We start from the raw sequence: 72,089 nt of genomic DNA on the forward strand, positions 1-72,089 counted from the left end.
AACAGACTTCCCATGCAAGGCTTGCTACCTAGATCTTATTCTAGCAACTACAATCTCCTGCTTGCAGAGATAAAGTCAGGGTTCAGAAGGACAGATACAGCCAGTATGTGGCTGACTGGCAGCATGAAAATACAGCATGGCCATAGGCTGGAGTGTGCCGCCAAAAAAATGAGCTTCAGTGCCAACAAAGGAAGGACAGGAACTACTTTGAGCTGGGTTTACTTTATATAAAATGCTGTTTGGATGAGAGAAGTGAAACAAGACCCTTTCTATACATTTCTCCATCATCTCCTTGTTCCCTCCAGCCCATCCCTGCTGATCAAAGGCATTCTCGCTGACACCAGACTCACCCTGTCCTGCACTCCACTCCTGCTGAAGCCCTGCACCAGTCAGGGCTACCCAGGGTGTGCCATGTCAGGAGGGTGTTGTGCAAGAGGCACCTGTGCATGTCTTGCCAAGCTGTGGGCTCAGCCACCGTGCCAGCTGCCCCTAATCCAGATGGGCTGAAGGCAAGGACAGAAGGGCCCAGATGTGAACAGACAACAGCCCAACCCTAATATTCAGCTACCCAGGGGGCCATGGAGCCTGAGTTGGGAGGGTGGGCAAGTGATTGCAATGGCACTCAGATGTCATTAAAAATTCAGTATGGAATTAAAAATTCAGTACATCTGATTTCCTGGGTGCACCTAAGGGAAATACCCAGCGGTGCTGCTCTGACACTGCAGAGGTTCTGCAGAAAGGAAGCTCGGTCCAAGTCAGAGAGAAAAGGTGCTTCACTGAGTGGTGTTTGGGGCTCCCTCACACCCGTCCTGTCTCCCACCATGGCCATGTGTGTGACACACACAGAAGGCTCAGCACACACACACACCTCCATGCTGTCCCAGCTACAGCATCTCAGGGTGCAGCTCCTGGGCCTCTGGGACTTCTCATCCCATTAAACCCATCTGCCTTTCTTAAACCAACTTGTCAGAGGGAGGGAAGGTTCTGAACTTGTATCAGCGTTTCACGGCTATATTATGCCCGGCCAAGGGTTACCAGAGGCGAAAGGGCATCAGCTTTCTCCCCAGTGCAGTTTGGGTACACATCCCTCCTTGCAGGAGCTGGACCCCCGAAACCTGTAACCACTCCACAGGCTTTGTGCGGCATTCAGTGAGGAATGGCCACCGCTGGCTTTGGCTCTGCTCACTCAAGTTGCGATCACCCTGGGCTGTACTGTCCCAAGGGAAACGGTCAGCCTGCACCCCGCAGAATGCTGACAGAAGCTGCCCGAGGGGAATCGGCACCACTTGGCTGGAGGCCCCGGCCCCGGCCCGGCCCTGAGGCCGCCGCGCTCCTTGGGCGCCCCCGCGCGGCCCGGCCCGGCCCTGCCTCACACCCCGGCCCGGCCCTGCCTCACACCCCGGCCGCACACCCGGCCCGGCCCGGCTCGGCCCGGCCGCCGCGTTGCCCCATGGATGGCGTGCCGCTGCCGCCACGGGCCGGGCAGAACCGCCAGGGGACACGATGTGTCCCTCCCTCCTTCTCACGCCACAACTGGTGGGCGTCCAGGAGAGACATGAAGGCAGGAGCCAGGCCTTGGGCAGAACGAGCTCGCGAATACGCTCCAAGAAAGGGGAGGCATCATAGCAGGAGCTCCGAGGTGGAGGCAGAGCAGACGAGGGCGGGGATGAGGGAAGAGAGCTGCCACGAGAAGCCTGGGCAAAGTAACTAGGAGCCACCTGACCCAGACAGAGGAAGCACCTTGCTGGGGAACAAGGAGCTACAGCTTTACAGTGAGAGGCTTTAGGACTTGCTCAAAAATGTGCAGACTTTTAAAATACGGTATCAGCCTCCAGTGACTCAGAATTTGCTGCCAAGAAATCCATTGAAGAACTGCTCTCAGCTCACCCAAAACACCTGGGTTGTTTTACCCATCAGCTTTACCACACACCTTCAGGCCTTACCTCCGTACAGCTCCCACAGGTGGCATGCCTCAAAACAGATGCAGAGAAGTAACCACATTGTCCCCATCCCACACTGCAGCACTTGACTGAACCCATACAGCATTTGCTGGTACCACGAGAAGCCCCACCTTCTGAGACAGACTCCTTGGTCAGCAGGACTCCACCCTAGAGGGCAAGAGTGCTATTACTTGCCAAACAACAAAACAAAGAGAAGTGACCATGTCCTTCAAATTTGAGTGACCTGATGTCGATCTGTTACTTAGTTTTATCTCCATACAAAGCTTCATGTGCAATCAAATCCCCCTTTCCCAGCATCCCCAAGCCAAAGTTGGATGAGTTTCCAAAGTCCTTGAAAATTTGTGTATTGGAAACATAGCAGGTACTGGACAAAAATATGAAGTACAAGAAAGGAAATATGAAGAATAGAGGCAATACTACCCTACCAAAGTATATAAAAAGTAATTTTTTTCCAGAGAAAATGAAAAAAAAAAAACAAAAAACCCACATTCATAAGAGGCTCTCAGTGAGCAAGCTTCTTCAAGAAGAGATCCAGATAGCTCTGCAGCACTCCTTCATAGATTTATGACCCAAAGAAACCTTTCTTTTATCCATGCCAGACTCCAGGCCAGCAGGTTAGGTGACTCTGGTGGAGTACTCTTCAGCAGCCCTTTGCATCCTGTGGGCTGGCAGTTGTCCTTGGATGCAGCCCCTGGAGGATGCTGACAGGATCTCTCTACCTCCTCGGGAGTTCACGCTTGGTTTTCTTGACTAACCACCAGGAGCAGCTTAACTTGTCTCTTCGGTCAGATTCAGCCCCCTTGAGTGTCCTGCTGACTCCAACCTGCTCAGCTGTGTCTTAATACCTGACAAAGGTACCCTTTGGCATTGTGCTACTGAGAATAGCAAGGAGGAACAGGAGTTGTTCCAGTGACTGCAGTGCCTCTGGGTTTGTCATCACAAGCTGAGCTCGTATGGATTAGTCTGGCAGCAAATTAATTTCCACAACCCATCTCAAATGGAAGACACAGTCTTCCTTGGACACAAAAATAGCCACACATTTACCTTTTTTCTATCCATTCTTTATTGCAGGTGTATATATAATTATTTATGTTTTATTTTAAACAAGAAAATCCTTTCATGGAAAGGAGAAACTTTTACCATTAAAATAGAGTGAATATAACACGAGTATTTTACAAATATGTACAAATATTGGCAGCTAGTTTCTAACATCAGCTGATAAATGCTTACACACTAACGTCTACCAAACTATCAAACCCAAAAATAAGAGATCTTCTAAATCCAAACAAAAAATAAATGTATTACTAGCAGAAACAAGTGGATTTTTTTTTAATATGAATACAAAAGTTGCATAATAGATATTCACAGTGCTCATAAGATACTGATTCATTCTCAGTCTATACACAAAGTGTCTGGTCTCCCCTTCATATGCATACATCACTTACAGTACTGGAGGGAGCTGCACAGACCACAGAGAGAAGACAGTCAGACCTGTAGAGTTTGCCTTCCCTACCAACCATGAATAAATACAAGAACTCCTCAGGAATGTACAAGGCAGTGGATGCTCATGCAAGAGTCAGTTACGCTGTTTTCAGGCATTGGTGCATTTTGTAACCAGCAGCAGCAGGATTACAGGATTACAGTGCTTCACCAAATCCTTTGGATGCCTGCTAACTGCAAAACCAGAACAGTGAGCTGCCTGGTGGTAATAAACACTTCTGTGATGTGGTTAGGCTGAAGCAGATAAGGATGTGATTGTCTTTGAGAGAAGTGTGCACATGGTGCACACACATTTTATGACCCTTTTCCAAACAACTATACCCACTGAATTTTGACCTTTTTTCCTGTTAACAACCATTCCCAGAACCACAAATAACTGTACATCTACATGGGTGGGAGAGCAACAGGTTAGTGGGGCCCTCACTCCAGACCTCCCTCTCATGTTTTTCATGGACAGGCACTGCTGCAGTAAGAGCCATCCCTCCAGCTCTGTGGTGGCTGGAAGAGCAAGGCTCCTGCATTGCTGCAAGGCTGCTGCCTGCTGTACAGCCACTGGCCTCCTGGATCCTGGCCATGCCCATCTCCTGTGGCTTATGGCCAAACAGGACCCAGGTAACAGGGAGTGACTGACAGAGGGAGGCTTGGCTGGACTGTTCAAGAGCAGCCAACCAGATTTCCTTTACCCATTTAGATCCATTTAGAAGAATTTATTTTGGATGCAGTAAACATACCTCAAGTACTTTGCAAAGGCATTTTGGCTTTGTTTGGAACAAAGGAAAAGAGGCTACAGTGAACACACAGCTCCTAACTGTTCATTACAACAAGAAAGAACAGTGTGATCAAAGAGGGCACAGTCAATTAAGTCATGGCTACAGTGCACACAGCTTGGGTTTGGTGCTGGATTCATCTCAGAGGATGTAGAGCAGCTGGTCCCACTTCAGTGAATGCAGATGCACTTGCATGGCCTGTCTCTACATGGCATTCACACACAAGTAGCAAGATGATGGACTTCAAGGATTTGCTATTTAATGACTTACAGGAATGCAATTTACCTGACAACTACTGAGCTTGCCCACCATCAAAGCAGCAGCTCAAACCTTTCTTGTCATAGTCTGGCTTCCTTTCTTTCCTGAATAAGGCTATCTTCAGCTTTTGATGACCAACACTGCACAACACACACTTCCCCAGCCAGCAGAACAGTATTCCTTTCCTTCTAGTTTGCCAGAACACACCTAGATGGCTGTGAAAAGCTGGGCACAAAGCTGGGCCTTCAAGTACAAGCTTCCCAATGCTGGCAATTGATGAGGGGAGGAAACCAAACACATATTCATTTGCATGTAACAAGGTAGCATGATGTTTTCCACACCAAATGCTTGAATGAAACAGCATAATTATGATTATTTCCCTAGTGAGAGCCAGCACAGCCAGATCCACCACTCTCAAGATCACCAAAACAAGTACCCTTGGTCTGGCACACAAACACCCTACACCTGCACCATCATCAGCCCTGCAGCACCACACACACATATTTGCATGACCTATCCATGACGAAGTCGGACACAGTCACTCTGTCTGTCCTTGCAAGGTGACTTTCTCCAATCCTTACTTGCCTCCTAAGCAGAAGGGGAAAAAAAATCTAAGGAACAGATTTATTAAAAACAAATAAAAGAACAGCATTAAAGTATGAATCAATGTAAGGGGTGATCATGCCTGGACAAATTCTCCAGTCACACTCCTCTTTTCAAAAGCCTGTCAATTAATGCTCTTGCCCTCTGTACTCTCAGAAGCAGCCAAGTCATTTGCTTTATCTCCTCCCTATCTCCCCAAGGATATAATGCCAATCTGCATCACAGCAGTGGTAGACAGCTGACAGTCAGCTCCATTTGTTGCAATTAAAAAAAAAAAAAAGACCACACGTTTTATTTGGCTGGATGCTTACAACAAAATAACAACAACAAAAGAAGAAGAAACTCCTGGCAGAGCAGGTCTTGCTCCCAGTGCAGTGAATAAGCAACTTGTGTTCATTACAACTGAAACAGGCCAGACACTTCCATACACAGCCCTCCAAATGTGCTTAGAGTATATCCTGGCCTGACAGCTGTTGGCAATGTTGCAGCAGCACAAACTGAAGACAAACTATTTGTACACTAAAATTAAGAAACATGGACCACAAGAGAAAGGCAGGAACATGACAAAGATTAAATTTCTGATTAGTCCATTTAGACAAAGTTTGCTTTACTAGCTCAGTGTCAGTTTTGGTCCACTGTTTTTTGGTTTTTACGTTGGTTGTGTCCCTTCCAAGGGTGCAGGCCACTTCCACTTTCTGCTCAGACAGACACTACCAATGCCAGTGTTAAGTGCTACACTCCATTTGATCTGCCCTGTAGCCAGCTCTGCAGAAGTGATGCCAATTACTGATACGGAGCTGAATAACAAAGCCGCTCACCGTCTCCTGCAAGAACCAGAGTGACATCACACGTTAATGAGGTATATATTGCCATGATGAGCTGTTTCCTGGTATGGAAGAGCTCCAATCTCATTACACCACAAACTCCTCTGGGAGCTGGTCCTCTCCCAGAAGATCCAAGGAGAGGCAGTTCATGGATCGCTTCCCGTAAAGGGCAGACTTGGTTTTGCAGTCCGCTGTGGAATAGACGCAGCCGTAGACAGACAGCTTGTCCTCGAGGCTGCAGCCGAAGGTGTAGCTGTGGGACGTGTCTGAAGACAGCGTGGCACTTAGCGATGGGTGCCGGCGCTTGTACAAGCGGATGTCATCCAAACTCTGGCTGTGCTGCTCCATGCAGCTCCAGCTTTTGGGTGATCTGACCTGCCAGTTCAGCAAGACACACGTGAATAAAAACAATGAGCTCAGACGGAGCCTAAGGATTCTGCCTATGCATGCCAAAAATTTCTCAAAGTTGTTCTTCCCCACTTTCAAAAGAGCCCCACCAGCCTTCTGAAGGATGTTGGCTTAAACAAGGAGCTGTACAATTCAGAAATTACAAGTGCATTAAGCTGCCATGCCATGTTGAGCTGGATCCTGATCTGTCTGCCCTGTGTCCTCAAGTGTCCAGTACAATGGATGAAACACTTGACAGATACTGACACCTGAATGACCTCACACTTCTTGGCAGACCCAAGAAGTTGTCCTCAAATGGATGAAGTGCACTTAACAAAAAACTACCCCAAGTGCTCAAACACAAAGTCTAATGAGCTGAAAGGAAGGTTCAGAAGGCAACCATGCAAACTAATGGGTTACAGTGTCCAGTAATTGCCACAAACAGTTTCATCTACATAACACTGTTCCATAAAGAGTAGCAACAAATCAGCAGTAATTCCCAGAGGCACCATCTTGCTACACAAGCCTCTGTGAAGGAATTATTGACCATTTGAGAGTATTTCCAGCTTCAACACTTGTATTTTTTTCTTGCTCTGCCTCTTTAATAATCACCTGTTAAATGCTAACATTAAGGCTAATTTCAAGAATATAATTTTGAAACCAAGACACTTCTGTTGGCACCACAGAAAACTTTCTCCCAGTATAATTTCTCTCACTGCCATGGGAGGGGAATTAAAAAACTACCCTGAGGAAATCCTGTTCTGGCTCAGCTGTACTCCCAGAAACAGGAATATGTTGCACTGTCTGGTCAATGCTAATGAAACCCTGCAGCATTTAGTTACATGGCTTGTAAGGAATATTTTGATAGTTTTCTAAGGAGCCACCAAGTATGTGATGCACTAAAGTGGCAGCCAGGTCTTTGCAATCATATAGACAGTCCTAACACTCCTGTATAAAACAGATGTCTCATGATCATTTAACAGCGTAAGCATGATACAGCAGTAACTTTAAAAACATTACTGCTTTAAGCAAGATGCCCACTTCCAGCCATGAGCTCTTAAGTCTTCCACTCCAATAGAGGAATAAATTCATTATGATTTGTACTGTATGGTCTTTAGCTTCTGCTCAAGTCTCCTACAGCACTTTATGGACTATTTTGCTAATAAATGAAAATTTCTTATCATTTTTGACTGGGTTTAGAAAGAAACATGGAAAATTACAAACGAAGTCCTAAGAAGTGACTGAAAACCTTGTTAAGAGTTTTAGAATTTTCTCAGCAGATAAGGTAATTTTGGATTAAGAGGGAAGAAAGGGTAGAGGTGCTTTTTTGGGACTTTTGTTTTGTTTGGTTGGGTTTTTTCAAAAACCACATTTTTACCCCAGTGAGTACAGCAATATTTAGAAAAGAAGTCTTAAAAAGACATTTTAATGAGCTTCTTCCAAATATATCTTCTTCTCTGACGTACTTTACCATATATAGTTTCCCTTTCTCAAGTGTTTGGTGAAAAGAAAATCTTGACAACAAAGACTTCCGTACACACAGACTATAATCACACAAATGATATAACAACTAGAGCTTGAGCATCTGGTTTTGCTCTGATGTAAGCTACTTCTGGCTTCAAGATGATCAAGTTTGCAACTCACATCCAAACTGCATAGATGGTTTTTGCTCTGTATTGCACCGAAAATTTTGATGTGGTTGATCTTCCATGTCTCATCCAGAAGACTAAGGTAGATAATAACTGGTTTGCATGATCTCCCTGCTGATTGCTCCAAACCTTTCTATACTATTCTGACCCCAAATGCTGCTCTTATCCTATTCCTGAGAGAAGTAGCTGACCAGCAGCTGGTTTTGATTACATCATGTAAAATTCAGTCAAATCCAAACTAATCCATGTGTCCTGATTTACAGCTGACTTCATTACACTGGACCTCGGTTCAATGCCCACACACAGACCATCCTGCTGAGCAACCTCTCCCTTACCTGGTGAAGGGATTCCACACTTTGTCCTCTCATTTTGATTAGTGTGACTTGCACCACGGACAAAGATTCCTGATTTATAGCTGCAAAGGAGAAGCAGGAAGTGAAAAGCATTGCAAGTTTGAGGTTTTGTGGGCAATAGAAAAGGGAAGTTGTTCTCACAGGTCACATTCAAACAGTGTCCTCTTAAGACAAATATACATCATTAAGCACCCTCAATGCTCCAGGAGTTTTGCTCCTAAGTACTCATTTTTGGCTCTAAAGATCAACATTTGAAAACTTTCACGGAAACAGTTTCTTGCCAACTTGTCCCATTTTTTCACCCTTCTTGCTTTCCTATAAAGGCTGTATATATTAAGGCCAGACAGCTCTTGCATAACCCTGTTGCCTAGCATTCCCTGTATCACAAGCCACAAAACTTTACCTAAGAATTCCTGTGACCATCCCATTATTCTGTGGTTGAGCCCCTTGGCTGTTTTGTGGCATACAAGATATTAAAGCATATTCCTTCCCTACAAAAGGTTTACCTCAATTATCTTTTTGTCATTAACTGAATATAAGCTTGGCACATTTAGAGAAGGGAGACTTTGAGGAGCACAGAGGAGAGCAGCACTGTACATACAGTACAGAATGCTGGCCTGTAAACTCTAGATGAGCTGCCTGCAAATCCTGTTGCAGTAGGGCAGTAAATAGCACTGGCAGCTGTTTAGAAGGAGATAAGAGTTTTTGTAGATCCCTCAGATCATGCCTGTTGCTAGAGCCTTAAAGAACAGCATTGAGCAGCAGCAGAAAGCCATCTCACCTTGGCAGCTAGCAGCATCTAGAGGCAGGGATTCAACAGATTCTCCCACAGTGGCCTCCTCTAACTGGTCTCCCTCTAAAGGCTCATCTACAGGCATCTCCTCTGGCTCATCTACTGCCAGCTCAAGCTCTAGGAGGAAGAGAGCAGCAGGAGAATGGTTAGCATTACACTTGTGCTCCAAGCTGCTGTACAGTCTCTTATTTCCTGCTCTCCTGCAGGAGAAGACAAAAGTTGGCTTAGAAGTTGCTCCACATGTCCAAATTCTTTACCATCATCCTGAGCGTCATCTTCAGCCCGCCCTTTGCTGCCACTGTCAATGCCAGAGCTCCCGTAGCTGATGGTTGAGCTGCAGGATTGCTCTTTCCTATGCACACGGTCAATGCCGAAGGGCTCATCCACCGACATTTCCACGGACACGCGGTGCCTGGAGTCAGCCTCGATGCCCGAGGTGTGGGAGCTGCCGTGACTCCCAGTGGACTGGCGCGAGAGGCGGTTATCCCTGCGGCTGCCCCCGCTGCTCCCGCTGCCACGGGAGTTCTTGTCACATGGGTCCAGGTCCATGTCCAGAGTGTCACTGATATAGGACTCCCGGTAGCGCTTCTTCTCTGAGAGAGAAACCAGTGAGAACTTTAAGGAAGGGTAACAAAATATATTCAGGAAGTTCTGTTGGCATCAGCCAACAACTAAGAAACAACCGCTGCAGCTACTGAACAAATACAGGGACAGCTTTGTATTTTTTTTTGCTCAACAGATATATACTCAGGTAATTGTAAAAGAATTACTCATACTTGAAGTAAACCCAGCATCTCCTAAATTAGAACAGGCAGGTAGAGGCAGTTATAATACAGAAAACAGTAGGTTTCAGAGTGATGGTCAATAATAATAAAGCAAAACAAAAGCAAACAAAAAAAGGGAATTACCTAGTAAAATTTGGTGCTCAATCTTTAAAATCAGATGTGCTGATTGGTTCTTGAAATACCCGCCACTACGCTAAGTCAGCTAAGAACAAGATTTCTGTGGCTGGTATTTAGTACTGATTTATTATTTCTCCCATGGCATGTATGTGCTGAGGGTGGTTGAGAAATCTGTGACACTAACAGACACAAAACAATCGAGGGCTTTTTGCCTACAGGCACTTGATCAGTGAGCCTTTCTACAGGTGACTGGCACATGCCACTGGTTGCACCCACACTGCTCAAGGCCACTGCTGTAACCCCACTGAAGGGAAAGACAGAAACCACTTGAGAGGTGATATCACAAAACAACTTTCTGATCACAGTCAACAATGTGGGAGCCACAATTACTTCTTAGGAATGGACTTGAAAGGTACCTAACACCTCTGCTTCTACCACTGACTCCCCAATAAGGCAGAAACACCATTAATTAGATGAGAGTAGGCATCATGAAACAACAGAAGAGACTAACACACTGTACTCTTACTAAACTCACTTGGGTGTTCCCTAACATACCTTCAGCCTCCTCCAGTTTTTGGATCTGCTTCAAAACTGGCTGAATATTCAGAAAGAGCCGGTGGCTGTTGCTGAGTAGCTGCAGCAAATGGCGTGACCTGAAGGGGCAACCCGTGTAGTAAACCAGTTTCCGTGCAGAGGGCAAACCATCTGGCTGGATTTCAAATTTTTTCCCCTGCACAAAGAGGAGAGATGCCAAAGAAATGAGCAGGAGCACGTATTCAGCCACACAGTTACCAGAGATAGCTGTGGTCTTGTGCGTGCAAGTGACAGGACATGACGCAGCAGCACAGGCAGGCCGACAGCTTTGCCACATCCCAGGCTGGCAGCCACTGGCAGATGGCCTCCATTCCATCATACTCACCAGGAAGGCCAGCTTCCCAATGTGTGACCAGGGAAAGTCGTAGAGGAGCTGGCGAACGTGATTCACCTCCTGCAACACATCAAACCCAGAGTGACACAGGGACTGGCAGGTACAGGGTGGAATCAGTGATGTACAAAGAATTTGCAAACAACCAAGAATTTGAGATATGTGGAGCCTGGGGTTTGCAGGGGAGGCAGAGGAGCCACGGTGACGGGGGAGGACAGGGAACTGGGCAGAGTTAATGCTACACCAGAAGGCTTTCACAGCAGTCTGTTACCTGATAGATGTGCATTCCTCTCAGGGTCAGGCCCAGGATAACTGTCGGTCGATCCTCCTTCTTATCCTAAAAGAACAGAAGAGTCAAAGGTTAATCTACAAAGACCATGCTCTTGTTCTGGCACCTACTGTAGGAGAGGTAGCAGGACTCCTCATCACACAGATGCCATCAGCTCATTTGGTTTTTATTATGTTTGTAAAGTGCACCTTGCCTTGTTGACCCCTGAAATACCTACACCTAAAATTCCCTCATGCTGGGAGGCTCAGGCATTTCACCAGCATATGTCCTAGCTGTCCTGGACAGAGAATCCTGTAGCTTTAGGGATTTGAGAATATGGACAATGACTGTTCTCAGGGGTACCTTGTAACCTCTCTTGTAACCACATGCTGTCTCTGCTGTCCCATGAACATGCACCAATCTTGCTCTCCAGGTGACAGAGAGCCCAAAACAGAACGGGAACCCATTCCCCTCTCCTTGCCACAGCACTGCTGTTCCCATCCAGGGATTTGCTAGATCTTAGGTAGACTGCTTTTGGCTGGAGGAGAGCTAATCAATGCCCAGTTATTGGGGCTTTCATTCTAACATTCTATCTTGGTGTTGGGAGTAGGTGGTTTTACATGAGTTTTATTACCTGGGTTGAAATACTGTCTTTTAACTCCTGCTGCATCTTGGTATGACATACTTGGTCTCTATTCATATTCTTTTGCTTGAAGACCAAAAATATCATAAGCTAATTCTTTCAGCCTCTCCTAACACAACAGAGTTAGTGAGTGGAATGCATACGTTTTTTTTGTTAGGAAGAAAAGGAGAAAGAAAATTTGGAGGTAAAAATGTATGGGCTCACAAAGCTCAAACTTTATGTCACAACTCATCTTTATTCATGTCTCTCCTCATCTGGCTTACAAGATACAAGCCTTATGCCATCACATTACCCCACCCTTTATCCCTGGTACCATCCCTGTCTTCAGCTCAAAGTAAGAAATAATAAGAAATATTTTCTGCCTCCTAAGGACAAAGAGCTTTGCAAATCAGTATTGGTCTGAATGAGAGATAGGGGGTGTGTTGTGTTTTCCTTAGCTCCCAACCTCAGTAGAAGTCATGAGGAGGGTCTTAAGACAAAACTGACTGCTTTTGAAATCTCAGGGCAACCAGCCCACCAACACCTTCACCAACTCCTCTGCACTTGGCTCAGGCAATCGGTGACCCAAGCATCACCTAGGAGGAGCATCTCTCACCACAAAATGAGATAATTGTGTCACACAGCAGGAATAAGACTCTATTAAGAATCAAACAACACATGGAAGAGTACATGGTGCCTAAATTCCAAGTCGACCAGGAATTTAAATATTAAGAGCAAGAAATTTCACAGCCTTGATGCTTTTGGATATAAAATGTATCATGTCCTGCCAGCTGGACTTCTTATGGCATTCAAGTGTAACTAACTCTCTCATGACTGCATCACTAACAGCATTAAGAATCAAAACAGAGAACAGAAGAAAGGCCAGCATCTTTGGTTTGCAAGCAACTAAGCCTGGACTACTGATCAAAACTTATTTTCTCAAGAAAATGCACGTTTCTTCAGTAACTAGAGCTGTTAGATATGTTCAGAGGACATGTATACTTCTCAGACATAATTGCCACTGAGCACAAAAACCCAAAAAGTTTAATTATGAGTCTGACAGAGGACTATCTCTGTATCTCCATTTGGAAAAAAAACCCAAGCCATTCCTAATTGCATAGGCAGGTTTCACTCACCTAAGTGGAACAGAAAACTTCTCATTTCTAGATCTAAGCACTCAGCATGTGAAAATGAAGCATCTTCTGTATAGGCAGCTTTGGGTAAAGAGTCTAACAAGCAACAATGTAGGAATCCAAAACTGCCAAGAAAAGCATATAGCTGAAAAAACACCAAACACTCTGGCAGGGTTGGAGAAGGAATGGGATACGAAAGTTGGAATGGACTCAGTGTCACCTTCAGTTGTTACAGGACATTTGTGTGAAAGCTGGCTGACCTCTTGTCATAATTTCAATGAACTACAACAGGAAAAAAAGAGGCTTCATTGATTTCCCTGGTGCAATTCTACTGACAGGCAGGAACAAATATGAAGTTTTGCCATTCCTGTGGCCAGTTTCTTGGCTGAGGAACAAAACTAAATTCCAGCTACATCTGTACATTGGCGATGGATTTGTTTGTGGGGACAGTCCTCATTTGACTGAGCATTTTAGATTTGTTTGGCCTCTCTGAATCAGAGGCAACTGTCCCTCAAACAAACAGAAGGAGAAAAATGCCATGGTGCACTCAATTAATGATGGGAGAGAAGTTCAAAATAAGAAGCTCTTTGTTTAACCTTCTGCAGCCTGTAGAAGTGGACGGGCACATCTTCCAGCAGGCAGGACTCCTTAATGAACTTCAGCACCGCTTCCTTAGCGCTCAGCCCTTGCTGCTCTCGGTGCATCTCTGGGGCATGTCTCAAGATGTAGTCGCTCCCCCTCTTTGCAATTATCTAAACCGCAAAGAAAACAAACAGGTCTTCAGCAATCCCCATGAGAGGCAGCTGTGATCAACAGCAAAGCAGTGGCTGGAGGTGGAGGAGGTTCATATATTCCCTCAAGATGTTGGTCTGTGTTTGCCTCTGCCTCCCTGGAGGATAAGCATTTAAAGCAGCCCAGATGACACTGATGTCTCCAAACAGATCCTAGTGGCAAAACTGTAACAGACCAAGACTACAGAGGTCGTGTCAGCTCTTTTCATTTTTAAGTATTGGAATTAGTTTTCCTAACTCTTGGCATCCATAAATGTTTATGGGCAGATAACAAATACTCCTCTGCATGCCAGCACAATCAGCAGCAACATCTCTGAAGAGGCAGAAATACTAGGTTTTCCTTTTAAGACCAGAAACTACACATTAGGCTTATTTAGCATTTCCATTCTCAAAGGGTGGATAACACTATCTCAAGGTATTTTTTTTTATCTATTAGGAGTGGCTGTCAGGCACGTGGCTTCACTAAGCATTAGGAAAAACCTGCCCTGGGCCTTTTGCTCCTGCCCTGCAAGTGCCCAGTTCCCACGTTTACCCCATGCCCTCTCCATACAAGGCTACTGGGCAGCTCAGCCCTCTCCCATACTCAACTGGTTCGTTTCAGGCCATTAGTGGCAGTGACAGGTAAGAGGGATGATTGGCTGAATTCACTTCCCAACATCCCCCACCACCAGGGGCATTTAAAACTAGATTGCACCAGGTACCTGAGAACATCCTGCCAGAAACAACCTGTCCTGGCTCAAACCAATGAGACCCCATCACCACCTAGTTCCCACTTACATTTAATATTAAAGCCCTTGCTTACTCTGTTTGCTAACACCTCTGCATGCCCTGCCAGATTGGTTGCCCTCCCACGAGGAGGGCTGGCCTTGGTGGAGGACAATATTGATGCCATCAGCTGTGCAGTGTCAGCAGAAAGAGATGTGCCAGCTCCACAGTTCAAAGCTGGGTGGGTCAGCCCAGGGCAGCAGTGCCTCTCCTCACTGGCACGAGACTTGGGGCAGCCCTTGGCCATATGATATGAAGCACGTGTTGAAGGAAGTTATTGCGTTGGAGGAGGAGATTACTCACTATCTCCCCAGGGGCAGGGAGAGAAGCGTCCCCATGCCTGCCAGATTTTGCTGTTTGTAATGATGTAATAAATCACCCACATACTTGCTTGGGGTTGTGGCTCAGTGCAGGTGAGCAACAGTCTGTGATAAGCCCTTTAGCTGCCTCAGAAACAGCACACAAGACCCACCATTTCCAGCCCTTTGTTAGCTACCTCCTGACAGGCACCCAGTAACAAGGAATGGTATGGGATGAGGGCCTGTTGTCTGGGAGAAAGGCACACTGCTGCACAGCAAGGCAGCCAGGCTAGGATTTGTGCATAAAAGGTACTTTTGGTCTTCAGGACAAATCCTGTCACTGATCTGAACCTTCTCCCCAAAGCAGAGGACAGTTCCATCTTACAGGGGAGATGCAACTTGCCTGGGACAAGCAGCCAACTAACAAAGTCTTAGCTAATTTGCCTTCATTTGACAATTAAATGAATTCTTGGTTGTAAGTCCTGAAGGGCACAAGTCACATGCACATGCTTATAAACAAACATGCAAACTCTTTCTCTTTCCTCTTACTGCACTTGAGGCAGAGATTAATGACAAAGCAAGCACCAGAGGCACTGCACAGCAGTATTACCCCGTAGGGTTTGGATCTATCCATCCCTCACTGAGGCAAGCATTACAGAGAGGAGAACCGAGGGAAATAGACTTGGCTTTGCAGTCCTGAGGTCTTCTGGAGAGCTTGGGATGTGCAGATCTTGCTGAATGTACCACTAGAAACACACAACCCTTTAAGCCATAGAAGAATTAAACAAAGACATCTGCACTGTCAGAGTTATTCATGTGACACCTACACATGCCATCACCAAGGAAGGATGTATCACCCACCTCACTGATGAGCGAGCCCAGGAACGTGCACCTACATCCAGTGGAAAGACGAGATATCTCCTGAGGGACCTTCAGGGTGATACTCTACCCATCTGCCTGATCATTGCAGCAGAAGAGGGGGAAGTTGCATGGCTGCAGTTAGGTACCACCTTGGCATAGCTCCTGCTGCATGCATGATCTGTTGACAGAAAGGTTCCCCCCAAACTTACCCATTGTGGGAAATAAGCCTGAGGTTCAAAATATTTGCCAGCGTGGACCTTCTCTCTGTAGTTGCCCAAGTCTGCCTGTAAGCTGTAGGCAGCCAGCAAGAAGTAGATTTCTTCTTTGTGGTTGCAATGAGACATAAGCACTTGCTCTTTGAGATGGCAGTAGTAGAGCTGCCGTGCCACCTTATCGCTGCAAGACAAAGGCAAATTTACTTCAAGAACAAAGTTCAGATAAGGACCCTCAAAAACATCATCCTGCTGAGAAGAGGGATTAAACTTTGACATGTCTGATGTGTGCCAATGCCAACCTGATACAGTTGTGTGTATAAGGAGCACCAAACCAAGATCAAGGTCTTCTCCCACTAAGTGTTGTACAAACACAAGAAATGGTAGCTTCTACCTTGAGAAGCATGAGATCTAAGAAGTTAGGGCAGAAGGTAGATGAAAGAAAAATCACATCACACCTGTTTTGGAGACTGACTACAATCAAGCACTTCTGTTTCCCTGGAAAGCCTGTAGCAGCCAGGATAGTCAACTCCCTTGGACTCCCAGTCCTGTTTCTTGCACACCTGTCCTCCTTTTCCCTCTAAACTTGGCACTACTTTTGTTTCACCTTGCCTTAGGCTCATGATAGTTCTTAACAGCTAATTCCCTGCAAGGTAGATCAAAAGACATGGGAGCCCTGGGCTTGTTTTTGTCTTCTTCCTCAAGCTGCTAAACAGGGATTGTCTGATAAGGAATTACTATGGCATAGCCTTGATAACCCACACACCCCCTGCCCTCAGAGATCATGGGAAGCAGGCTGCTGACATGTGCATGTAGATGAGGTGCTGGACACTACAGTCTGCTTGTAAAAGTGTGCAAATATAGTTTGAAGGGGCCAGATAACTATCTCCGCATGGCTCTACAAACCTCTCCAATTAAACTACTAGTGCAAGAGAAATATGCCTGTGATGATGTAGGATACATAACTTGGGAGTGGCAGAATGGTATGTAATCTCTCTCTGTACAAAAAAGGCAAAATGAAACAAAAAACACTTATCAGCCAGACAGACTCCATAAGAAGGAGTCCCCAGTAACCAAAAGTGAAAGACTATGGAGAGAGAAAACATAGAAAACCACAAGCTTTGCTCAAGACAAGAACATATGCCAAAAATTTGGTAAAGATTTTAATCCACCTAAATGACCCCAGCTCTTGGCTTCCCCCAGGGACAGAGCCACACCAGAAGCATTGATGTAAATTAACTCTGTCAGTTGTTCATTTTTAACTACCTCATCCTTTGTTCTGTACCATGGGTGAGGGTGGTGCTGTTTTGAGTGCAGCCCATATTCCATGTGAATGGACTACAAATGAAAAAGTCTAACTTATGAAATAATTTGTTTTGTCCATGTATGAAAGTCCATTTCCAGGATTAGACTGCACAGAGCACTGCTCAAATACAAAAAATAGATCCAAAGCATGTGCTTTGGAGTATAAATAACTATTTTTCAGTGCCTTTCATACAACCAAAAGACACAAGCAGAGTGTTTTGATAATGTCATCATTCAACCTGCACTTTCAACACAGATGGAAAAGCAGTCATAATTTTCCTAGGGATATGGAGTATGATTCAGGCAGAAAACATTCATAGCTGAGTGAGGACATCTGTGAAGGTCTTAAAAAAATTCAAGCTGATTTTTAAAGCTTATTTCAATGAGTTCACAGAAATGAGCTTAACAAAGAAACATTCTTTTTCTTTCATTTTAAGAACACACTGAATAATTCAAAACACAGTAATTACCACAGAAGAGAACTTACCCTATTACTCTTCCATTTTCTACATAGTATTGTACTCTAAAGAATGCAACAAATGGAGGGCTGAATTTCTCTGTCCCCTAGAGCAAAGACAGAAGACGAGTTAAATTATGATCAGCATCCAAAATTCCTGTTACCCTATCTGGTAATGTTCTCTCCTCTGAAATTTACTCCCCATACTGCTTTTCATTTTCTACTCTTAGCTCTTGGCAAGTTTTAGGAGGGAGTCTGACTGTCTTGGAGGCTCATGACAATGAGGCATCACAAAACAATCAGACAGGTTGAACGACAAAATCTCCTAGGAAGAGCAGAAGATTTTTGGATAGGAGGGATGAGCTGGTGTAAGAGTCCCAGAGTAGCCTGGGGACACCCAGGCTGGCCCAGAATTACCTAGCTCAGCACCTGGCAGCACCACAAACACATTCGTGCTGAACGCAGCAAGTTTAACCCAGCCTCCCTCACAGTGCCAGGCAAGGCAGCAGTGCAGTGTGCCACCTTGGCATGGCCATGGCATTTCCAGGGCACTCCTAGGAGCAACCAGCCATCCCTGCACCACACCACATCACCCAGCATGGACAGACACACTGCCATGTTCAGCGCTCACTGCCTGGGGCTCAGGAGCACCAGCCTGGTATCAGCTCTATGCCTTTTGTTTGGCAGGGCTCCTGGTTAGTTATTCACATGTTCCTGCAGCCATAGAGCAAAAGGCAGTGGTGCTGTCTGCTTCATACTGAGGAGTGCTGCTAGAAGAAAGCCAGCAGAAGTCCTGTTGTTTTAGCTACAGCCTATCTTTCCGACTTACAGGCTTGTTTGAACAGAACAAAAAAGAAAAAAGGGAAAAAGAATAAAGGAACATCTTACTAGCTCACTCTCTCATCTTTCCTACTTCGCCACTTTCATGTTCACACAGGTAACTTTGCTCCCACAGGCAATTCCAAGGCTTTGCTGGTCAGATCCATCTCACTGGGACAAGGTCCATGCCCTCCATATCTGAGGCAGACAGCTTCTTGACCATGCAAAAATCTCCATTTCATTTCTGGAAGTTGTTCATAGCCACCCTATTTTATCTGCTGGACTGGGCTTTCTGCCTGAAACCTCTTCATAGAGAGTAAATCCTTGTCAACTAAGCCAGTCCAATAGGCTAACTCATCTCAGACTGTAGTACTGCCAATAGCAACTCATTGAGTCTTTTGTGATTCACATCACACCAAAGGTTCAACACTTATCCTGACCAGAAAAGTGTAGCAAGAATCCAATCACAGAGAGACCTCAAAGCATACCCCATCCTGAGGTCCTGGGGTGACCACAAACACCTGCTTTGGGAAGCTCTCACTGGCTGGACAGACAGCCCCTCCACATGATTCTGGCTGTTTCTGAAGTAACTCTCACTTGTTTGGGAAAAGCAGAGTACATGCTTGGGGATAAGAGAGATGTCCAAACCTCACTAATTATCTACAAACTTCTGTAAGCAGCAGAAATGGCAAGTGTGCCTATTCTGCAAAAGAAAATGCTTAGGCAAGGTAGAAAAAAGTAATTGACAACTTTTACAATGACCCAATTAAGATATCTGAAAGCAATTGCATGCTATACTTTGCTCTAGACTATGGCTCCTCTATTAATGACACACACAAACAGGCATTATCATGTCTGAATGAATAGTATTAAACAATTACATAAGCTTGTCTTTATTTCATGTAGTTTTTCCCTCCCTTATCAGGGCTAGCTAGCCTTAAAGAACTAGGACTTGTCTCAAACAAAATATCCTTCCTCTCCCTCCAGTGTCCTTTTGCACATACTCTGGGAAGAGTCACAGCTCCAGTCATTTCCCATGTACCAGATTCAAGTCACAAAAGGTTATTTTAGGCTGTTTTGCTTAAGGATAAAAATGAGGTCTCCAGACTAAATTCAAATGGAAAACTGACCAACTGACCTTCTCCACTTCTGCAGCAGCCGAGCAACAACCCTGTGGTTACTATGGCTCAGCTAAAGTTGCATAAGGGGCTGGTTTAACTAATTGTGCAACTATGCAAAAGTCACTGCATCCTGCTAATGAAAAGTATTCTGCAGACCATCTTCAAAAGATGCTCTATGGACCTTAGTTTAAGAGTTTTCATTTCACTGTGCAGTCCAATAAAAAAGCAGCAGCTTCCAAAGTTAAACACCTCTCTTACTTTGGTGGTCTCTTTCTTCCATTCCTTTGAAAAGTATTTGCTAAGCTTCTGCTCCAGGTCTATAAAAACATATTCATTATCTGAAAGATAAGAAAAAAGGAATTCAACATAAAATAATTGGAAATGTTTAGTCATTAAATGTTTAGGTTACTCTACAAGTTATTTCCAAGCAATACATTTGCTGACCAGGAAATAGACAGGGCAGGGGGGGAAAAAAAAAGTACTCTTAAATACATGTGCGACTCCAGACAGCATGGAAGGAAGGTCATTCACTCCTTCAAGAGATCCTGAGCTAAAGGTTCCCAAACATCTTAGCCAGAAATGCAGAATTCCTGCTTTATAATCAAGAAGCCATTTCCAAAAGAGAGAAACATCATCTTACCCAGCTAATTGTACTGGCAGCTTACCAGATTCAGTTTTTTATTATTATTAAACAAGCAAGCCCTACCCAAGCTTGTATTCTGCCATCATGTAGCACCATGATCCAACATGGCAAAAGTAAGTAAAGAGAGCTGGGTACTTGACAGGTTTCATCTTCTGCATGTGAAGGGGATCCTCTGAAAGGGTGAGAAACAAGAGGACCAAACACAAACACCTTTCTCAGAAGGTCTGGTGTGTCCTGCTCACACCCAACTTCTTTCATTTAGAGAAAAGATGAATGAAAGGAAGGGAAACCTGGCCTGCCTCAAAACACTAAAGGACCACGACTTGCTCTCCACCCTAGTGAGAGTGAACAAGACACAGCCTGAATGGCACATCATCTTGAAAGAGGTTTGTGCTGCTTTCAAAGCTGATGTTTCATAACACTGCTTACCAATTATCAAATACAAACAACTCAGCCAGTGAAAGATTTTTTTCCTGAGTCTTCAAGTCTCTTAAGAAAAAAATAGAAGACAAGACCTGACAGGTGTTTCAGGCTGCAGTAGCAATGCCAGCTGAGCACATTCACCTGACCAGTCTCTCTACACTTTGATCTTGCTTAGGACAGTGTTTTGACAGGTGACACAAGTGCCAAGATGAAGAGCTTGCTCCTTAAACATGAAAGGAGCAGGAGTAAAAAGGAGAGGGGAAAAAAAAAAAGAAAAAAGAACCCTTCACAAAACAAACTCCAGCTCCTTAAGACCAGCCCAGACTTCCAAATGAGAGCTTGCACTCATGTCTGTATTATGGCAGATGCAGGCCTGGCATGGCCAGTGTTATAGTAGGCATTGAAGGGGGCTCTAAGCTACCTCACACTCCTTCCAAAGCATTGCAGATCCTTACAGGGGCAGATACAACAAATACTTTCTTTGCTAGCTTTCAAAAAACAAGCAAGCAAAACAACCTCCTATCACCACCTCCTTCAGCTCCCACCTCAAGAAACCACATCTGGTGCTATCCACAAATGGCTCACACATCACCCTACTAGGAAACCTCTTGTAAAATAGCAGTAACACTGGATACAAAAAGTACAATGCCCAAAAAAGTCCTGTTTCTGTCTCCGTGCTCTTTCCTGCATTGTAGTACTTGCAGCTGTACTTTTAATATACCTACACTTCTGTTTATCACATTACTTGACATATCACATACAGAAACCAGTATTTAACTGCACCAAAGTGGCTGTATAGAATTTCTGAAAGTGTCTGTGGTGGCCAATTTAAGTGCTGTAGCACACAGGATGATATAGAAGCTATTTTTGCTGTTTTGACAAGGAGAGGAAGAGTTTTTATCATCACAGAGATTGCATCTTGTACCTGCCTCTTCACTTCTGTATAAGATAGGGTGGCTAGGGGCTACACTGGCTCCAGCCCTTCCTTCTCTAGGTCCATTAAGATCAGATAACACTGCCTGGAAGAGGCTGATAGATGTCCTAGTCAGTGAGTGAGAGAAGGGCTTGTTCATGTTAGGCTTGTCTCTGTCCCTAATCAGCTACCAAGCTGGTAAGCATCACTCCATAAAGCTTTTATTAAAAACTAAGTAAAAGCTCATTTAGGGAATCAATGCACAGCAAGTGACTGGAGTGGGATAACATGAGCACACCACTCAGTCCCTCCCTGGGTTTTGGCAGTCCTGCAGCAGGGCAAACCCTCCACTATGAGCTCCCCACACAGCACAGGGTTGATCCTGATGGCACAGCAGTGATGGGTAAAGCCTGTGTCAGCTCTGCCAGCACTGTGGTCTTCAGCTGACACCTTGTTAAGAGGCTATAACAAGTTGAAGGGTCAGTTTTCCTTTCTACTTCAGTAATGATCCCATGCCCAGAGGCATTTAGAGAAACACATTTATTATTTCTCAATCAGGAGGGAAAAATTGGAATAGCAAGCACAGTGACATACCCCAAACCATCCCATCACCCCTGAATAGTACGTCAGAAAGGGAAAGGTGTGACAGAACAGTTACACCACAGTAAAGCAATTTGTTACCCACACCCCAGAGCCCCTCTTTATCTGTCATGTTAATTAGGTTAAATGATTTTGTGAGGGCACAGATGTCACACCTGAGGATTCCAGGTTATTATCAGGCCTACTGGGAGATACACATAAACCACAAGAATAAGCCAGGCTACAGGAGGACACCCCAATGTACATCTCTTCTTGGGGTCCTCCCCAGCCCAGCTCAGCATCCTCCCTCCTGTGCAAGAATGCAGCACTGCATTCCTGCCTTAATGAAGTCAGTATGGCTGGAATGTCAACCTGCAATGTAAGCCTCCATCTACAAAAACAAAGAGGTATTTCCCCTCCACAGCCCTACTGCTTTGTGGATGGCTTTGGTTTTTTTTTTTCCTCACACTGGATTAGTGATGAAACCCTAAGAGATCTTTTGCCAGATGCTATTTGAAAATAAGCATCTCTAACAGATATGAGGGCACCAAACTGCAGCATCTCTGAGCAGTGCTGTAAAGGACAATATAGAAATGCACAGATGGCCCCCTTTCCAGGGAAGAATAAATTTGATCTATGGATCCAAACAGGGCTGGATACTCAGCAGGTACAAACTGTCATTTTTACACTCGCCTCACTTGAAGGACAAGTGAAAGGTAATAAGAACCTGACTGAGAAGCATGCACACATAAAAATACACTCTCATCCACCTGCAGCTACTGACACTGAGTTCATGAATCTTATCTCAGCACTGCAGGTGATCTTACAAATGCATCAGCTTCTCTTGAAAGGTTCCCTCATGTACATATGTACAGATACCAGACCTGGCACAACCCACCAGTGCACTGCACTGCAATCCCAAGAAATGCATCTGGACAGCCAGATGCTTTGCAGTAAAGAAATTTACACACTTCTCCCAATTTCACCTTTGAGAATTCTCAAATGAGATTGAAAGTTTATGCTGTAAAAATCACATTTCAAAATAAGCAGCTACCAGAAATATAAAACACTTCTACTCTGCAAAATCAGCTCAGCACATTTTATGTATTTAAAAAAATATAGGACATGCATTGTTGCAAAAAAATAATGTGCCAGGTCCCCAGTTAGAAAAAAATGACACAGTTCCAGTGAGTGATGCAGACTTACAATAGGCATTATTTACACTGCTGGAAAAATGGGAATGGAAAATTAAGGCTGTAATACAGGGTCAAATCATTCTGAGTCATTGTTAACCTAAAGGCCATTATTTTGCATTAACTAGTTCCTCCTCATCTCATTTTTTATGAAAAGTAAGTTCTCTGCATAAAAGCTAAATAATGGTGATGCCAAAAACCTGTTCTCCTCCTGTGCCCATTGTGGGCTAGGAGCACCAACAAATTCCACAAAGGTGTCCTACCAAGAGTCGGTGCTTAGCCCCACAGGCAGCCAGGAAGATCCCATTAACAAATTTGGCTGAGTCATGTATATTTTAGCAATGCAACTAGACAGTCCAGAAGAATAGGATTCAAATAGAATATGAATTAGTGTGAAGCCAAATTTCCACATAGCAAGCATTTTCTGCCTAAAAGAGAAGGGAAAAAATTATCCATGGCTATTGCGCTTCACTTTTCCCAATTGCTTCAAGAAGCTTCGTGGCAACACCACTATGTCTCCTGAGGTGTAACAGGAAAGAGCAGGAGCAGGACAGAGGGATGCTAGGGTTAGGGGAGAGCTGAAGCGTAAAAAAACCAAAAAACAACAAAAACCCACACTAAAATATACCTCACAACACATGCTGTAGCTCTCACATAACCTGAACACCAGCATGGATTTTTTTGTTTGATTATTGAAGAAGAGCTGGCTACACGCCCCCTTTTGCATGTGGATCTCCCCAAGCTTCCAAGCATTAGTGATTTGGGAAAATCACTACCCACATGGCACCTGCTCCCAGCACCTCTGCATAACTTCTCAATGCTCCTGGTGTTACCTTTCAACCCAATAGAAAGAAATGTTGTCCACTTTCTGATAAGTGGTTGATCAGTTTAGTAAAGGGTCTAAAAGAACTTGGTTCAGGAAAACCTTGTGTTTTTAGCTTCAGCTGGAAAGTACATGTATCCCAATGAAGGGAAGAATCACAACCCAGGCTGGGAGTAAAGCAAGGGAGGTCCTGGCTCACTTTACCTGGGATGGACACAAGGCTATGGAGGGTAGTATGAAAGGAGACAATATCAAGAAACCTGAGATCTTGTGGTGTTAGGAACTGTCGAGGTCTGAACACTGAGATAAAGGTTCAATCATTCCTGGTAATGGATAGGTACTGCCAGAAGTTTACATTGGCATCTTACATTTAGTAACAAGGCATGCCCAGGCAAACATCTTCAGACTTCAGCAGCACCATGGGGGATTCTTCTGCACAAGAAAAGCTGCAGAACCATTTCCAGCACTGCTCATCCAGGGACAAACAAACCCTTTGCAGTTCTCAGGCAGGAGAGCATGGATGGCTGGATGTTGTACTGATACCAAAGGAGAAACAATTGACAGCAGGTACAGGCAAAAAACTGCCTACATAGGAAGAGACCATGTAGGTCCTTTCAAGGAGTACTTTATACTCTCTGGACATCTGAGCCCCTGCAACTCCCTCTAGGCGGTACATTTCTGCACGTGTTTATCTTATATTGCATTTAACTTGTCTGAGGTACCAAAGTAAGTGTAACAGAGTTGTACCTTAGGTTAGAATACAGGAGAAATTCCTAAAGAAGATTCAACTATGCAAGCAGATTTAAGAGAGAACAGGCAAGAAGCATGGATAGTGAGGAAGGACTGGTGTGTAGAAATCATCATAAGGTATTTCAGAGAACTTTTGTTATTTGTCTCCTAAGAGACCCTTTGTTGTAAGACATACTCATGTAATATAAAGATAACCTGTTAGCATATTCTCTCCATGAACTTCAGTACAGGAGGATATACAGATGCAGAAGAGTTAATTGGAGGCAGAGCAGTTTTGGCAGAGTTAATCACTGAGCTCCTTGGTAAGCATGTGCTGGGAATCATGGGCCTGGCAAGGTGAACAGCCATAGCTTTAAAAAAATAGAGTATTATTCTTGAGGCAGGGGAGCTGAAGCAGAGATATTTGGTTACGTAAGAAAGCCAGCCTGACAAACTCCTAAGAGGACATAGAGACAGTGGCAGGGTATAGGAGCTGCAGTCTTGCTCCTTCCCAATTGAAGGCTTCCATCTGCTTAGGTCAAGCAAGGTTTGCTCCTAGAAAGGCATGGCCCAAAACTCAGGATCTAAGGGATCTGGGTTATAACAACAAAGGAAGCCTGGCTGTTCTTTGTCTGCTGACATTCAGTTTTGTTTTAGAAGACTGAATGTGTCGCTGCACACACTTTCCAATAACAAGAGGGAGCCTTCCCGCAGGGCACAAGATAAGGTTGACCCCACAGGAGGATTTGCCATATAAGACCCAGCTGCTGAAGCCTATGGAACCAGATTGAACCTGGCAGGGTCACAGGATCTTTCACTGACCAAACTGTAAGTTAAAAAAAAAAAAATTAAAAACCAAGCACTTCAGCAGCAGGAGCACACAAGGTATAGCCTGCCTGATGATCCATGACAAAACTAGAAGAGCAACATGTCCCAAGGTTTGTAGGACCTCCCATTAATGCACATTCCTGAACTTGATTTTCAAAGTGATCAACTTCTTATAGACACAAGTTTTTTTTCTTCTCAGATATATTGGGTCGAAGTAGTTTTCCTCTTGAGAATAAAAAAAACAGTTCAAGAGCAGAAGGGATCAAAAATGCTATCCTGACAATGTAATTGTTACCCTTAATCCTGAAGCTTGCCCTCAGCATCTACAATAGCCAGAAGAAAAGGCAACATATTTAGGTATCAAATGCTGGGAAACACACTCCAAGACCTACAGCTTAGATCTTACAGCATTCATGGTTTGCAGCTTGCATGGTGCTTTGTGGTGCCATTTCCCTTTTCGCCACATTTAGGGGTTAAACTTCTGTTTATGATTAAGGACCCCAACCTCTCCCCCCACACACATACTTAGTATGAGACCAACTGAGCATTAGTGTATCTGTACAACGTCTGCAGGTCAAATGGGCTCCTAATCCAGATAATCCATGCAGTGTGATTGGCTACAGTTCTGAAGAAATCCTTTAATTTTCATTCTCTTGCTACTGCTGACAGTCAGGGTTTTGTTGACAAATTAGCAGCAAAGTAATGGATGCAGGTGGATTAGAATACCTTGTTTTGCATGTGGTAGTATCGGACTGCCAAAAATAAATACACATTAAGAAACTGGGAAAGATATCATTACTAAAACAGGGTGGCTGGTTTTTAAAAAACGTCTTTTTGAAGCTGCAGCACAGAGGTGAAAGCATGATGAAGGAGAGGATTACCTTGTTGAAAAATGTATATGCTTCCTCTCCATTTTTTGGACACCTAGCCTTTCCTGAGGGACCAGGCCCAGGCTTCCCCCCTCCACAGCCTCTGTGGGATGTACACTGACTTGGTACTCAGCCAAGGCAGTCGACTTCAGCACCCACAAGGCAACCTGGGAATGCAACACTCACCCAGGCCCCCCCAATACCTGACCTGAGCACTTCCCTTTCCTGAGATGATAGCTTGTTGTGAAGCAGGCAATACCTTAAAGGCTACTTCCAAATGCCACACTCAGTGCTACATTTGCTACAGAGGCAAGACCTCAGCTACCACGGGCAGCAAGAGAGATGATCAACAGTCTGCTGACCAAAACAAGGTGGAGAGAAACCAAGTTGTGGAACAAAAAAAGTCTTTCAGGAAAGCAAATAACTGCTCCCAAAACAAACAAAAAAGAGATGCTAATTCATACTACTGGACTCTTGTAACTCTTTTCCTTGACTTTTTAAGAGCTTTCTGGAAGAATTAGCTGCTATGAAAAGGAAGAATACTTTCATGAAGTGAGAGGACTGTTTCCACTTAAAGTTGTGGACAATATACTCTAAAGTCTAGTCAGAACAGCTTTATTATGTTCTTTGGCATGCAGTGGTTACAATGTATTTCCAACAGGCTGAAAGGTATCTGCCACTACCGGGTATTTTGGGACCAGAAGCCCTGTGCTTGATAGGGTGAAGGAAACTGTTTCACAGAAAAGGTGTGAGGGAAGGCAAAAGCAGGGTATGGAAAATACGAAACAAAAACATGTGAAGGGGGGGAAAAAGTGAAAAAAACATGGGGAAAGCAGAAGAATTCAAAGAAAATAGGAATGAAATTGCCCTGTCTTACAGGAGAGGACAAGGGTTCCAATGTCAGCCAAGACGTCCTGCAAGTGGAATAGGCAAAACCTGGTGTTAAAAAATGTCGCAAAGGGGAGGCCTCAGAAACAGAGATGATTTGTGAAAAAAGTTAAGAGAATTCAGGTCTTCTCACATTAAAAAAACTATGCTGGTTTAAAGCACAGGTATATTAGGTTTAAGGAATCTTTTGGAGACTCTACAAACCTTATGGAGATAAAAAACTTATGCTCCTCTCAGTTTGAATGCTGCACTCAAAAAAAGCAATTCTTACAGAATGAGAGCATGAAGGAAATGAGACAAACTTAGAAAAAACACCTTATTTTATCCTACATATTTATAAAGAGGCAAAAGAAACCTTATTCAGATGGACTTCTATAAGACTACTATAATTTCAATGAAATATCTGGAATTGCAGTAGTAAATAACACACTTGAGAAAAGTTTTTGGAGGAGAGACAAGTCTTCCAGTGCTTCTGGAAATATGGGGAGGCAAGATAAACAAGACAACAGATCCATTTCTAATTACTAAGACTTGGGGTGTGAGAGGGAATGTCAATGCTTACACCATACCAGAAATGTGATCTCTCATATCAATTTGCTTCTTTAAGGCATCAACTTAACACCATTTCCTGGCCAATACTAAGCCATAGGACCAAGCAAACTGGACTTTAACTCATGGATTAGAAGTTTTGTATTTCCCATGTGATATTTCAAAACCCAATGTGTCCCACGCATTCATTCAGTCTCTTACAATCATTTGAGTTTCCTCCCCAGTGCCACATTCTTCACATGTGACTTCAGAAGACAAGTAACACTTTCAGCCCCGAAATCCTTTTAAAATCCACCTCCTGTTCAATACCTATAGTTTTGAATATAGTAACAAATATGTTGACTAGCAACTCCCACTACAGGAGAGAAAGAAAGCCCCACAAAGAGGTGGAATCCAAGAACAAAGGTGGAGAACAAAAGCCCCCCCCTTTACTCAATTTGTCTGCCCACATACCAAAGATCAAAAGAGCTCTGGGAAGGCTCTGCATAATCTACATACTTTGTGACCTTATTACAATCAAATTCCCCCTGCAGGCACAGCCACTGTGTATATATGCACACACTGTAAATACACAAGCGGGTCTGTGGATGTTTGCCAAGTCACTTGCTCGTACATTGAGTTTGCTTACTTTTAACAATGCTGAGGCCAAAGAAGTGAGGCTCTTTAATCTTCACTAAATCACAAACTTGCTGAAAGAGCTCCTGTCCAGTGGCTTTGACCTGAAAGACACAACCAATCCAACATTACAGATGGCTCATGCACCTGGATGGAACAACTCTTCTAAAGAGGAGTTCTAAAGAAGAGTTGCAGGCCAGTACATTTTTGGGTACCAAAGTAAAATACCCAAACACAACCACACCAGAGAACATCCTTTTCAGTATTATTGCTATTACCATAGAATAATAATCATTAATAGTAACAGAAATTAAAATACTGTTCCCTTACAATTTTTTTTTTTTTGAGAAAATAAAAAAACCAAACCCAAAAGTTTTCATTCAGGAGAACCAGGAACAAAAGTACCCAAACAAACACAAAGACTCTGAGTAGCTCATAGGTTAGAGATGTGGTTTTTCTGTACCCCACAGAGAGGAGCTCCTTCTGTCTCCTGCTGCATTCTAGTCACACAGCCATTAACATCTCTATCTTTGGCAGCTGCAGCCAAAAGCCTGTAAGACCTTGCCTGTTTCCCTGCACACTGAGACCTTCCGATATCCCTGCCTCCTGTAATGCACAGACTGCCCCAGAAGGAGCATGGTTCTGGTTAACTGCATGTGCAGACCTGGATGTGTACTGTGATAGGAAGATTCCCCCACTAAACATCTCCCTGTCCATAGCCTCATTTCCCCCTGTCCCACTGCACCATCTCAGGAGTACTGACAGACAAACACAGAAACCCCCCAGCCCACAGAGGCACAGGGGAAGGAGTCCAGAGAAAGAGCAGATGAGGAGAACAGAACAGCACTGACACAGACAACCTCAGCTCAGGCTATGGTGCAGCCAGCTGCAAAATGGGCCAAGACCTTGGAATTTCATTACCCCACTGCTGGACCGTGCAGATTAGCAGTGCCAGGAGCAGCTGCCTGCAGGGGTACAGTGCAGAGCTACCTACTGAGCAACAGAGAGGACAGGGCAGAAGTCAACTGTTTAACTCTGCTACAAACCAATCACCATCCTAATTTTTAAAGCTCTTTTAGTGCAGGCATGTCACACACCCCAGAAACTGGCTTGCACTCACCTCCCTGCCCCAGGCTGTACCATGTCACTAGACATGGACAATGGGAAACAGGAGGTCATTTAAGTACTCATTTTCTTCTACCTTGACAAGGCATCAGTAGCCAGACACTCACTACTGCTTTATCAGGAGCTTTGAAGCCCTGCACTATGCCAATGCAAACACGTGTAAGCTTGAGCAGGGAGGAGGTAGTGCAAAGTTCTGATAAGACCCAAAACCACATCTGGGTCTTATAATTATTAGTCTCCATGTGAGACTGCACCCTTTCAGTCTCACAGCTAGATGCAATGTTTGGTCAGACACCCAGAACACACACTTGGAAGGGAAAGTTGGGCACAGAGCAATCTCCTTTGCCAAAGAAGCAAGCTCTGAGCACGTTCTCCTACCTGGGAAGGATTTGCTAAGAAAGATGTGACCTTCCTCTAGCCAGAATTGTTATGGGCATACAAGAGTCACTGGCAGCACAGGACTCTCTGTAAATGCTACACAATGAGATGAATTTTCTAAGTGGCAAGCTTTCACACCTAAGGGAAGAAAAACCTGCTTTAAGATACTTAATTCTAGGGAACTGAGTACTTCAAGTGGCAGTTTTGTGGCACATAGCGCTAAACAGTGATTTAGGCAGAGTTCTTGCACAACTGGTATGTTACTAGCACCTTGTCCATTCTCCTCTTGGCACTTCCCTTATGTATCAAGTTCTACTCCCAGCCTTAAAGGCTATGCAATACCAATTATATTTGCAACTGCTGTTCCCTCCTACTCTCCCCTCTACTCAAAGCAACCAATACTTTCCTTTGCATTTTTTATCTTTGGACTTTCCTCCCTATGCATATGGTTCCTGTGCCAAGATTGATCTCAGAAATGTTATGACTCATTCCTTCCATTGATACTCAGCTTTGCCCCATGTCGGGCTCAGGGCTTCTTTACATGTGAAATTTAGTCCAAAGTGAAATCAAATGCAAGTTTACAGACGGTAACTGCTACTCCAAGGTCATTCTGTGTACAGATATTCATGTGCATTAGTTCTATTCTTCTTGATATGTATGTTTTGAAACATTGGCTCTCCTGTCCACAGAACAACTGAAAGATTTCAGACCTATGCTTGCCATTCACCAACCCACAGGACCTCACCAGACTTCCTCCACTCCAAAAGTTTCTCCCGCTTTGCCTTGCCCTCCTCAGAGCAGCTGATGAGCTGCAGCACCCCCTAGTTCCCCTCACAGCTCTGCTTCTCCTCACATCCACAGCTGGTCTCAAGAAGGCAGTTTTACTGCTCACCATCCCCCTAAATTCACTGTACATTCAGAAAGGCAGACATCAAAGCTAATTAAGAGATACTTGAATGTGGGGGAAGAGAATGTAAAATGGCTCCTGCTCTTCCCTCTTCAACAGCACTATCTCTGAATGGTGTAAGACAAATACATTTTAAAGAGTTAGCTTCAATCTGTATGTGACCACATAAAACACATACAGGTAAACCCTTATCTGGAAGGGTGGAATTTATATGGGAGGGGAGAGGGAGGACTTACCTGCATAAACACTGTGCTTATCATGGGAAGGATCTATAATTTATTCTGCTGGAAAGATAACTATTCCTACCTACCTCAATGAGCTGCAAGCTTGTTTAGTATTTGCATTCCACACTGAAGAGGTTAAAAGGCTTTGGAAATCTTTAGTAGTGGCATTATTATTCTAATAAATGCACAAAGTATCATCTGTGGTTGTGCTAATTACATTTGGGTTCTACCAACATCACTAGAAAATTGCCTTGATGTTTCTTTAAAAAAAGAAAGATCTCTCCAGCTGTGAAATCTTAATTTTTGTTGCTGTTTTGAATGAGTGTTGTGGTAAAGTCCGAAGCCAAATGAAAAGCTGTTTCTGGTGACTTGCCCAGCTGTAACAGGTCATGTTTCACTCTCTATGCAATTAGGACACAACCATGTGTTGAGGTCTCATGTTTTGGCCCAGGCAGCTATTCCCTTTCACACACAGGCATCTCCAAGTACATACTTTCCCGATTTCCCAGACACGAAAGAAAGGGGTATCAGAAATGACAAGGGCAAATGTCTTTAAAAGGAATACAGAGGGGCGCTGTGGGGGATTCCTCTGCAGGACAACATAGTGATGCACAAGGCACCCCAGCTTTTTGGAGTGGCAGCAGGCTGGGACAGGACAGGGGAACAGGAAGGGACACAGCACTTTTCCTCTGTTCCTGTCAGCACTCAATGCACAAGACTATTTCTTATGCATATTAAATATTTTAGAGGTATTAAAAAAGACATGCAGATGCAGCATTTAGGAATCTGGTTTAGTGCTGGACTTAGCAGCATCATGTTTATGGCTGGACTCGATCTTAAGAGTCTTTCTCACCCCAAATTTATTTTACAATAAGCTGCAGGTTTTTCTGATTTACCGGAGCATGACCCAGCGGTGAAGGAACAGCTGTGTGCTCCATTTAGACACAGGCAGAGCAAGTAGCAGTGACAGTGTCAGCCCTGGCTTGTGCAATGCCCTCCTGCACCTTCTCCATGGCCAGCAGCTCTGCTATCTCCCATCTTTAGCCTCCCTGATAAGAGCTATAAGAAGGTGAGATTTAGGGTCAGCTGCAACAGACCATTACCGAGGCCCATACACCTGCTGCCAAGAACTTAATTAAATCATTGTTTTCTGCCTTGCACAAAAGCCAGCAGATTGCAGAAGCCTTCTGGGGCAGTGGATGGGCTGGGTTTGAACCAGTAACCTAGAAGCAGAGTGTCCCAGATTTTTCTGTTAAAGCTTTATTCCATCCAACCCTTGAGGCTGTTTCAGTTAAGGACGCTACACTTACACACAGCAGGTAGGAAAATTCCGACACGGATTTTGAAGATTAGCACGCATAGTTTCAAAAGCCACAGTTTCAATCAAGTACTTAAAATAACAGTTCACCTCAACTGTCTTCTCCCCCTCCTCATCCCAAAGCAGGGGAAAAAAACCTACCCAAAACAAAGCCAAATCTCCCCAGCCCACACGAGTGCACGCACACGCTCACAAGAGAGCACTTATCTTTGAAACTCGCTGGTCCTCTGAATGCCAAGTGCCTCTTGTCAGCTCAGTTTCTCACAAGTTCAAGGAGCAGCCGGCATTGCACAAAGAGGCACCGTGCTGTGCAGACACCGTGCCACCCTGGGCTGCCAGCTGAGCTGGCCCTGCTGTCACTCATGCACACTTTGAGACATTTGAGGCAGCAATCAAAGAAATGAAGTGACTTGCCTCGATTTTTTGTGTGTACGAGTGCTCAAGAGGAGGGAAAAAAACCCACCCTCAATGGCTGTTTGCCTTAGACTCTTTGAAGGGATCTGCAGGCTGTCAAAACCAGGGATAGTTGGACTCTTTACAAGAGCAAACAGTCATATGTTGGGTACACTTGCTAAGTAATCAAGGTATTTCAAGTTAAATTTTTAAAAAATTGTTGGATTATTACAAGCAGCAAAACCATTCAGAGATAATAAAATGTAAATAACAACAGAAAAAGAACAGAGGAGACCCCCCCCCCTACAAACACAGGCCTGACTTCTAACAAACTCTGTGAATGAGTTGAAGCTGCCCAATTAGAAAATGGAGCACCAATTACCCTAAGCTAGCTAATAGCCTTTTGGTCAGCAGACCAGCACCAGGCTTTTGGGAGAACAATGGGAGCTAACAAATCTGAACCGTGGCCGCGATGCAGCGACCTCCCAGCCACTCACCCCGACGGCCAGGCTGAGCTGCTCGCGGGTGGGCAGGAAGACGCAGACGCTCCGGATCTCTGGCTGCATCCTGCCTGCCAGCAGTGTCCTGCTCATGGTGGGCAGCTCCACGGCGGCTGGGGTCTCCTCTCCAGACAGGTGTCAGGCTCCCTTCATCCCATGTACCTGTTGAAAAGGTGAGAGCATCAGTGCTGTGCTTCTGTTGGCACTGGGAGCAGCTCACAGCACGCGTGTGATGAGATGTTTAAAAACAAAACCACTCCCAACGGTCATCCATTTTCCAGGGCCAGTCAGTGTTTCCACAGCACAAACCAGGCAGTGTCAACCTTTTAAACAGCTCGAAAGTCCCACGAGAGTGCCATAAAACAATGAGGTCTCCCTGGAATAACAAACCAGACTCAAGGTTTCCAGACTCGTGTAAGCGATAAGGCAGGTGGCACCCTGGGCTGTTGCCTGAAAACACCCGTGACATGGGGGAGTGCCCATCCTTCAGCCAGGCACCTCACTCACTCCCAAAGCAGAGAGTTCAATGGGCTGTCAACAGGCACATGTCAGTGCAGAGGAGTTCATTTGTGCTGTCCTCCCCCTCACTCCATCCCTACTCCCTGGGAAACCACTGCCTGAAATCCTCTATACTTCAGCCCAAAGGAGGAGGTGGAACACAAACTCAGCCACTGTATAACACCTTTTGTGAGGTAAGCACTGCCCTCCTCTCAAGCACGGAGCACAGGCTGCACAAGCACCTTACAGCTGAAGTTCAGATATGAACAGAAATAAGAGATGGAAGTTTTCTTTGCAGCCAAATGCAGAGAAGCCAACATCATCTTGACTTTACAGCTAGGTTAGACAGTTTCCTCAGCAACTTGTACCATTTTATGTATAGCCCTCTCCTCCCTAATGCTCTCAGCATTCCTCTCAGGAAGCATCCTGTGGCACCTGATGAATCCATCAGGAAGGGGAGAGGCTCCTCAAGGGTGGGTTAGGTATCAATGCCAGCAGAGACCTAAACCAGCAAGATACCAGCCATGGGGTCATGCCTGTACAGGTTTTGATGTAAGTCAACCCCCAACTGCCCTGAACAAAGGGGTTGACTCCCTTCCACCAGCAACACCTGAGCACTCACCTGCAGTACAGTAACAGGTGCTGCTGGCTGATGCCTGTCCCCAAAGTCCCCACACAGCCGGGGACAGGTGCAGACTCCAGCAAGGGCAGCCCAATACACGGGTTCTGGCAGTGCCACCCTCTCCCACCACCCAGAGCCCAGCCCACCTTCAGGGGGACAGGCTGTGAAGGGAGCCATGGGCATTTCCTTCACCCTCCACAACACATAAAAGACGAGGGATCACAAGCAGCAGGGAAGCAGGCCATGTTATGCCTGCTTATACCTGCCTGTATACACATACACATATATGCATGTACTTGCGTGCCTGTGCACTAGAAATAGTTTTAAAAGCATTGTTTTGTGTTTAAAATCATGTTTGTCCTGATTCAGGAGAAAATTATGGCAGAATCAAATTCTTGTGTGGGAGACGGGAAAAGCAAACAATAATGTAGAGTACAGCAAATAGAACTTGGATTTATCCCTCTCCTTTCAACTCTGTGCTCAAGCATCAATTTTTTTTTTAATTATTTTTTAAAGCAAATACAAGATAGAGAGAAGATAGATCCAGGAGTGTCCTCTTGCAAATTCAGAAGCTGTTCCATGCATCACCTTCCCAGAGCCAGCATATACAATGCTTCTTAAACAAAGCAATTTTCGATTCAAGCTGTGTAAAGCATTCCTTATATGACAGAAGTGCACAAAAAATGCTGACAAGGGAGTTATTAAAGTATTTTTTCAGAACAAGTATTTAGTTTAACAAGACCTAAGAGTTTTTAAAGATTGCTCTAAACTAAAGCAAGTGAGAAAAAGTCATTTGACTTTATGGGACACATGAAAGCTGCTATTAACTGAAATATTAAGAGGAAAATTCTGATTTATCTTCTCTCATTGAAATAATTATACTCACATGCTCTCTTAGGGTCCGGATTACACACTATTAACAGCTGTATATAAATTACAGATGTCTACAGAATGACTTGAGGGCAACAGGTCACCACTATTATTGCCAGCTGATGTAATTCATGCCATAAACTTTATCAACAGCATAAAGACCTCAAGCATGAACTTATCTTAATTGTCAAACGGCTGCACTGGCCAGTACACGTTCCCTCTCACAAGGGATATCACAGCCAGTGAAGACACTCATGGGGCTCAAAACAGAACTGAAAGTAGGACAAAAAAGTTACCATAAAACACAAACACAGGCACACAGATTCCTTTGGACAGCTGAAGAAACTGACTCCCACTTCCCTGTACCCTCTACAATAAAAAGTTTCTGGAGAGTTTTTCCCCACACCTGCTTTTTCCATTTGAATTTTTAAGAGAACAGCTGTGGACCCTTGGAACAGGGAATGAGAAAGGCAGAAGAGAAAGTGTTTTTCTTATTATGATTCAAAACAAATGAGCTTGTGGACCCTCCTACAACAGGTAAGGGGTTAAAGAAAAAACGTTCTTAATCTGAAGGGGGAGGTCAAACACAAGCCCAGCTCAACCTTCTCTTCTTTAGAGGTATGTTAGGATGTGATAAAACATAATGAATCATTAACTTGCTAGCAATGCATGTTTACACCTTTACTTTTTTTTTTTTAAAAAATTGTGAGTCAGGAGTAACTGCCCAATGAAAACAAGTGACCAGAAGGAATGCTCTTACTTAAACATACACAATTTCAGACTACCCATATGCCATTCCTTTGTTTACCACAAATTCCAACCTCTTAACCTCAATTAAACCATAAAAGCTCCAGCAAATGCACTGCAGAAGAATTAATAAAAGCTGAAGTCAATCATCAGCCTCTGGGACACCCTACACGTTGTTTGTTTTTGTTGTGTTGCTTTTTTTTTAACTAACATTTATGTTTTAGCTCCTGAAGAAGTGCATTTTGAGATGCAATTGCTTGGTCAAAGGCCCAGCAAGTCTATCAATTAAAACAGTCAAAGCCACTATTTATTTGTATTCTTCTGGTACCAGACAGGAGGCTTATTAGTGCCCAGAGTGGTGGCACAGCTTATTTAGCAGTGTTTATTTTACCTAAACACACATGCAGAGGATCTTTGGAAAACATGCCTGTCATTAACTTCAAGCCTTCTCTCACTAAGCAGCTCAAACATGGTCATAAAAACTCAATTAAATCTTCCCCTCCTCTCTCCACAGACCCTCAGGTTGCCTCCTAGCACAGGGCCAGAACGTCAGCACTTGCTGGATCAAAGCAGGAGTTGGATGAGGTTTGCCTCATGAGCAAGGCAGAAAAGAGCAGCAGAGCCCCCCATGGGAGGAAGAGGAGTTGAAAGAGAAGGAAGGAGCCATTTGCTTCAGGGATCAGCAGGATGGCTCACTGAAACACCTCACACCTCACCCCCCATAGACCCAATGGCACAGGGATGTCCTGCCACCACTGAATTTGGGGCCATGCCACTGCCAGCCTGTCTGGGAGAAGGTCTCATCCAGACACCATGTGGGTACTTGCAATGAACCATTTGTTTTACACACTAGTTCATAACACCACAGCAAATTGGGTCCTAAGTCTCATTTCAACCTCTAGGTACAGCTACAACCACATCTCAAGGGGGATAAAGGGAACAGATGAATGAGCCATAACTTATCAACTCAGAGCAGCAAAGCAGAACAAAGTTCTTATCTATCAAGAAAAAAAAGCACAGGTAATTCTGTACTTCTCTCAAACACCTGGAAACATGCTTTTTAAGGTTTATTACAGTAAAACATCTGCTTTTGCTAGAGCTGATAGAGAATGAGCACCAAGCATCTTCCTGATGAAACCTTACCACAGTGGCCCTACAGCCTCCCATCAAAAATTGTCCAGAAACATTAAGACTCTTCTTAATATTTTCCAGACACCATCCAGAGATCTCTTAGGCTTCTAAGAACACTAGACTCTTAGGCTGCAGTTTCACAAACAGCTTAAGCAGCTTTAATCAAGGCAGTCCTGCAGCAAGACAGACAGACAACTGCCTGGAAACAAATCTGCCTTTGGCAGCAACCCACACTTGGGCTGCCTCATACTCATGATGAAACACAGTCATAGAACTGAAAACCCCCCTCACCTTCCTATTTTGCCCCCTCAGATGCCCACTTTAAGGCACGAGTACTATCTGCAAAAGAGAGTAACAAAGAGCCTGAGCAAGTAAAAGATGTCATGATGGCATGTATAAGCCTTTCTCAGCAATTTTAAAAAACTCCACCCACCTCCTTTGACTAACCCCTGCAATGATGAAAATTTCTCTGAGAAGATGCATCAGCCAGGAAGGAGCGGAAACAAAGTTGCTTGTCAGGGCAGAAAACAAGATTGAAGCTAAATAGCTTTATGTCATGGCTGTAAAATGATGTGAAAAGTGCCACCTGTGACCAGCAGTTAGGACAACTAGGTCACATCCTGCAGCAAACTCCCAGGAGCACACTGACTTTTCAAATGTGTCTACCTCAGCATCATTCCAGGACTAACACATCCAAGGGCAAAGATGCCACAGGGAGGTAAGGTACCAAATTTGGTATCCACACACTGCTTTATGGGTAAAATACACACCTGTCTTCAAACACTGCACACTACTTTGTAGGAAACCCCTATTCAAAGCCATTGAACAAGGAACACCAAGACACGTGCCAGTCACTTGGGTGCTCTGAAGAACTGGATTCCAGAACTGGTGCAGTTTGGCTGATAGATGCAACACTGACAGCAGAGACAGCTGGCTTCAGCCCAAGGAAGTGGGAGATCAACTTCAGCAGGATTTCTGCACCTGGTCAGGTGTGACCACAGTCCTCTCACAGGACAGGGATATGGGCCTGGCCCCCACCTTTCCTTTAGGATTCTTCAAGAGGTGCACTGCAAGATGCCCTCAAAAACTCCAGGGCTGTGAACCCAAGCAGATGTGATGGAGAAATCGCCGAGCACTGGTTTTAGCTACCAGCCAACATCCTTTTTTCCTTTCTTCCTGTACAAGCAGCACTCCTTGTGACACTGAGCTGTAACAATAGCAAGGAAAATGCTTTCTCACTAGTCTTCATTGCAGGATTAGATGCAGCTCTTAGGCATGACTGCTCAGGCTCCCCACCTTTGTGCTATACAGTCTTCCTGTCCCACATCAAGCAGTACAAGTGAATCCTAGAACAGAAAACGTGCTCTAGTGCTTATAACTCTTCTGTCCTGCAGCCCCACACAATGTGTTTAGGAAGAAGGGATCTCCCAAAATTCTGTGGGCACCCCTTCCTATCCTGGGACCATGCTGCTATGACACTGTAGGCTGCCCTAGTCCTTAAACTCAAAGATAGGGACAAACTCTCCTAACCCAGGGATGCTGGCATTCTCTTGCAGCCAAATAAAAGTGACTCATGGTTTTGAGTGCACTAACTAGTCCTGAAGGAGAGGAAAAAATGCTAACAAAGGACAGAGCACCAAAGGAGCTGCTCCTGCAGCGCATGGAAGTGCGAGGGCAGGGCAGCAATGGCAGGACCATGCAGGGTAGCTGCCACGCTTCCATCCACCTCTCCCATGGGAAGAAGAAAGCTCCTCAGCAGTTTGCTCCCTTTGAGGACAGCACAACATTAATCACTTTATGAGCTTAATATTTAGCTGAAACAAAACTGAGTTCAGGAGCTCTTTGAAAAACATAGACAATGAATATTAAAGGCTTCAGGCAAAAAGGGACGAATTAGGATCTCACAGGGATTATGTTTTTCCATCACTTTTAAGTGATGGAAAGTGGCTTTGAATTTTTGTACACAAAAACAGGCAGCCTTTTAAAATACATTATTTTATCAGTACTACATACAAAACTTTGTAAAGTACGCATTTTAAAGAATGCCCGAACAGTAAAGTCTGCATCTAGATCACGCAATTCCTTTCCAGCACACTTTTTTACCTGGGAAGACAAAAAATCTTCTTGTGGGAAGATAAATGGATCAACTGATCCTTCCTTTTCACTGATTGATAAAAGTAGTATGTACTACTACTTTTGTAGTACATACAGTACTTTTTTTGTACTGTAGTACTACTGTATGTTTTGTACTATAGTACCACAGTACTTTTTTTGTACCCTATAGCATCTGAGTATCGACACACAGTTTCTATTGCAATGAATTTAATTACTGCTGCATAATCTACTAATGGACTTGTTTATTGAATACCAACCACTTATAAGTCTTTCTCATATTTCATAAATCAAGCACATTAATTAAATTTTAAGAGTAAGTGGCAATTTAAGGTATCAATTGGCCTAGACAACTGCAGAAGCATGAGAAAGAACCAGCAAAATATGGCATTGGGCATCAGCCAGCCTCAGTATCCATTACAGCTCACATAGAGCAGCTGCAAAGGAAGCCTGGTCAGAAATGCCAAGCTCCATTTTCTCAGCTGGATCCCCAACACACATCACATGAGACCTTACAAAAGTTAAGAGAAGTGAATTGCTGGAATAGCCATTCAGTAACAGCAACCTTGTCACCCCTCAAACACACCGACATGTCCCTTTTGAGATGGACCCTTAGGGAAATCTCATTTATGGGCATACAAGTGCACAGCCAGGAGTGCAGTAAGGACAATGCTGGTCTAGGATCTGTGTAAGAACAACAGAGATACTTCAATTTAGCACTCCAGTGCTTGGCAATTCTGCCTTGTAAATTGCAGCTCTTTAGTAAAGACCATTCATCTTTTCTACGTATGAGAAACAGGAGAGGCGAAGTACAGGCAGCAAGTTCTTTACAATAAGGGAAAGCCAGGCTTCCTTCACAGGCACAGCAACTGTCAGGAAACTGAGGAGGAGCAGGAGAGCAGCAGCAAGACCTGGATTCTCTACTGGCAACTCAGAAGAAAAGCACCTTCCTATACTGTGCAAATTGCAAATGCATGACACATCCTGACCCAAAAGCCTATCAGCTAATTCTCCAACTGGAAACATATTCCATTTTTAGTCTACCAAGGCTATAAACAGGATTTCTCCCAAGGGGATCCATTATACTCTTGCCTCAAGCACAACAGATGAGAGATACTCTTCTACAAGCCTGTCTTTGCACAAGTTATTTTACAGGGATAATATTTTTTCACTTGAGCTGCACTAGACTGATTTGGAAAATATCCCTAAGACTCCAGAAGTCTGTTGCAGAACTGTCCAAAAATTTCTTCATTGCTATTCTCACCAAGATCTTGTAACAGTTATAGAAGCAGCAGACTACAAAGTCTTTATTAAATAAATAAATAAATAAATAAAAAGCAAAGTGTAATTATAATTTCACAAGCAATACCTTGAGCTGCAGGACAAATAAGGAGAGACATGGGGTTGGTTTTTTTTTAAACGATGTAACAAATTCTTCTGAGTAGGAATAGCTTCCCTACCAGTAATAACGATGTAAAAAAATAAATTGGCTTGCTTCCCCTGAGGAAGGGGAAAGTCCACTGCTGATCTCATTGCATTTGAATCACTATCTAAATATCCAGACCAACCAGGCAGTTTCTGCATCAGTTTGCTTCTAACTTTTTCCGCCTTAAGTGTACAGCTAGTCTTGAAAATATTCAGAACAGAAAGAAATACTGATTTATGTGAAGTGGACAAAAAGAATAGATAAAAGTCCACCTGGAACACAGCTTGCCTCTGTTACTAGTGTGAAAATGCCAATCTGCCAATACCTTGATAAAATTAACACAAACAGCAGGGTCTTTATGATTAGATGCAGTTTCAGAGACTGCACACAGCACTGTCAGACATCAGCTCTAGCAAAGCAATGGGGAAGACACAGACAAAAAAAGAAACAGAACAAAAAGACCCCCAGCCTTACAGAGTGCTGCATTTTTGAGGCCATGCTGAATTGTGCAAAAAGAGGAAATAGAGGGAAAAAAAAAAAGGCAAACATAACAAATGGTTAAACAAGAAGCAAATTATCTTCTGTGATTCTCCAGGGAGCAGCTCCTCCTTGCCAGAGGATCTTGTTTGGGCCAAGCCCACCGTTTGTCTGTGCAGAGTTACTAACCACACTAGGAATTAAGGTACCACTGCTTAACACCACCAAGACAATCAAGCAGCAGCACAGTAACAGGGGACTTTCTGCAAGAAGTGTAACCCTGGAGCACAGTAAGCATGCAAGTCATTTACATTGTCTCACTTTGGAGGAACAGTAGGGTAACGACTTTACTACAAAAGCCAACTGATAGAGAGCTAATCATTGGATCCATATGTTTTTTACCTGCAGTGTTGGGAAGAGAAAAGTGCTGTAGCTTTAAAGTACTATCAGCTTTGAAAAAAAAAAAAAGTAAATGATACGGCCCTCACCTGGGTCTAAAACCTTCTATCAGAAAAAGACTTGATGAGAAAAGCATATCTAAATTCAAACGGTTTTGATGTTACTGGTATTTATCCCATTTTATCAAGTTCATATAAAAAATTCAGTCAACAACAACAAAAATTCAAGGGGGAAAAAAAAATGTCCAAAAAGCACAGACATATTTTTTGGTAGAGCACAGCAAAGAATCACTACAACTCATGCTCTTCAACAGCATTGTGTAGACTTATTTTCGTCTTACTCTTTTTTGTTTCCTCCCCTCTTTTCTTCCTCAAGGTGATCTCTACAAGAAACACAACCCCCACTCACCTCTTAGATTCCATTTTTTTCTGATTTGACCCTTCTTATCTGAAGCCAAAACACAGGCTACTACACAGACTCCCACCACCACCAGTGCTGAAAGCAGAACACTTAGATTAAGAGTGTTTAATTGTACAATTAAATGGGAGGAATAAACAACAGCAAGGCCAAGGCATTCTGTTGTCATTCTAAATTTTCCAGGAACAAAATAAAAATTAAAAACGCTAAACAAATTAATGGGTCACCAATGTTCAAACAGTTGTGGTTTGTTGGTTTGGGTTTTTTAAAACATTTTTGAAGTAAGTATTTATTGTCAGGGCCAGGGCATCACAGTGGTACTCTGAAGAAGGAACAAGGTTCAGACAGTGTGCTAGTTTTCTGGTGTGGTGGAAAAACACAGATGTGCATTTTAAATGCCACAGGGGAATTAACCTGAGAGCCTGTCACTGCCGAACAGCAGAAGAAACATCTCTCCATGCAGACGATGACGACTTCTCAGCCCAAGAAACCCAAAGCCTTTCCCTGTAAATCGTTACCAAAAAACAATTCCAAGAGGTGGAGAAACAACGAGGTATGGAGATTTCTGCCTTGCTGACGCCCAGCCCTTCTCCCGCAAGCACACACCTGCGGGGACACTCTCCTCCCGTCCTGTCCCGTACGTGTGCATCCAAGCTCCTCAGGGTAGCCGGACCACCCAGACCAGCCCCACGAGATGCCTCCAACCCCTCGCCCCGAGGCTGCCCCACGGAAGGAGGCGGCCCAGGTGGGACCCGCGGGGCCGTGTCCCTGTCAGCATCCCTCGGCACCTGCGGGGCAGGTGGCAGCCAGCCGAGCACCAGCTGGGACGCGTCCCACACTCGTGCCACCGTACGGCCCCACGGGAGCTCCCTGGGACACGGCCAGCCGCCTCGGGTGTCTCCCCGAGCGCAGCCGGTGTATGGCTGATCCCGCCCCAGCATCACCCCATCATCCAGCGCCAGCGAGACCCACCGGCGGGGCCCGGTCCACGACACCGAGGGACGGATAAATTACCACGACCCCGGGCTCCTCCAGAGCCCTATTCCCTCCTGCTCCCACCTTGTGCCTGCCCGCTCCCGCTGCCTCCGCCCGAGAACGCGCAGGGACACCCACGGCGGCGGCTCCGACGGGAAAGCCCCCTGATAACGTGACACAGCCGGAGATCGCTCCGGCCGACGCTCGCACCGCCCATCCAGCCACAAAGTTGTAAATAGACTTTCGCAGCCGCTGCGGCGCGGCGGGACCGGCGGCCGCAGCACGGAGCCCTCCCGGCTCGGCGGGCAGCGCTCCGCCGTCCCGGCGCCCTGGCCCCACCATTCCCTGCCCCGGGCGGCGGGCGCAGCCGGAGCCCCGCGGGTCTCTCCGCTCGCAGCGCCGCCCGCAGCCGCACCGGCACCGCTCCCACCGGCACCCGTCCCGCTCGCCTTTGTCCCCCGGCAGCTCACCGGGACCGCGCCGCCTCCCCCGCGCTGCCGCGGGAGCCCTGGGACACCCCCTCGCCGCTGTCCCCACAGCGGAGCCCGCGGACTCACCGCGGGGTGCTCCCGCCGCGGAGCTGCTCCGGCCTCTCGGCGCGGCATCCAGTGCCCAGCCAGGCAGCGGGGCGGGCGGCGGGCGCACGCCGGAGCCCCGGGCAGGACCGGCGGTGGGGCGGGGCCAGGCGGGGCCGCACACGGGGAGGGGAAGCCGCGGGGGCGGGACGGGACGGGCCGGGCGGTGTGTGCCGGGGAAGCGCCCTGCTTGCGGTGATGGGGGGCTGCCGGCGGGGCTGCCAGGCGGCTTTGGTTTGGTGGTTACTCAGTCCGCCGTACGGGCAGCAATGAAGTTTGCGATGGGGAAATTGCACTTAAGACCACGGCAAGTCACTGGAACTCGGTCCGGGTGGCTGTGCTGCAGCCAGGTTAAGTGGGCGATGCTGGCGGGGGGAGATGGCTCAAAGCGTGAAGACGTGCAGTGTAAGAGTCGGGATCGCATCTGGGAACTCCGCGCCTGGAGTTTCAGGCGCTGGGAGCCACAGTGGTCGAGAGGGAGGTGCTGTGCTGCACGCATGGCATAAACCCTCTTGTTTCCCTCCCTCCTCTGTGTTATAATCTGCTTTTTAATGTAGCAATTTTCTGAAAGAAGGCAGACATCATCTCAAGTTCTGTTGAGATGCACTCTCACGAGCAGGTTGTTGCTCGATTTCCCCACGTATCCAGTTCCATGTGAGGCTGCAGCCGGCATGGGAGCTGGGCTGGCAGCAGGCTGTAAGGGAAGCAGGTGGAAAGGCTTTTGCACAGTGTTGCTCAACTCTATAGCCAAAAAAAAAAAAAAAAAAAAAAAAAAAAAAAAAAAAAGAGATTTGCCCAGGAGGAACTTCAAGAGTGAGCCTGACTTGCTGGTCAGGTATGGCCACCTGACAGGGTGATCTGAGCAGGGCACCAGGTCACCTGTACTGACCTCCAGGTTTTAATCTTGCATTTGAGGTTGGACACGAGACTGGCTAAAATCTCAGCCTTGCTGGCACAGATAATAAAGAGGACAGCTTACTTTTGCCTCTTTCCAGCTGGACTGTAACAGTGAGGCTGCTCTGTGAGCAGAGGGAACATCTCATCCCACAACAATCTTCTGAGAGAAAATATTGGTGTCGTACTCATCTGTGCAAATGGACAGGCACCTCATTTCAGGAGTGGTTCCAGGGCTGTGAGTCCTAACTGAATAGAGGCAACTCTCAATGAAAGATGAAATCTTTCACCTTGGCCATTGGGGCTTGTCCTTTTGTTAAGCCAAGGCTGATCTATGTAGCTGCCCTCTCAGCATGCCAGCTGTTTCTAATGCTATTCTGAGGTGCCTAATGCATGTTTTCACGGGCAGCTGACTTGGCATGATATCTTCCTTCTGTCCATAGAAACATGTCACACTGTCCATTTTTATTCTGTACCGTCTTCGGTCTCCTTCACTCCCTTTGCTCATGGTTGTAGCACCTTCCTTAAGCCAGCACTGGAGCACTTCAGATTGCTAACTGGTCAATCTCACTAAATGGACAGAAAATTCCAGCTTTTTGTTGTTTTTTGGTTTTTTTGCTGGAAGAGCAGTCTGCTGTATTGGTGGATTGGTGGATTTGATTGGTGGATTTAATCTCACGGAGTGGTCCAGCCAGTGCTGGAGTCAGCATCTTGTAATATCACCTACTCTTCCTTACTTATTTTCCAGCATGAAAAATGCAAGGGCACAGGATCTAGTGCCCAAGTGTAGGCTCTGTTGTTGAACCTGTTCTTGTTTAACCTGCCCTGTACCATGCATGGAGCCTGCAGCAGAGCCAGCACAGTCACAGTAGGACTTTCTGTCATACTCTGACAGCTAGTGGAGAACTTGAAATGTTAGCAAACAGCTCTGCTGTATTCTTCTGGGTTTTGATAATTTGAAAAATAAAATGTCACAGTAGCTTACAAGCTCATGGCTCCAGTTTCTGTGAAAAGGTGCTTTAGCTATCACAGGAGGCCAGCACTGTGCCTAGGCTGTTGAGACAGGGGTGTGCTCCGTGGCACACCACCTTAACCTGCTCTCCTCATCATTTGCACTAGAATCCTTAAGGCTATTTCCTTCCCACAGAATCTAAGTAGGAGAGTGAGAAAAGTGTGGGTCATGTGCAGGTGGTGTTCTCAATGTGGCCGTGATTGAAATGGAATTTAGTACAGAATGTCAGGTACCATTACCTTAATTGGAAGTATAGCAATTATCGCACAGAGCTGGTCTTCTAGGATTGTGTGGCACCCTAGAGAAAACAAGCTGCATTTTGAGAAACATCAGGACTGCAGGAAAACTGAGATAGTGTCAGCCTGTTTGTTTTTGAAGGAGACATCAAAGTGTCGGAGTCGGAGTCTGAAGATATCTGTGTTCCAAGGAAATACCACTGCAAGTTTTCAAAGCATCAGCTCCAGGTCTCCTTCTTGCAGTGCTGATAAGCAGTTTCATCTAGCTTGTTCTGTAAAGTGGAAGCTGGAGAGAGGGATTTGTGGATTGGTTCTTAAAAGCTGATGTCTTCAGAAAAAAGAATGGCTTTTATAAGCTGATGCCTCATGCAGAGTCATTCTGGAGTCAGACAGACCCCATGCAAAAATAAAAGTTTGCATAAGCAGGTGTCTTTACTCATGGTCTTGTCTGCATTGCATGTAGGCAAAGAGATCTAGTGCAAAAGGGAAAGCTGTGGCTTGCCTTCCCTGTCTCGGGAAAAACTATCCCTTTCCTTTTCTTATGATAATTATCGCGGTGCATGTAGGAGATAATTTTGTTGCCACTATTTATTGTCTAGTTCACAAGCAGCACCTCAGCTTGGAGAGAAATGGGTTGCTTGTAGAGTTTAAAAACAAAAGGAGTTTTCACTAATGATGTCGGGGAGCTGAAGCTGGCTTCAAGCTGTTCAAGTCATGAGAGGATGACTCAGAAGTCAGAAATTTGAGGCATTCCTATGTCTAGCCTTTAATCAACAGGCAAAGCATTGGGAGGTAAGGGGACAAAATCAATGGCAAATCAAAGAAGAATAGGTCAGCTATTCATTAGAGAAAGGACTGATCTCAGGGATATTAGCAGAAAGGAGGGCATGAAATGAATCCTAAAGAAAAGTTTGAACTAACTGTGTCTGCAGCGAGCTGGCAGTCACGGAGTCCTAAAAAAATTACTTGAATGTCTTGCATGAAAGGTTATTTGCAGAACTACATTCTCAGAGTCAGATCTAATCAGCTGCATACAGACACTTTCCAGCCATAATGCAGCTCTTGCAGGAATAATAATTGTGTATTTTTCATAGCATATACAGTCATCATAGGTGTTACACATGAAATTATAACAATCTGCTTTCTGTTAGCATACATGCTGAAGCAAAATCGTATTTGGTGATGTTCTCAGTGCATGTTACAGCTTGATTTTGCTGGCTCTAGCCTTATTTCTAGAAAATAATCAATAGCTTCAGTGGCACTATTCATCATGCTGTGGCTTTCATGATTAACATGTTGCAAAATCAGGTTTAATTCTGAGCTCCAGGGTCAAGATTTTTTTTTTTTTTTACATATGAAATATCAAATTTATCTAAAATAGTATGTAAACAGTAAAAATAAAGTTGCAGCGTGGCTTATCTGCTGGTACAGTATTGGTTACATTATTGATAGCAATTAGTCATTATACCAAACAACGTATACAAAGTATAGGTATAACTGGGGAGGTATAAGACACCAGTTTATATTAAATAAAAGTCAAATGCTATTGTGCTGATCATTGACCACATTACTCTGCAAGTGAGGCCAAGGTACAAGTCTGGAGCCATAAACTGCTTGTGGGCACTTGAAGGTTGGTTCCTGTGCCAGGGATGTGCCATGTGACTGGGTAGGACATGGGAGATTTTCCTTTATACCCTGTTGTCTCTGGTGCCATATATGTCACTGTGTATTGCATCTTTCATCCCAGAGGATCCTGATGTTCTTCTTCAGTAAGTTTTTCATTTGACATTTCAACAGAGACGCCTTCACGTAGCAAAGGAGCAGCTGCATAATGTTGCTCCGTCAGCAACCTTTGAAAACCAGGTGGGTAATCTGGGTAGGGAGAATGGGTTCATAAATCAAATTTGGCCCTAGAGCACAGAGGTTGTAACTCTTACCCTTGGCAGAGTCTCTGTGGGACTGTATTTACTAAAATGGTCACAAGCAGCATTTCATTCTGAAGAGAAACAGAATCTTTCAGTAACACAAAATCATTTAACATCATTATAGGCTTATGGTTTTATTCTAACTCTGACCAAATTCCCAGGGCCCTTGGTTTCAAGATTTCCTAACCCAAGCTCTAATCAAGCCCAAACCTGTGTTCATTACACAGCCTCCTGAGATCCCAGCTGGTGGTGGCACAGCCACCAAGTGCGTTTGTCACGTTCTCTCTGACAGAACCCATTTGGTGTATCTTTGCCTATACAGGTGCTCTGGCAAGTTGGTATCTGCAGCTAAATATACACAAAGTGCATGAACTGCTGGTACAAGTTCCTTTTTGGGGACAGGAGTTGTCTGCTGATTTCACCATACACTGAAACTCAAACTGTGAAGTTTTGGTTATTTTCTGATGACTTTGAAACCACGCCAGAGCTGTTAAATCCCTGCCCAGGATTTCAAAGTGCTTATCATGTCTCTGATAGGCCTCCTTCACAACACTAAAATAATTTCATATCCTCAGCATGGCAAACATATACACACATTGTCATTCACTGCTTAATAAAGAACTCTTTCTGGCTGTCTGTTCCCTGCAAGTATTCTTTTCTCAACCCCTAAAGACAACAATCCTGCCAAAGCATACCTTGCAAAGGAGTAAATGGCCTCTGCCGTCTCTGAATGTGGGTTTCACAAAGGCTTTTCACTTCATTTTACTTCCTTTCAGCTATGTGTTTTGATTAGAATTACTGTCTGTAATATCGTTTTCCTATTTTTAACTTTTTCTCTCTAGCTGACTTATATATTCTTGGTACAAAAGGAAGAATAACACCAGTAGATGATAGGGAAGGATGGAATTTTTCCCATAAATTAATCAACTTTGGAAATATTTGGAAGAATATTTCACAGTTAAACAATTTTCTAATACTAAATGGAGGTTTTCTTTTTTTTTTTTTTTAATCTGTTTTTATCTGTTCTTCCCTAGATCTAATAATAGAAATGTCTGCAATTATAAAGTGTTAAGAGTATTAATAAAAAAGCAGTAGAGTCAGAAAGGATCCAGCTACAAAGGCAGTAGGGCCAGGAAAGAGTTTTCTACAAAACCACAGATTTTTTCATGCCCAAAGCATCGGCCTTTCCTCTTTTTTGAAAATTCTGCATGTTCCCTCTGATCACCACCCCCCAGCAAACTGGGATGTGGAAGAAATATAATCTTGGCCGCTGGGGTCCTGCCTGCCGCCCCCTGCCTGGGGAGCACCTTGCACGGCCACACAAAGGAGAGCTGGTGTTTCTGGAGGCGGAATGGGGAGGGGGCTGGAGCGCATGGGAAGGGAAACGTGCCTGGGAGCAGCTCCACCAGCTCCGAAATCCTGCGTGCAGGAAACAATTGGCCGAATAGGGGCCACCGATTGCAAATGCCCCGGCGGGCCCTTTCTCTACCTTCTGCTACCAGGCAGTGCTGCAGATTTCCCTGCCTTGGGAAATCTTGTGCTTAGAAAAGAAAATACTGGGGGGAAAAATGGAGAGAAAGCCAAAAATAAGCGTACAATCCTGCAATTTAAAGGGAAGCAAAGGGATACCCTTGTGTGCTGTGTCATCCTGCTTCTTTAATGAGAAATGGGGGATGAAAGGAGAAAAGAGAAGGGGCACATTTAGGCTGAAAATTTCCATGAAGTAATGGCACTAAGATGATTTGAATTACCCACAGGATGAATTTAGCCTGACGTGTAAAATCTATTTCTGCCATTATCACTGCTAACCTAAGCCTATTCACAGATAATTACAGTCAAGTGCTTACCGTGCTCTTGCTCATCTGTTTTTCCCTCCTGCCCATTTAGTAAATGCATCAGTTATGTATTAACACTGGTATGCTGTGTCAAAGCAGCAAGAGCTTTGAAATTAGGCAGCAGAAGCAGAATATAATATGACAGGAAAGAACCAGTGAAATCTGTAAACAAAGGTTTGTAAAAATGGTCATTAGAAGTCAGTTATGTTCTAGCAAATTAAGATCTTAGAATGAAATAATTTGAGTTTACAACAATGCCAATGCAAATGGAAGTCAAATGTGAAAAGTTTAGCTAAAATGCCAAAAAGTCCAATTTTTGCATTACTTGGGGCAAAACAGATGCAAACACAAAGAAAAGTCATTGCCTGTACCTGACTTAAAATGCTGTTGAAATTCACGAAATGTTATCTTCTGCTGTACAGTGTGAATCTCCTGCACAGACACATTCCATAAATACTCTTCTCTCCACCATGTTCTGGACAAAATTACTAATGTATAGGTCCTGTCAGCTTTCTTCCTCATCACCTTACCAGGCACTGAATAAGGGGTTTGAATGAATTCCCAGCTCCTGTGCATAGCCAAGAGATGACCGGGAAGAGTGCTATGATATCTGTCCATACAGGAGGTGAGATTAGGAAAAATGCCTCAAGTATGGGATTTATTCCACCCAGAGAGTATGCTTTTAAGTATAGTAGAAAAAGAGGCATCTAGATCTCCCCTTATTCCTGAGAAATTCCTGCTGAGTGGTTGGGTGGGTGCCCAAGGGTGGAGTTAGTCCGGATTTGCTCTTGCCCCTGAAAATAGGGCTCAAATTTAAAGGTGCTCCACAACCTCCACACAGCCCTCCTTTTTCTGACAGAGAGGGCTCTGCCCCTTCCCTTCATACCAGCACCACTCTGGTCAGAGGCTTGCTCACCTGCCATAAGAGCTCCTGCCTATTTTAGTATTTTTCTTGTCTCTCCAGGGGGTGGTGGTTCTTCTACTGCCAGAACAAAACAATTTACCTAGAATTGAGTGTTTCAACCTGTCATTCTTCAGGAAGAAAAAAATGTTTTCTTCCTGAAAATAAACAGAGCTGATATGAAAGCTTATATCAAGAAATAATAATCGCATTTCACCAAACTTCAGTACTTCTAGAGGCTGCCTGGAAGTGTTAAAATGTCTGCTGGAACTCATCTCATTAAATTATTTCTGTATTGAAAGCTATTTCATCACATTATAAACATTTCATCAAGTTATAAAAACAACATAAGTATCTTACAAGTATAAAAAGTCTGGAGCACTGAAACCCTCTTGTAAATAAAGAATGTGACTGTGAAATATAATCCCTGGTGGGATTGGTTTCTGTCCTTTAGAAAGGACATTACTTTGAGACAGGCAAAGACAAAGTAAAAGCTGGAGATGATGGCTGGTAAGTGGAGAAAAGGTGAAAGTAATAAAAAATGTACACAAGGGGTTGCTAATCTGCAATGACGGTAAGCATGTCTCACTGACTTCAGTTCTGAATAAATCATGCTATCTATACCAAGGTTATCTCCTTTTGTCATCATACATCAAGTAAAGATGAGAAACACAAGTCAGCCTGCTCACTTAAAGTTACTTCCAAAATGTAAAATTGTTCAAAATCTGTAAAAGGTAGGAAGTGTTCTCTAATTCTTTGCATGTGCCATAAATACTGTTACTGTTAATGATTCTTGAAATCTTTTAGTTCAAGGTTGAGGATTGAGTTTTGGGGGTTTGTATGACTGTTTTTTCCATGGGGATGATGTCCACAGTCTCTTGGAAAGGATCCCACAGAGGAGTCCTACTTTTTAAAAATAGCTGTTTCTCCTCCTTCCATTAAAATGACAGAAGAAATACTCATCTTAGTAACATTAAAAGCAGCTTTTAGAGTTACTCCTTGCCATCCCCAGTGGTAAAGCTGAGCTCTAGCAGAGGGAAGTCTTGCTGGCACTGAAGTTCCTTGGGGGTGGGTCTCATCCTCAGGGGCTGCAGTGGGGTCTGGACACTGCCCCAAACATAGCTTTTGGTGATGTAGACATGAGCAAGCTGCTGAAAGAGGCCTTTTCTGAAGAGGCCAAAGCACTTCAACCAGGCATCCTATGCTGTAGTATCTTCCTTTTCAGGCCACTGAGAAATTTCATACTAAGGTACCTAGCACTTTATAGTGCCCATCTCAAATTTCTTTCAATTTCTTTCAGTCTTTTCCTTCCTTTCAGGTGACAAATACATTTTTTTTCAGGTTTTTTTGGTTTTTTTGTGGTTTTGTTTTGCTGTGGTTTTTTTTTGTTTGTTTGTTTGTTTTGTTTTTCTTTGGTTTTTTTCTGTGGAAAAGAATTATCAGGAAATTAGAAAAAGGTAGTTATTTCCAATCACCATGCACATGCCACTTACATGGCCATCTATGTTCATCAGTTTTTTTTTGTTTTTACTTTCCTGTGACTCTGCAGGGGTAAAAATAAGTAGGTTAAGTGCATTTAAGTAAGTAGAGATACCTTTGTCATGCTTTCAGTCACATGTCAGGTGTAGAAAGCCAGTCCAGTGTCCCTGGACTGACAGGGGTAAGGTCATTTCACATATCTACAGCATTTTTGCTCTCTAGCTGCTCCCTCCCCTGCAAGCTCACCTCTCTGAAACAGAAAATAGTATTCCCCAAAGTACTTGAACTTGATCAGTTTACTTCATCCATAAATGTCCATATGTGTGCATCCAGGCCTATCCTCCATTTCAAAGGAGGGAAGCATCATTGGCACTGATGCATGGTGGATGCCCATGGTAAAGATGGCTCTTCTGTGTGCCCACAGAGAGCCTGAAAGCAGGGATGTCATGACCTGCTGAGGAAGCAAAGAGGGCAGACTCATGGCTGACTCTGTCCCTGCCTTGTGGTCTAAGCTCCTGGGTGGGAAGGGGCAAATTCCTGCTCTCTGTTTTTAAGGCACCTAATTTACGATACGGTTTCAGGTTACAGCTAAACTGGTCCAGCCAAAAACAATGTTCTGCTCCTCTCCCTCTCTCTGTCCTCTTTTGCTGCTTCTTTGGAGTGCACTCTAGTGATGGTACAGCTGCAGGGTGAATTGGTCCATTTGGCCTACCCTAGAAAATCTGATCTATTTTTCTAACTCTGTGCTGAATTGAAGAACCTTACTCCAACAAGATGCAGGGAGGGATGGCAGAAACTGCAGTTGAAGTTGCAGTTTGTGGTTTTCTGTCTTTTCAGCAGAAACCCACTGCTTACTAGGGTTTATTGAAATGTCAAGTGGCACCTAACTCATAGAAAGAAAAGGACTAAATTTTAAAATTTCCTGCTTTCTAGATCTGATGTGTAGCAGAAGAAGAGGAATGGATTTCTGGGGCAGCTGCAACTGGGAGCTAGTCTATCCATGTTTCTAACAGAGAAGATATTTAGCAGAGGGAATTCTCCAGCTTTTCATACCATGCCTCTTCTGGAAGAGTTTTGGGGCTTCATATGTACCTGCCTTTCCCAGTGTACATTCTCTTCCCCTCTTCCCTGGATGGGGCACATCAGCCAGTCTAATAAAGAAACAAAACCCCCTATCTCTGACTGCCCATGGGGGGCCCCCTTCTCTTCTGTTACTGTACAGATAATCTCACTTAAAATTGGGCACCATTAATAGCTCTCAATAGTCCAGGTCTGCATAGGCAGTTGATGTCAATCACCTGAATATATTTGAACATGTAAATAAGGCCACAGTTGTCTGGACCTGAATTACTTGATTGCGCTGCTAGCAAAGAAAATTTGGAATTTCTTGGTTAATTGTAGGTGGAATGAGAGAGGTTGGGATATGAAACACTGTCTGTGACACCTTCAGTTCTGGGGACTAGAAGTTTGGCCAAGTGCAAGCTACGATGAGCCATGTATACATTTGGGTAAAACTTGTGTCTGTAAATAGCACTTGTAGATGTTTGCAAGGACTTGATCCACACAATTCCCCCTGACTGGGACACAAGTCTTTATGAGGACAGGTACATTCCATTATTGAAATTGTCAGTAACTGGTTGTTTACATGCTATTTACTAAAGGCAAATATTGTACTGTCACTGCAGGAGCTCAAGCAAAGTGCAGCCTCTTCTTTGTTAGGACGTAAACTAAGTAACATCATCCATCCTGTATTAACTTAGCCTTTCATGGGATAAACTGGTGAATGAAGCCAAATACAATGAGATAGTGGACAAAAAACAATGTCAAAATTTATTTGTGTTTAGTCAGTAGCCCAGGAATGAGAGCTGTGGTGGTTGTGGTGATGAGCCGGAGGAATGCTGCTGGTATTAAGAGCTCTTTGCTGTGTCACACATTCCGGTATTTCACAGGATCTGAAGGAATTAGCCTCAGGAAAGCTCAGAGTTTATTTCAGGTGGGTAAACCCTGTTTTCTGGCCTTTTGGTCAGTGGTGGGAAACATTCATAGTGATTGAAGGAGAGATCAACCGGCTAGATAAGAATTTGTTATCTTCCAGATGGCAGGTTATGAAAGCAGAGAAGAGGGCTGTGTCTGTCAGGTGTAGGCTAGGAATGACAAAGAAATTTAACTCCATTCCAAAAATGTTAACCATATTGTTCACGCTCAGCAGTGAGGGGGCCTGTGGCTGCTGTGAGATTAACCTTGTGACCCCGACAAGAGTTTAGAGCAGCCTGTCAAAAGCATTATGCCTGAAGGCAGTAATCGTTCTTTATTAGAAGAACAGTTACTTTGCCTGGTTTCTACTGCCCACCTATGAATTGCATTTTGGCTGCAGCACCACCTTTAGGAAATGGTGTGTAGTTTAATTATTAACAACAGCAGATTCCTAAAGGCTGTGGACAGCCTCTTCAGTGTGGTTTAATTTGCCCTTAAAAAGCAGCTCAATGTAAAAATGTACTTATCTGGAATAACAGTGATTTTCCACAGGGCTGTTATGGTGCTGGTAGTAGACTGTAAATTATTTCAGAGCATGAAAATATTTTTATTAAAGGAAATTGGGAAAAATTGGTTTTGTTCTTTTCAAGCAATTGGTTTTGTTCTTTTGTTCTTTTTTAAGAGTTAAGTTTTTAGAATGGCTGTGCCTATTTATGGCCATCAATTTCGGATCATCCTGTGAAAGGCACCTGTTTGAAGAGCTGCAGCACTGAGACTATTGCAGCCTCGGTGGTCCAGAGAAAGGCTATTATGTGGCATTAAGAGCTCATACAGTTGTAAAAAGTGAGTGAGCTTTTAGGCCCAGAGGCTCTTCAGCAGGTTTGCAGAGAGTAAGCTGCTCCTGAGTGCTCAGCTTCCATGACTTTGGTGGACCTGTGACTGCTCTGCCAAGTCCTCAACAAAAATTACAGCTGTAATAGTTCCCCATAGTTGTGGGATTTTTCACAATCTCTGTTGACAAGTTCTTGCAAAGAAAAAGTGAGAAGTGATTTAGTATTTTGTTCAGTTGGCTGATTCACTCAGTTTTACTCTAGTGGTTCAGGCATTTTGTCACAACTGTATTACAGCACATGCTTGTAATAAACATACACTGAACAAGAAAATAACTAATTTATGCCACAGAATATATTCATTGTGGTCATAAAAACCAGTTTCAAAATACATTAAAAACATTTTTTAAGGAAGAAATACTCCTTAAATAATATAATTTTATGTGGAAACTGCTGCACAACCGTATAGCCACATCAGATCACCTAGTTTTCTGCAAACATCTGGATCCTTATTGCACCCCCTTGCCTAACTGCATCTTTCTTACCCCTCAGATTCTGTGGATGCTGAGAGTTACATTTGGGAACATCTTAACTGAGTACACCTCCTGCTTCTTACCATTATAACATAAAGGAAATAAACATAGGATGTCATTTCTTCTTTTCTGGAGCACTGGATGCTCATACTACTAAAGCAGTCTGCAAGTACAAACTCCTACTACTGCAGACTACTTACACCCTAGAAGATGCTAAAACAGTGGTATTCCTCTAAGTTCTCCTTTCTCAGTTTCCATGCTGTCCACTTTGAGGTGTTTGATTCATCCCTGTGTTTATTTTGATGAGGATGCTGCCACCTGCTTTTTGCAATCGACAGATGCTGCCAGTGTGATTGTAGCAGGGCACGGTCAGCTGCAGTGTCCCTTGGGACTGGGAGTATCTCTCTCCTAGCCTTTCAGGACAAAAAGCTGCAGCAAAGCCATTCATCTCAGGGCGCAGGCATTACATCACAGGGGGAGATGAGGAGGTTTTAATGCATGAAGTCACTGCCACTCACAGTGAACTGTCTTTAGCTATGGTTAAAATCCCTTGGATGCCTGTGTGTGTGCGTGTGCACTGAGAAACAGATAATTGATACTGTGAGGTCTTTGATATCTTTTTTCAATGAGGCTAATTGTCCCTGCGTAGTTTTTGGACAAGCTTGCAATAGTGATGTTTGGTTGCTGCCCAGGATTAGCATGTTTAGCAATAGGAGAAGGAGAAATAGAGAGAGATGGCATCCAGTACCTAGGTGATGGGCCCAGCTCAGTGACATGCATCTGAATAAGACATGCCTATTTAACCCTGGAATCATTTTTCTAGCTAATCATGGAATGTGCATGACATTTGTTATTACTGACATTATAATGCATCCATTCACTCTACTAGAACTGCTAAGCTGTTCCCACTGAAAGTAATGGAAGCTTTGTATAAGCTGAAGAGAAGCAGAATTGAGTCCCACTAGAGCAGGTCAGGAAGTTTCTCTACTCAGCTTTATTTTTAGGGAGCTGGATAACTGATGCGGAAGCCCTCCTGCTGCAGTTTTGGTAAGAACACATTGAAAGTTAAATACTTTATAGAAATCTTTATTTCCACATTATGAGTTTGCTCTAAGAGTATCTTTGAATTTCTTGGCTTTCAAGAATGTAGTTTGATTTGATTTTGCTTTGTCTTTATTACAGAGAACATTGTAATTCAGTTTTCACTCCCTTGAGAAGCGCTGTGTGATCATGAAATCACCTCAGTGCATGCCAGGTGAGCTAGAAAGCTGAGGGAGCAATGTTGGCCCTCACCCTCCTGGAATCAAGAGGATGTCTTGTCCTGACAGTGACCAAAGTGCTAGCCATTTTGCTTACTGATTTTGTGCTGGGTAAAAAACATCCTTGGTGCACTTGACTTGCCTGCCTCTCAGAAGTACAACAGAAATGTCTGAGAATTTGACAAAGTCAAAGTAGTAAAAGACACATGGTCCTAGACACTTAATTCACTGATGCATATGTGCATGTTCTGACACCCTATGCATATTTGAAAAAACTGGGCCAAAATGTACTAGGACACAATGTCAGTGCTAAAGCACTCTGCAGTCTGCAAATAGGTGTGGAACTGGGATGCCTTTGGTTCCCAGGCAGTAGTTTTCTCAGTCCTAGTTGTAGTTACATATTGGTTTGCTGTTGCACAACCAAAGAATACCATAAAGATTGTTTTGATCACTGCATATTTTCCACTTGGAGTTTTTTTTAAATATCCTTTGAAATATCTCCTCCACTTTCTTGTTGAGAACAGAAACTGGGCTCGTGGAACAGGCAGATTTCTGTTGTTTCTCAATCAATCTGGCAGGTGCATGGTCTGATGCCAACATTTTCGTTAAGCTCAAGGTGGTGTTAAGGAATTGATTTGTCCCTTTAATGGCCTGATATGTTCTGTTTCTGCATGTAATTTAGACAGCTATCTAGTAAAAGAGTTTTAAGTGCAACAATAACATTGCCCTCTCTTTTTTGTATCTGGTGGCAAACCTCCAATTTCTCTCTCAATATTCATTACCTGTAGAATACTGCAAAGTTGTGGGGACAAGAATAATGTCTTAACATTTACACAGCCTTAGATATACAACAAGTCACTGCTTGCTGGAGCCTAAGCCTCTAATCAATATGAAGCTGTATCTCTTGAGGATACAGTGTAGTAGAATCAGCTGAATTATTGAAGGCAATGGGTAGGAATTCAGCTGTGTCCATGGCTGGAACATGGATCTGAGAGGACAGTTCTTCTTTCTTACTATGCAACGCTCTTTTCAGTCCCACACTGAAGAGGACTGCAGCATCTAGAAATAAAACTATTCTGAACAAAGCCTTCTGGCTGTGTGCTAGAGGTCCATGTGGGGAGACATGGATGAGCAAGTTGGGGCTGACAAACTGATAGCAGCACCTGAGTCCTGTCCACTGCAGAGCTCCTGCCACACTTCTGATAGGCCTGTCATAGAACAGAATATTTTGGGTTGGAAAGGTTTATAGCACATCTAGTCCAACAACCCTGCAATGAGCAAGGACATCTTCAACTACACCAGGTTGCACAGAACTGCATCCAGTCTGACTTTGGACGTTTCCAGGGACGGGGCATCTGCCACCTCTCTGGACAACCTGTCCCAGTGTTTTACCACCTGCTTTGTAAAGAAAAGGTCTTTCTTAGATCTTATCTAATATATCTTCTTTCAGTTTGAAGCCATTCCCCCTTGGCCTATCACTACATGCCCTTGTAAAAAGTCCCTTTCCAGAATTCATGTACCCTTTTGGCATTGGAAGGCTGCTCTAAGGTGTCTCGAGAGCCTTCCCTTCTCCATGCTGAACAAGTCCAGCTCTCTGATCCTGCCTTCATAGGAGAGATGCTCCAGCCTGTGATCAACAGAGTGGCCCAATGTGCTGGTTTCAGCTGGGGTAGAGTTAATTTTCTTCAGAGTAGCTAGTACAGCTTGGTTGCTGACAGGGGTTAAACCACAACAGTCCTTCTCTGGGCTCGCTCCAGCAGGTCCATGTCCTTCTTATGTTTGGGGGCCTCAGAGGTGGATGCAGCACTCCAGGTAGGCTCTCACCAGAGTGGAGTACTCACTACTCCCTTAACTTGTTGGTTTCCCTTCTTTTCATAGGATCATAGAATCGTCAAAGGTGGAAAAGACATTCAAGATCATCATGCCCAGCCTCCGACTGAATTCCAGTGTGCCCATTAACCACACCACAAAGGTTTTACAAATGATGCAGCCCAGGATTCTGTCACTGTGACAGCAGCAGCAGGCTGGAGAGGAGGTGAAATTCAGTAGCAGAGGTGCAGGCTGGAGTGAGGCAGCCTTCCTGGGGGCCAGGCAGCCCGTGCTTTGAAGTCATGGAACAGTTTCCAAGTGCCATTTGTGCCCCGGCTTGGTTTGCATACACACGGCATTACCTCACCCAACAAAGCCGCGTCAGCCGGGGCTGCACAATGCTGGGGGCTGGCTGTGCCCCATGGGGGGCTCCCAGTTGCCCTGGGAACGCCGCATTCCAGCATCAGCTGCTAATGTGCAAAGCATGCTGCTGGGGGCTGGCCCGGGCAGAGCATGGGAACATTCTTGCATACTTTATGAGACAGAAACAAACCGACTTTCAACAGAACAACAGCCAGGCATAATCCCCCCCACCCCTCGCCCCACCGCCTTCACCCTCCCCTCTGAAACCAAAGCTCTCTGGGCCTTTGTCTGAGAGCTAGGAGGTTCATTTCCAGGGTATTTTGCCAATAAAATGAACCAAGGATATGTTCTGATCCAGGAGTGAATTTTCCACGTCTTGGGAGAAGAATGGCCTTAGTGTTGAATGCCTATAGAGTAATTTCCTACAGTCTCTCAGACCAGGGCACCCAGGCATCCCTGGCCAGGCCCTCCTGTGGAAGGTTAACACCTGGACCTGGGATGGCTGGGACACTGACTGACCATGATCAGCCACCTGCCTTTCTCAAGCCTCCTCTTTATTTTTCCTGCAGATTATCACCTGCAATAAGAGCACATGGCTTGGCTGCCCCCAGACCCCCTACCCACAGTGAAGCAGTGGATATTTACCACAAGGTAGTAGCTCTGGATATCACCACAAGGCTTTTGTGGAGAAAAAAAAGAGTGAGACCACGGAAGGCACTGAGGGCCATTTCCTACTTCAGGATTCACTAAGTGAGAGTGCATCAGTATGGGACTGTGTGGAGTTCTCACCTTAGCCCCCACTTATGGGCGGAGCTGGCTTCAGCAAAGGCAAACCTGACTCATCTTTGTTTAAGAAGAAGCTAAACAGTAACTTTGTTGAGTAAGTAACTCAAGGCACAGCCTCTGTGTCTCTGTAGCACATTGGTGTAACAGAAGGAACAATGATGTGGAGATCCTCTTAGCAGGATGCATTAGTGAGCCCAGTTTTTACACTGTTCATGGGCCTCTAATTATTCAAGGCATCCATGTGCAGCACTTACTTGTGGATTTTTTCTTCTACACACAGAAAAACTTGCAACATCCCCTGTGTAAGGCAAGCTGCAGTTGCACGAGGCAGGTCTCATCCTTTTGCACTGAAATATTCCAAATCCCCTCCATGGCTGGTTCAAAAAGCACCTTCAGGAGAAGTGATGGGCAGGGTTTGTGTAGCTGGTTTGCAGTTGATGGCTGTTGGGGATGCAGCTTCAATCTACCACTGACAGTGGTTCTCAGATCCTGCAACTCAGTGCCCATTGATTCAACTACTGCAAATAAATTTGGTGACAGGCTTTTGCTTGGTGATAATCCAGTAAATAGTGTCTGTTCCTAAATCAGGATTTTAAGAGGCAGCTAATGCTGCAGCACCACATGGCAAGCTCTTTAAAGGAACATGAGTTTCAAATCTCTCTGTCTCATCTGTGCAGTGCTGGTGCTAATAGCTGCATGCTGTACACAAGGCTCTTTCAACTAAAGATTTGAGAGAAACCTTGCTTTTGTCTTCCCAGTTTGTTTACTTTGTAAACATGATGTTATGCACTGTCAGTTCAGCTATTTCCTCCCCCTTCAGTGTTCTTCTGAGATTCTTTATATCTTGCTTTCACACAGCATCTGAGGGGAGAAATTGCTGTGCCATATGTCTGTAAATGTGTTACACTTAATAAGTAGGCTGGATAGTAGATACAAGGCTTACTTCTACTTCACCCTTTTTTTTAAAGAACTTTTTTGGCATGAGGATGCAGTATTTTTGACCTAATCAGAGCATTAAAGGTGTATTTACAACATCATCAAGCTATGGCCTGGATCCTTCCTGTGGCCCCAAAGAATCTGGGGACACATCTGTAGCAAATCCCTTAAATCTCTAGTTCAGTGCTTTCAAACCATGTTGGTCATGACTGAATACTGCTATTGTTCCTCGCCTTCTGACACATCTCTTCATCCAGTTGATCCTCAGCTGAGTGGTTGCACATCTTTGCAGGCTGCCTTCCCCATGACAGAAAGATTGGTGAGCAGTGAGAGGCCAAGCCTGGCTGTGTGCAGCCGTACACAGATGTCCTGCAACCAGTCTGGAAGCAGCCCAGCAATATTTACACTGCACTGAATTTGAGTTAACAGTTTCAGATGTCCCCATATCGTGTTCCCCACTGTGTCTGATTCTGTTCCCATGGGTGGAGGCAGACACAAAGAGTACTTTGCAGTGTTCACAGCACTCCCCAAAGCAAAAGGAGGAGCATGGAAGGGGAAAGCATGGAAGGGGAGCCTGTCCTCCAGATTGTCTGCCCCCAGTCACCTTCACCCTCAAGAATTTATCCTGTTCAAAGGGCAGGCAGAGACCAAAGTGTCCATCTGCCAGTCCCACACCATGTCTCCATAGGGATGTCTCCACGCCACCACCTAAGCCACAATCAGCAAAAATGTGGAGTCTTTCAAAGAGCCAGAATATATTTGCATTGAGAAAAAGGAATGCCTGAAGACATCTGCCCAGGTGTAACCATCAGGCAAATTCTAATCTAGGCCAAATGAGAGGCAAACATACTGAAGAACACCTTTTCTACACAAAGTACCCTTCTGATGAGCAATCCTCCCCAGTGACTGGGAGACCACACCGGGGTTTTCAGCTCGAGGCCCATCTGCTCACCATGGCCTTTTTGCCTAAGCACTGCAGCAAAATCCAGCTACCACTGTTCAGAGCTGACCCAACTATGCAGCCCACCCTAGAGTGGGAGCCGCTGGCTGCTGCAGCTGTTGCATTTCTGATGTCCAGCTTTGACTGCAGTGCTGCAGGGAGTAGGGACAGCCTGGAGAAAACCCATCAAAATTTAGAAACAAGATTTAATGCAAAATTTAGAAGCTGCTTTGCTGTGTGTGTAAATGTGGCAGAGATTGGAGAGAGAGGGATTGGGCTGGGCCATAGCTGAGCTGTTTGCCTTATGGCCAAGTTATTGCTAAGGGATTCATTCATTTACTGGGCTGAATGCCTGAGTAAAGGAGGCAATCCCACCAGTTCTGGGATAAGCACTACTCCATTGGTGAGGGTAAATGCACTGTTGCTGAGAACATTGCACAAGCACATCCCCTCTTGCCAAATAAAAGCCCATCTTTATCGCACTCTCTGGAATTTTGTAGTATTTAAATATCCAGTTCATGTAGTAGGGTCTCTGATATTCCTGAGCTGCTGACTAAAGTAAATCCAAAACAGATTTTGTTTGGTTTTCCCATGGCTCAGAAGTCCCCAAAAGGTGTTTTTATTATTTTAAGTATTAAGCATGTGCATGGGAAAGAATTTTGTTAGTTTAGCTCGACCACTCCCTAGGAGTTTTCTTGTCTCTCCCAGCTCTCCTTACCCTCGGGCTGCTCATATCTTTCAACAGATCTCACTACTGGACTCAGCAGCTCCTCCTTCCCTGCCTTTCCATGCAGATCCCAGCAAGGCTGAGCACCCACCACCCTCACCAGACAGGGGGAACCCGTGGCCTTTCACAAGGAAGGGGCCACTCTTTTCAAGGGCAGGGGCTGCAAGGGTGAAACTCACAGTCTAGAGTAACAGCCAGTACAAAGCTGAATGCTGCCTGGATCCCAAACAGATTTCAGACTCTTTCTCAACCAGCATGTAATTAATATATAAGACTTGTGCTGGCCTTCTGCATATTAGTGAAATCCATTGTTTGCCCTTTATTCCAATCCACTACTTCTTGCTTGTTCTGTTTCTTGTCTGAATAACAGCAGTGCAGTGTAGTGCTTTTCTCTGGCTAAACAGTAAGGAGACAATGCTGCATTTTACACCACATGAAATTTCTTCCCCAGTTTCTGAACAGAGTGGTAGGTGAGCAGCAATGGAAAAAGCAGGCAGATAAATTCAAATGGGAAATAAAGAGCATGTTTGAATGTTCAAGCACCTTCAGGTAAAGCTATCAAATATTTCTGGAGCAGAAGGACCAAAATTGTTCAGGAGTCTCTAAAGGTCAGGAGGAGTCTAATATACTGAAATTGTTTGTGAAAAATCTAAGAAGAGATGCCGCAGGCAAACAGAGTATTGCAAACCATTTCCTTCCTATTTGTATTTAATACTGTTTGTAGTACTTGAATGTAATGCTTCAGTTCAGAAGAAAGCATCATGGGCTCCAACAGCTTGTCACTCATCACACAGGAAGCCACAAGCTGCCCTCAGTCCCAAACTGTCCTTTGTTGGAGCTGGCTGGCTTCACAACATGGGTACAGAGATGAAGCTACCCTCTTTTGTTGAGGTGTCCAGGTGCTCTTTGATCACCAGACTCCTGCTGTGACTTTGTCTTTTGTTAGCTGGAAGCACAGGCTCTCACAAGGCTGAGCTGATCAGGCCAGGTGGAACAAAGACTAAATATGGATGAAGTGTCAGATGCAAGAGAGGGTAGAAAAAAGGTGGATCTGTGGAAAAACTGGTCCTCTGGTGTCACCAGGGCAGTGTGTGCAAGATTATTTGCTAAAGGTGAAAGAGGCAAAGGAAGAAAATGCCGTGTGTGATGTTACTGGCAAAACAGGCTCAACTCAGAGAATTTTTACTTGCTTCAGTTTATTGCCAATGAACAGAAGCTTCTAATCACTGATTTGGGTATTGAGAAAAAGAAACCATGAACAATTAAGCAAACACTTGGGTAAGCATCTTTCTTGACTCTTCTTCCCCAGGCACTATTCAGCAAAACACCTTTCCTCCTCCCTAGTCTCACCCCCCTGTTTTTGATGTGGGTTACACTGAATAATCCCAGAGGCTGGGGCCATATACGCAGTAGGTTTAGTCTGCTGCCTTTCCACACTCCTTAGTGGTATTCCTTTGGCCATCTGTCATTCTTATTGTTTTTTCTCTGTCCTTCTTGCCTCTTACAGTTTTGCATGTTGGCCACAGTCCCCCAGAGCTGTCCCTTCCCTAGTGTTGATCACCCATTGCCACAGTCCCACAGGCTTGTCCCTGCCCACTCTGGGTTGCCTATAAGCCACAGGCTGCTTCCCTTTAACGTGGAGCTCTTCCTTCCAAGAGTGTGTCCCCAGCTCTGTCTTCATTTGTCTCCCTAAAAGTGTTATCTGTGTATCTCCTGCTTGCAATGGCTTCTAATCTTCCCAAGATATGTCTGAGCTGGGATGCTGTGGGATCCCCTGCCTGCCTGGATCAGCTCTGGTGAGTGGTGGTTGCACAGACTGGTGTCAGAAATGGCTGGCCCAGCTGTGACTGGCACACGGGTCCCCACCACACAGGTCCCCCCTGCTGAAATCCAGCTATGCATGGGGAAACACATCTTAAGTGAGACTGAGAGATAAAGAAACTAATTTTTTTCCAGGGAATGGCCAGATAGTGGAAAAGGAATGCAGCATGCAAGGAAGGCATGGGAAGAGCAAGGTATAGCTGAAATTCATCTCTCCTTGTACAGACAAGCATTTACTCCTCCTTGTATGATACAAGAATACTCAGGAAAATGGCCAAGAACACTTTGAAAAGGTTACTCCAGAATTTCTACTGTAGAGTAAAGAGTTTATGTGGTATTTGGAAACAGTAAAGAGCAGGAAAGAAATCTCTTCCAGTCAGTGATGGACCCTCTTTCTCTTGCCAATTTTTATTTTCAGTGAATTTGCTATACTGGTTCAAACACCAAGGACTGCAAATGATTCTATTGTCATAATTATTCTACTATCATATCCCATTTATGTTTATCTCATGCAAGGGATGAAAAGGCAAAAAACACTTGGCCCTGCTGCAGGAATTCCAGGCATCCCTTCTCCAGTAACTAGCTTTTGTGAAGAGATTGCCAGGGATTCTCATGGCCCTGAGGAGAAGGAGAGTGGGGATCCATCACAGGCTTGTTTCAGACTATTAGTTCCTCACCTGAGTGAACAAGCTTGACCTGTCCTCTTAGCAAATGTCCTACATGAATGGTAAATTTTGTGACTATTGCCAAAGTCCTTATTCTGCAGTCTAGAATTTCTCTCTAGGAGTGCAAGATCTGTAGGGTTTGTTGGCACAGGATGATTGCCCTCCTGGAGGAGGAACATCTGACCAGATCTGACCAGATCTGTCCTCAACATAGCTCTAGAAAGCAAAATTTGTTCTTACACATCCTCATCCATGCATGAGAGGCCATCATCACCAAAGCCAGAATATTGACAATGTAGTGGCTGCAGCAATCCCAGCTGATGTGGTAGTGGCTCTTGCAATAAGACTTGCAGTGACCTCTGTCCTGCTTCTCCCATTTCACTCCTGTCATACCAGTTTGTGATGAATTTTCTGTGCCAGCTTAAAAGCCTTTCCTACATCACAGAATTGCTTTTCCAATTTCTATTAATGATTAATATAAGAAGTTGTCTATGATTGCCATAAAAAAATGACATAATGAGAAAAAGCTCTTGTTACCTTGGCTGTAAATCATCCCAGCCATCCTGATGTAATCACCTACCTCTCAGACTTCCCTTCCAGGGTTTGTGATACAATCACAGGGCCTGGACTTGCTCAGTCCCCACCTGGTACAACCTAGCTATGCCTGCTAGTGATTTGATTGGTCCACCACTGGCATCAAACAGATTTATCTTTGGATTTTACTTTTTTTATACCTCAGAGTTTTAATCTATCCCTCTTTATAGGGAGTCTTCTCTGTGTCTCCCTTCAGGTAGGAAAATATGTGATCAGGGATAAGATCTGCTTAACTTTTGTCTTCTAAAAGTTAAGCACTTGGTCCATGCTACTTGTCTGTCTTTTTAATCAATGAAGACAAAAACCTTCTCGAGAGGGCAACTGATCCTGTTAAAACAGATGTCTAGTAAATATGGGAAGAATTGTCCTTTTGAGGTGCTTTTAATGTTGCCTCCACTGACTGTAGGTGAAACTCAGGTAACTAGATTAACACCTTTTTAGATGGCTAAAGAAGTGTTGATGCCTAGATGATGGATAAAGCTGCTTTCTTTTTTACTGATTGAGGAAGCAACAGGACTGTCCTTCAGATGTTTTGTACATGACACTTTCCTGGGCTTTTGTGAGGATGGAAGGAAAGTTACAGAGAAGGTGGAAGGCTTTCCAGGAGCCTGACCAGTACCACAGTCCAGTGTTGGGCATTTTCAAGCTCAGTCAGTGGCTGGGTCTCTCATGACACAGAGATGGTTCTACAAAATGAGTATTCCATCATATGCCAGACTGGAGGGCTGAATGAATATGAATATGAAAAGTGAGGTGCAAGAGGATGACAATCAGCTTGCAGCAGGCCCTGCTCCACACAATCCAGGGATGCTGCTCTGCTGTAGTACAGGAAGGAAATGCGTGGAGGATAAGATGTGTGGAGCAATTGTTACTGGCCTGGAGCTGAAGGATGCCTGGGGACATGAAATCCTTTAAACCAAGGATTTCACCTTATATGAAATATTTCTTTTACCCCTCGTGTGTAGTATTTTTGAAAACTTTATCAAGTTATGTTTCCAAGTTTTTATGAAGTTTTAAAAGCCAGTGTCACTCAGTTGCTTTTTAAAGATTTTTGTATAAAGTTTAGGTTCTGCAGAGGTGGAATAAAACATTTCGTTTTATAGTCACAGACCTCAAAACCAGCAAGGTAGGTATTTTGTGCTGCTTCATTGTGATTCATACTTTATCAGTGGAGCTGAAGAGAGTCACAACTGGTTTTAGCTGTGCTGGAGAGAATATCTGTTTTGCTGAGCCCAGGCTACAGTGTGCTATTTATATATTCACATACTTAAGTAGTATGTGAATATATTATAGCTTGTAAGCAAGCTCTATAGAGTTAAAGAAATACCTGTGGTTCAACCACTGGGAACATGGCAAATATCTGTAAACAACACTCCTGTCCCAAACCCTCTTTGCATTCAACACAGAAGTCAACCCCTCCTTGCCTCGCAACAAAAGATAAGTCTTAAGCTATGGATCCTATGTAATGGAGAAGTTTCACAGTTTTCTGTTCCCCTTCTTTTGTTTGTTCTTCAAAGCCCAAGGCAAAAGCCTCCAGTGCGGGCTGCCTGCTGTGCACAGCTCGGTACCTGTTTGGTGAGGTCAGGGCTACGTGTGGTCGGCAGCAGCGCTCTCGGCACTGATTTCCTGCCAGCAGAGAACAGATGCATCCCAAGCGAATGTGAGAGCCTTTGGCACAACTGTGGGATAGCCCCTGGGTGAAATCCTGCCTTGCTCAGCCTTTGGAAAATCTTGCTGATGGCAGACAGGCCAATGAAGACTCGGGGGCTATAGTTTTTCTTGCAAATGAGGGATGCTCAGGGCTGTTTTCTGCCCTGGAACTGACTGGCAGTCTGGAGATACCCAGCTGCTCAAATCCATACATGCTGGGTTCAGAATTTGGCTGGGAGAGTGCTCATAGACTCACCGTGCAGGCAGCTGAGCTGAAGCTCTGCACCAGAGAGCACAACTGAAGCTGAAATTTCATAACAAAACAGACAAAACGATGTGTAATGAAAAGATCCCCAGAACTTTCCAATTTTCCTTGGAGATGATCAAATAATAGACAAGATGACTAATTTGTGATACTGAAACTTTGGTTCCCTTTGTCTAGAATCGAACTCTTATTATCTATGATACTTCTGAGGAGCCTTCCAAGACCTACACAGTGTATTGAAGCACACAATTTTCAATCCTCTGGCTGTTTAAATCTAAATCATTTGAGCCTCACTGAATTTACATATTTGTTAAAATGACAATTATTTGGATTGGGGTTATCTCAGCTCCTTGTCATCTAAGAGGTGTGGAAGCTCCTGTTAGCCACATTGTGATAACTTTTCAGACACCAAAGAGTATAAAGGTAATAAGGCTGCAGTCAGAAGTTTCTGAGCCAGTTAAGTTCCAGGGCTGGTGCACCACATTCTGTGAATCCAGCATTCGATGTGGTGCAGATGCTCAGTCAGGAAGAAGAGGAGGATGAGAGCAGAATCTGAATGTGCTTGTCAACGGAGTGAAATGAGGTGTGAAACTTGGCTTTGAGTTTTAACTGTCTTGTTATATCTAGGGATGTCTGAGGTCCATGGCCAGGCAGGCAGGACTGAAGGGAATTGGAGACCAGTCCTGCTGCAGGGACTGTCAGGACTGACTGACATGGGGTCCTGTGCCAGGGGCAGAGTGGGAAGCACTGGGGAGGCTGAAATGGGATCTGACTGGGACAGGTACAACTGGCGGTGCTACAGCTCTGCATCCCTGAAAGCAGCACCCCTCAGTCCCTCCTGACAGATGGTGAAGAAAACACTGAAAAGCCATTGCAATGGTCATGGCAGGGGCTCCAGGTTACACCTTATAGCAGCCCCTCAGCATACACAGTTCTCCCATCTGTGTACATTGTGAATGTACAGGGTATATGCTGTGTACAGGTGTAAATGAATTCTCCATATATTTCTATTCCCTATACATTCCCTCCTTGGTTACACACGGACTCTTCCCAAATGCGGCTTCAGGACATAACTGACATAAAAGTAACTTAACAATATTATGTTTAAAGATGTTATGAAAATGACACAATTTACAAGCAAGAGATAGGGCTCTTTAATTTTTGGCTGCTGAGGTAACTATGCTACCAAATCTGTCTGGGAGTCTTACATGTGTAAGATGCGTCCACTCACAGACTTCAGCGATAGTCCTGGGAGTTCAGAAAGATGTGCAAGAAGTCTGAGCAAGAAGCTCAGACCTGAATTTTGTCAAAACTGTAATCTTCCTTTTTTTTTTCCTTTTTTTTTACAGTACAGCTAAAGATACAAATATTTTTCCAGTCTTCACTGAAGGCTTTTCTGTTCTGCTCCTCTCCACAGATGTCTGGGATTTGTGCCTGGCACAGGGATGATGCATTTCATGCTGAACAACACTCTCTTGGGCTGCAGCGGAAGAGAAGGAGAGAAAAAAAAGTAGCTTCTGTGGAATGAAGGGGCATTGCTGGCAGCTGGTGAGATCTGTGAGAGCAAGGACTAGGCTTTGTAAACCTGTGAGCCAGACAGTCACCCCAATGTGAGTATGTGACCCCATACATGTGCCTGTGCACTCTGTCAGGGAGGAGGATGTACAGACTCAGAATCACACCCTGATTTTGCTGCCATCCCAGTTTCTCACACATCTGTCTTCAGTCCTGCAGATGTTTACACAGGACAGACACAAATGCTTTCTCTCCAAAGCCTCAGAGAGAGAAGTAGGGGAGATGAAGACCCCCACCTTCCCCCCAAGTCCATTCCCAGGCCTGGTGTGGGAGTCAACAGCCTCATGCTCTGGTGGCACTACACTGGGGTGACAGCCTCCCATGCAGCCCTGGTAAATCCAGTCATAATACCAGTACTTTAAAGCACTAATACACACCAAATTTGGTCAGAAACTCTGTGGTTAAAATCAAGGAAAGTGCAGATTTGTTGATGTAGCCATACCTGTGGAGGAGCTCTTGACCAGCACGGTTGTCTGTCAGGGAGCACTGCCCTTCACACCTTTGGCAGATGTATCATTGCTGAACAGAAGCCTGTGCTGTAGACCTGGCCTCACTCTATCCTTCATGTTTGTGCTCTGAGAACCACAGGTACTTTTCACACAAGATAAGAAAGCAGAGGAGGAGGCTGAAACAATGGCCAGTTGTTTTCCACTCAGGACGATATGGTTCAGTGGGTTTATCTTATTAGTATTTTTATCACATCACCTCTCAAATGTATCTGTACTACCTGCAATATCTCAGGAAAAAAGAGAAGAGGCAAACTTGAAAATAAGGAGGATTTGGAGCCACTTAACCCATTCATCAATGGGACTGACAGCCCAACTCTGGCTCCAGCAGTCCTGTTCACAACAAACTTCCCAGCTTTGAATGAGCCCCAGGCAGATGGGCTGTGCTGCAGTGCTGGAGCTGGGAGAGTGACCTGAAGCTGTGCTCCAGCCTAGGCAATGAGGATTGCACAGCTGGGGCCTATGAGGATGAGCACTGGAGCAAACATGCCTCTCAGTGGCACTCTGAACACTGCTCCATGTTGAAATAGCTGGTGGACAGGAAAGAGGAGATAGAAATCCCAGAAATCCCAACTACTCTGTGTTGCCTGTGGTGTTTGTGCTGTATCTGATATCCATTTCAGTTACTGGAGATGGAGTAAAGGAAGAAGATAAAAAGGAATAAAGAAGTGTAATAAAATGCCAGACAGGCACAGTACAGAAAGAGAACAAGGAAAGCATAGCTGCCTTGGGTACAATAAATCTTATCTTTAAATACTTTAAGCAGCTTTCTCACAATAATGGATCCCTTGGAGAGACTTAAACTGAAATAGTTAGTTAGGGAACTAAAGTCTTAATTTGAAATCAGCTCTTAAAAGCAGAACTAAAGTCCTATCTGTATTAAAACACAAACTGAAACTGGCTAGGCAATAATATATGTCTCTAGGGTGAGTTTGTAGCCATATATTTCCAACAATACTATAAGCAGCAGGAGGTTAGGATGAAGGATTCTGTGATGGTGTTGGCATGCTGGCAAAGAATAGAGTTATAAGCAGACTGAGACCAACGTTTGTCAGCCTTTGAGAGCAAAACATGTGTACATCAAGACAAAAAACAAAAGTACAAAAAGGAGACATTTAATAGACACAGTCTCAGATTTCCCCAAGATGAACACAGAATACATTCTCCAGCTTACATATAAACACTCATAATGTCCTGTCTGTGTCTGATAGTACATTGTGACCTTTCCTATTCCAGTAGCAAACTTTAAGAAAAACAATGGAAAAGATTAGACAGGAGAGCCAGCACACTGCTGTGCCAGGAGAAACAATCTGCTGCAATCACAGAGCCAGCAGTCCCCTCTGTGATATCTGGACTGGGTCTGACCTTGGGAGCCCAAACTCATCACTCCCTTGAGCACAAGGGAGAGCTCAATGTCCCCTGTTGAAGCTGGCCCTGGCTTCAGCTGCCTGCTCTCACCTTCCCTGCAGAGCATCCCTCCCTCCAGGGCAGTGGCAGGACAGATGCTGTGCTTGCTCCTCAGCCAGCCTTGCCCAGGCTCTGTCAATAGTGATTGACTGAACTTTGAGTGCTGAATGGGGCACTTCAGCAAGGACAGGCTACCTGTTCTGCCAGCTCTCCTTCTGTGGGAACACTGATTGCCAAGAGATTGGGACAAGCTCCAGGAGTTTGTATCATCATATCCAATCACAGCTTCCTGAAGCAGAGGTCAAGCTTTACATTTGATCACAGCAGTGGGGCAGGGAGACAACTACAAGTGGTTACATTCTTGATCTATAGAAATTTTATCTGACAATGACTGCAAATCTGAGCTGTAATTCCCACTACAGGTAATGCATTTTCTACTGTAGGCGTTACCTGAAATAAGAGTAAAACTCAAGAGGTGTGACTTCTGAATGTTTCAAAGTACTTTCCTTCTCAAAATATACTAAAAAAATATTTGGGACTCTGGAGGAGGCATTCCCACAATGTGGGCAACTTGTGGGCAACTTTTCCAGATCTCCTCTCCTCACACCAGGCATTCCCAGTAGTGTATGCATTCCCAATTTCAATGTGTAGGCATTCCCAGTAATCTGAAGAATGGTTCTATCCTCAACAACATCATGACAGACAAGGGGGAATGGTTTGTATTGAAGGAGAGCAGGTTTAGATTATTCATATAGAAAAAGATTATTTGCTGAGGTTGGTGAGGGACTGGAACAGGTTGCCCAGAAAAGTTGTGGATTCCCCATCCCTGGAAGTGTTCAAGGCCAAGTTGGATGGAGCTCTGAGCCACCTGGTCTAATTAAAGTTTTTCTTGCCCAGGACAACTGGACAAGGTTGGGAACTAGATGATCTTCAAGGTCCCTTCCAACCGAGGCAATTCTGTGATTTGATGATCTGTGTGGAAATTCTCCCTATCAAATGTAATGTGTCTAGAATTTAATGAACTGCAGCAACACATGTTTTGAGGCACAGAACACCTGCTGAAGCAATACTTGCACTCAAATCCCTGATTCACTCATCTGATAATTTTTGTACAACCTGTCAACATATGTGTGCAGCTCCTGTGTGAGCACATTCTGCAAATGACATGTCTTGGCTTGGTAAAAAAATAAAGCAGCTCTTTTCTATATCTGAGTGTAGTTATATGTTTTGCCAATGTTTTTTATGTCTTAAGAACATCTTTGATTCATTATGGAGTAAGGTTGACCAGGAACATTAAAACATTATCTCCCACCTCCATGGCTGAAGCTGAGTGACTAGAAGTAGGTATATTGAAAGAGGAATTTTGTGGGAGACAAAGAGAGTTGTTATTGACCTTCAGAATTCAAAAGCTAATGCTCTTCACTTTGTTGCTATGGCAAAATCTCT

General features: G+C 44.4%; 1 protein-coding gene across 2 annotated transcripts; it reads right to left on the reverse strand.

Annotated features, from left to right (window-relative positions):
- Window positions 1-3,023: 3,023 nt before the first annotated feature.
- On the reverse strand, window positions 3,024-43,827 carry FRMD1 (FERM domain containing 1). Of its 2 annotated transcripts, XM_071431114.1 has the most exons (14): window positions 43,704-43,827; window positions 33,470-33,634; window positions 28,641-28,731; window positions 19,834-19,913; window positions 17,666-17,742; window positions 15,871-16,057; window positions 13,542-13,697; window positions 11,194-11,259; window positions 10,917-10,985; window positions 10,553-10,727; window positions 9,353-9,688; window positions 9,084-9,212; window positions 8,285-8,364; window positions 3,024-6,288 (listed from the first exon to the last, which is right to left on the reverse strand). In XM_071431114.1, the coding sequence occupies exons 2-14, from the start codon at window positions 33,563-33,565 to the stop codon at window positions 6,001-6,003; spliced, it is 1,830 nt and encodes a 609-aa protein (XP_071287215.1). In that variant the 5' UTR covers window positions 33,566-33,634; window positions 43,704-43,827; the 3' UTR covers window positions 3,024-6,000. The 2 variants fall into 2 exon arrangements, with proteins under 2 accessions (XP_071287215.1, XP_071287221.1); XM_071431120.1 differs by lacking the exon at window positions 9,084-9,212.
- Window positions 43,828-72,089: the final 28,262 nt, after the last annotated feature.

Source organism: Agelaius tricolor, unplaced genomic scaffold (genome assembly GCF_023055355.1).
Source record: "Agelaius tricolor isolate 1412-34295 unplaced genomic scaffold, bAgeTri1.0.p SCAF_1, whole genome shotgun sequence".
Lineage (NCBI taxonomy): Eukaryota > Metazoa > Chordata > Aves > Passeriformes > Icteridae > Agelaius > Agelaius tricolor.

Excerpts from the sequence above, each read along its gene's own strand:
- FRMD1 (XM_071431114.1), bottom strand. The coding sequence starts at position 33,565 with ATGAGCAGGACACTGCTGGCAGGCAGGATGCAGCCAGAGATCCGGAGC. Across the intron at positions 10,986-11,193 it reads GAGGAATGCACATCTATCAG|GAGGTGAATCACGTTCGCCA; the intron begins GTAACAGACTGC and ends GATGTGTTGCAG. Across the intron at positions 8,365-9,083 it reads AGATGCTGCTAGCTGCCAAG|CTATAAATCAGGAATCTTTG; the intron begins GTGAGATGGCTT and ends TCTCCTTTGCAG.